Raw genomic sequence first — 72,089 nt, forward strand, 5'->3', positions numbered from 1 at the left:
TCGCTTAACCAAAACGAGAAAACAAAGAGAGAACACCAAAAGTTAACATCGCGACCCTCCCGAAAAATTTCACGCACGCATACCTCAAAAAACATACCGCCAACACCCGCGCGCGCGCGCGCGCTTCCCTTTTAAGTTTGTTTTCTTGCCAAATGCTACCCTCTCTCCTTCTCTCTCCTTCTCAAACCCTGCAATTTCGCACGTAACATCCTCTCCCATACCCCTTCACCCTCTCCACCAAAGACCGAGGGGAAAGTTGGTGAAAGAAACCGGGGAAAGTCGTCGGCCCAGTTGCACGTGCAATCTCAAGGTCAGCCAAGACAGGACACAGGTGCATCTTCAGAGTTCCTCAAAATTTGGCTGGCTCTGCTTTCCAAACAACAACAAAAAATCAACAACAAAAAAAAAGTGGGGTCAGGCGGGGGTGCTTACATGACGGGGCCACGGCGGAGGAGGTCACAACAACTCCCCCCCCCCCCCCCCCCCCCCCACCCCCCCTCTTCCTTTGAGTGCATTCAAGGGACATCCCTCGTGAGCGCCCCACAAGCCCGCCACGAGCATTTAGGTGTTAAAACCGCGACGTTTTTTGAAAGCGCGTCCAGCGGTGTCCATTGTGCCCACTGCCCTAAGCTGCCCCTCGTGTCTCGGGGGGTGGTTGACAGTTACTATTAGCAGCCCCCGCTGGTCAGGTGTACCGGTGTCCAACTGGTATGTACCGTTTCACCGTATACGACGAACCGCAGCTGGAGGATATACGAGCCACCAAAGCCAATCCGTTGCCATGTGATTGGCACCTGACTTTTGGGAGAAGCGAGCAGCGACCCGAGGGGTGCGTAGTCACGTGACATATTAGCTCGAGCGGATTGGCTGGGGTAGCTCGTAGCGTCCGTTGCGGGTCATCTCCTTAAGATGGCGGCGGGACATGCCTGTCTGGCGGGGGAGAAAAAGAAGCGTGAGGATTCTACGGAGACGCGTCTTCACCGCATGGCAGCGGAGCTGTCGGGACAAGTAGGTATGTAGGACGGTGGGGGTTTTAACTGTTTCTAGTCTGTTTTTGTGCGTGTTTTTTTTTTCTTCCCCCGTTTGTGGTTGCAACTTGCGAGCTGGTGGGGTGTTTTGGATTGGAACGCGTCGCAAGTGTTGGAAGTCCCTTCTGGACTCCTATGTCGCTGTGGCTCGACGTGGATGATATTAGGAAGTTTTAGTATAGATGGCTTCAATAACTTCGATAAGGATAACATGCTTGCGCGAGAGTGCCGAAGAGGGTGCCGGCTATAGGAGATATCGAAACGATATAGAAAAGCTCTTCCTATTAGTGTGCATCCAGTGAAAACCATTCCTTGTTGCGCTGAAAGATGCCCTTCGTCCTGCGATAACGAGTGCGCACTTATGGCTGCGTCAATCTGTGCCTGTCAAAGATTTTGAATATTTTAATACTACTATAATGAAAAGCCGTGCTGACACTTGACGGTCGGACATAAGAAAGGCACGGAAGACGACTCTGACGTCACTATATAGCGGTTAACTCAACCTGCGCCGAAGAAATATTGCAAAAGAGGCTTCAAACCACGTTTCATTTCTTCGGAGAATTTATAAATTGTTATCCTTCAGAAAAGCAAAATGTTGCTTTTCTGTCAACAAGTGCACTTTAGGACTCTTCGTAGAAACAGATTGCTAAAAGTCATGTACGCCAGAACGTTGTAACTCGGTGTCATCCAGCGTGTCGAGTAAGTTATTGAAAGGAGAAATAAATTGAACGCGTAAGTACCCTGAAAAGTGTACACGGGTTTAAAATTACCCGGAAATGCAGAAAGCCAATTTTTTTTTTCTTCTTCTTCCCCAAACGAAGGAGGAGGTAACCACCAACTCCATCTATATACGAGATCGGGTGTAACTGGCGATTGGGAGGGTCTCGGGTGGGTTTCTCGGCACAGCAGAAGCTGCCAGTGACAGGTTAATAAGCCGCAGAGTGCTCGTATATACACTCTTAGAAAAAAAGGGAGTCAGGTGGAGTCAAATGCGCTTTTGACTCCCCATTTTTGCGTGATGGCGTCGAGCTACTCCATCTGGCAGCAAAAAGGAGTCTGATGCGGTTCGGACTCCCTCAAAAGCACTGGAGTCAAATGAGAACAGTAAATGCCTGAACTCAAGTGACCCCACTTGGCACGCAGGGAGTCATCTGATTCTATGAGGTTGGTAGAGTCAGCGTGACAGAGTCTCGCCACCAGAGTCAAATGACCCCGTTTTCAAGTCGCGTGAACATTAGACAATTTGACGTGTTTGCAAGAACGATATCACCTTTTAGGGCAAGGTATTTCCATGCACTCCAGTCACATACAACTCCCAATGTTTGTTTAGACAGAAGAAAGAAACCAGCGTGGCATAGGCATTTTATTTGACATGTCTTAATTACATTACCCACACGCGCCTTTGACTTTTTTTTTCTCTCATATTTACTCAGGTAAATGTTTGCGGCTCGCTCCAAGAAAGCCGGCCCAATGCACAAGGTAAATGGTAGCGCTGTGCTCTATGGCCAGAAATCCGCATAAAAGGCATATGAATTATTAGGAGACACTAATTTGTAACGGATAAATCGGGGGTCAGCTCACCGCAACTTCATTTTGAAATCAATCCCGGAAGATGTTTGCTGATGTCTGTACACATTTCAGAGCACGCACTATGTCACAGTTATTCCGCTGTCGCCCATGCTTTGCCTAAGCGCATGACACCACACACAGCACACGAATCCCCCGGAGGTCCGGTGATGAATGCGGTCGTTGAAGATTTCTTCAGTATCGATGACTGCTTCTGGGGCGCGCGCAAAGCCGATGAAACGAAGGCCCGAGATTGGCGGAAGCGCGGGAGCCTACGCTTAGGAGAGCATTGCGTATTCATCGGCATGTCACATTCGGCAGCTTCAGGCAACAAGCAGAGGTGGAGGAAACGCTGTAACTCTGCCCATGCATGTCCCGTTCTCAGCTTCATGCCCTGTCTTCCCGAAAAAGTAAAAACATCCCGACAATGCCGCAGATGTCGTACACTGTCTCCCCGAATTCTCTCGGAAGCCTCCTCCTCTCCTTGACTTATGCCCTCTCCTCTTGCCGTACTCGTCCCCTTTGTGTTCCCCAATAAAATTTCCCGAGCCGTCAAAAAAAAAAAAAAAAAAAAAAACTGGTTTGTTGGTGGCGCTGGAGGGTCGCTAAAACGCTTCGGGATATGTAAAAAATGGCCGACCTTGCGTTCACCAAGCCATGCTCTGCCAATCTTAGAGGCGCCGTCACTGATAGGTTAAATTTTGCTCCCTCCTGCGCTTTTTGTTGGAACATAAGCATTCATTTGTATTTTTTTTTTCGTTTTCTTTGCTTGCTGGCTTCGAAGGAATCTTCTATTTTTATAATATTTCGAGCCTATAGACGCTTTACACACGCGCCAGAATACAGCCGCAATTGCTGACCTTCTCTTGTTTTACCGAGATACCGACCCACTGAAATTGGTGTGGAAGAGCCTCCACAAAAGCCAGTGCTGGGGAGAAAGGCAGAATAAAATCTAAGATGGCGATAACATGGCCTGCTGTGGTAATAATGAAGTGAAGTAAACGTAATAAGGGGGAAAAAACTGAAGGTCAGTTATGGCGGTGCCCATGCACAGCTGCTGCAAAACTTCTATACGTGATGGGCAGTTTGATACTTTAGACCCATGTTACGGATAAAAAATCAGGGCGCGGGATGGCCAAAAAAACATGCTTTTCGAGCAAGGCTCGTCAAATCGTGAGACGCTGGAGAAATGCAGCATTTTGCATTAAGTCCTTATTTCGAACTCTTTTTGTTCGCCTTCCGCCCTTTGAAAAGCATACGGGAAGGGCCTTAGAACGCACCTGGTATCGCTGCGCCGCAGCGTTCTTCCGCAACATAAAGTTCGTCTGCCTTTCTCGCCGTCACCATGGCAACGAACGCCGAATGAATAGAAGCACGCACGGTACCACCGCGTGAAGCCAGCAACAGCTGACGGCATTTTACGAACGCCGTCTGCTAGCCAAAGCGGAGCGCGGTTGATCCTGTTTTTTTTTTTATCCGTAACATGGGTCTAAAGTACCAAAGTGCCGATTTGTCTTCAGGCAATTCCACGTCCTGTTTTTTTTATCCGTAACATGGGTCTAAAGTATCAAACTGCCGATTTGTCTTCTGACAATTCCTCAAACGGCCAGCTGCCTGAAGTGCAATTTCTCAATTAGGTCAGTTTACGCTAAGCCAATAGTTGTGACAAGAGGACACCCGTGAAATTTGGTTGATCATGACATTCGTGAGCGTTATCTCAAGAAAAAAAAAAAAACACTAAATAATGCGCAACTGCGAAAAAAAAAACATTGTGAGAAAATAGTATGGAAACTTCCATTGCTACAACTTATGGCCAACTCCTAAAAATAAATGTTGGTGGTGCTTTCTCATCAACTATAGGAAACTGCGAAAATCGTCCTCCAACGTCAGGCTCGATTTAGGGAACACACTCGCTTGCCCTGGTTGCATTACGAAACTTTAGAAAGATTACACGTTGTCTTTATAATTCGCAATAGTGATATGTGAACTTGCAACAGACGCGTAACTAACATTAGAATGGGTCCTTGATAAACCCTTGCGTGACACAAATGCTAAGTGCGGACACGCATCCGGGAAACCATGTGAAAATTGGGTATTCAGTTGTGGGAATCCCCCACAGTACATAGGAAATTTCTCCGACTATACGAAATTTCTCTGACTAAATAATAAAAACTAAATATCAGTATTTCCTTTGTGAGACGCTCCATATTTATTTTGCAATTTTTCATCAAGTACCCAAGCGGAATGCTTTTGCGATTTCTTTGGTCCGCGAATTCACTTTGTGAATTTTTCTATCGTGAAAATTGTTTTAAGCCAATCAAGAACATATGTTGTGAAAGAACCTAGCGTTATTTGGCCTACGGCGTGTCGATGTATCGCATTATGACTTTGGTCCACAGTGTATTACGAAAAGCTATAGCCAAAAAGAAAACATCGCTTCTGAAACCCGTGGGATCTCTGTTTTCTTTGGTGCTGCCCCCGACGACCGAACTTGCCAACCGTCCCCTGTCTAGTATTGTCCATACTTTCTATTTCATAAGTCATGAAAAATAAAAGCATGCACAGCGCGTTCCGTAAGAAGGGATTACTGTGAAACTAGCATCGCCATTGCTGACAATATGAGCTACAACAGCCACGCGTGCTTATATAGAGCATCTACTAGCAAGAGGTTTTGGTCCAGACTAGGGCTAGAATGCAAAGTTTGGACGTTGTTATTCGAACTATTTTGCAAATAGAAAGATAGTGCAGCTTCCCGGAATCTCAGGAGCAGCAAAAACTAGACCAAGTGTTGTATTTATTGTCCGAGGCGTACGTGTGCATGCAATTCACAGGCGATTTTAACCGGCAAGCGACACTTTCATTGAAAGTTACCTCAATCACATTTGCGTTTCTGTAGAAACACAACATCTCCAGATCCTCTTTTATAGAGCTCTTTTTCATAAAAAGGTTCCTTTTCCTCGTGATACAGATACTAAGAAGTAAGCTATCTGCAAGTGAAGCTAGAATACACTCAGATGCTAACTTGTATAAGCGGAGGCAAGATCAGTAGTGTGGACACCCGAATTCGCTTCTGCAGATACATAACAGATAACTGGATGAAACAACTGTCAGAGTGTGACTTTTTTTTTACGTCCTTATTCGGTTAAACATTGTGAGCCTTCCTTGGAACTCATAATCGGCAAGGCAGCCGCCTCGCGGATTGCATAATGGGAGAGAATGATTATGATACCTGATATAGCAAAAAAACAAAATATGTTTATGAAACCCCAATTTTCATTCATTTTAATCCACCTTTTTATTCCTATCGACCAAAGGCAAACGCCGGTGAAATCGCTTACTAACAACATGTTTCTTAGATACCATTTTATTGACCAACTTCTTGCAGCAAGTACAGTTTGAGCATAATCATGTCAGCAGTGCGCACATCTTTTAAAGGGCGCGTAATAGGTGTTTGATGACGTGTATTTGTGCTCATGTATAATCTAGTAGCCGCCCAATAATATGCACTGCAAGTTTAAGATGGCAAAGGCGCTTATTGAGCCCGTTACCCCAGAAATACGCGCGAGCTATATTTTCCTTTGCATTCTTCTGCGCGAGTGATGTGTGCGCTCGCCTGCTTCCCGGGGCGTGCGCTTACGATGCTCGCGAAATCCTTTTTTGTTTCGATCACATGTTCACATAACACACATTCTGCGATTTTTTATCATCTCTGGGACGCGATTATGCTTTGTAGTATTTCCAACACCCACGATGCGACATAGGTATTTACGACGGCGCAGCTGAGGCAACAACTGTGGAAGGAGCTAAAACGATCCGAGAGGCAGCGCGCGTGCGGAACACTCCACGCAGCAAACCGTTGCTCGCGGTTGGCCGACAAGTGCCGCTCGTCGTTCGGCCATGTTCGGCAATGGCTCGGGTTCTGCGATATTCGCACAAAAATTTTTTTTTTTATTATTATATTTTTATTAGAGAAAAAGACGGCTCATGATGGTAATTTTTGGATTTTCAGGATGCTTAGGGCCCGCAGAATTAGTTGTGACCATGTAAAGACGGTATGCAGAACCCTCTTAGTGCCCCTTTAAAGTAAGAAATGAGGGATTAGAGATTAGTTAAAGGAGCTGTGCAACGATATTCAATTGGAATGTTTTTCTCTCTACACGAGCTTAATGGCACACCTGGGACTCAAGGATACTCACACGCAACGCCATTGTCAAAGAAACTCCTTTGTTGCGGTGTAATTTCAAGGACAAAAGCGATCATTTTCATTCAATCTCTCCTTTGCAAAATTTGATGACGTAACTCGGGGATCGCAGTACACCCAAGTGACGATATTTGAATGCGGTTCATAGATTGGACCCGAGCATTGCGTGGGCACTCGACTGGGGTTCGTGACAATTGCTAGCTCGAGGAGCATTCGGGTTGTGAGCCGTGTCCAATCGCTGCAACGATGACAACAGCCGAGCCATAACAACGTCTGGAACTCAGCGCGTGTCCTGCGCTTTGCCAACCCCAGCGCGTGGCTATGATCAACACTGGCGGCATATAATCGGCTCCAGATCACGTGGCCGCTTGTTCTGGGTGCGAGTTGAGGGGGTGAACGCTGCTCGTTTTTCTTTAATTTTTTTCTGGGACTTCTATTGCGTGGGGTGAAAAACGAACGCCTGTTTCATAGGTCATTAACGTTAGGGATCCGTTTTAAGCGGTATTTGCGCAAAGTACAAAAATTGTTGCATCGCTCCTTTAACTATACTATCTTCTTACTCAGATACAAGCTCGCTGCCATCAGCAGTAATACATTAACTCATCTCTAACATGGCATTGCATAACGCGGTGTATGGGTGGTTTTTAAAGATCCAGCATTCTCAGTAAAGAAAACTTGCGTTAGGAGACTTTAATGTTCCCATTAGTTTATTTCTCTGGAAGGCCTCTATGAACGAGGTTACTCGTGCAATTAGGCGGAAAATTAAGATATACAGTCGAATCTCATTAATTCAAAATTTCTTAATTAAAACTTGCAGATAATTCAAACTAGCATGCAGGTCCTATCCTATGCGTCTTCATGGGAGGAAACTCCAGGTAATTCAAACTTTGCTTTATTCAACCAAATTTTCAGTACCCCTCGAGTTTGAATTAACGAGATTCGACCGTATTTCTAATTAGTCACGATATGCATATAGTTCTAATTAGAATGTTGCTTGGAATAATCGAAAACTACGAAGTCTGTAGATTCTAGAAAGATTGGATGCATGTGCGTCGCTTTCTGGGTCCCGTAAATATGTCAAAAAGCGGCACGCCAGCGCTTTTTTTAAGTTTGTTATCACCCCCTTTTTAGCTCCACCAGCGTTCGGCCCGTTCCACAAGTAATAGCTTGCGCACAGCATTACGCTACATAGATGCCCTAGATATTTATGAAATTTACGGATTTACTGGTTTTTGATGATGCCCAGCAATCTTTTGCTTAGAAATATATGTCTACTGTTACTTATTAAAATGTTAGTTAAGAACTGTATGATAATTATCCGCTTATTTGCACAAACAAGCTCGTTCCTAGTGTCCGCCATGTCAAGTAGGCTAATTGCAAAATTAAAAGTGTCCTAACGCAAGTTTCCTCCCGTTAAAATTCTGGACCGCCTAAGAACAGGTTGTGCATATTTGTACCACCACATCTCGAAAGATTCGTTTCCTCCTTCGTGGCGCATGACTTCGTCAGGGTTTGGTTCATTCAAATGATCAGGTGCCTCCTCCGGCAGTGTTGTTTCCACATCCCCTATAACGTGCCTGTGGTTCCGATAAACATGTTTCTTGTAGGAATCAACACTTGCGTACATTCTTGGGCACCCATCGATGTTGCTAAGCACCTTAAGTCCCCCTCGCAGCTGTGGACATCCCGCAAAAGGAGGAAGAGCTGTAAGAAATCTCGCTGCGAAGAACTCTCATCTTGGGCAATGGAAGTGCACACGCTGTTCCTCCACCTTCTGGCGCTGTGTACTGTTACGGTCTCTGCGTCATAAAGAGGCCACACCTTGACTCACCGCGCTCACTACCTTGAGACGCGCATTGTTACAGCGTGAGTTGCGCCCGACGCGGCCGACGGTCTTCACGTCACCGCAGCAAAGACAGTTTTTCCCGAATCCCTTTCCTTCATCATCACGCTCACCTCGATGCGTTAACAGCCTCCACCTTACCGATTTCGTGTAGGCAGTGCAGGTTTTCTTTTCTAATTATGCACGTCACTGGGTGACATATGTACAAGGCATCGAAGGGGACGGCATCGACCTTTTAAAAACAGTATACACCAAATATTCAAACGTAAAAAAAAAAGAAAAAAACATGCAGAGGAAAAGAGGTAACAGGCTGTGAAAGGGGGAAAAACGTTAAAAGCGCTAAGGCTCCATCCAAGGAACAGACCGGCGTGGATGCTACGAGACGTCCCAGCCAATCAAGCGTCGAGTGAGCATCACGTGACCCCAAGCTGCACGTGTCGCCGCGCCCAACGGGCGGGTCACGTGATACTCTTTTTTACTGCTATTGGGGCTCATAGTCGTAGCGAGGGCCTCCCCGCAGTCTTTGTTTCCTTTGTTCCTTTTTCGTTCGGCTTTACGGCACCCTTACAGCCGGCCGGCACACACTCGTTCTTTTCGTTTTGCTGAAATAGTCCGAAACATCTGTGTACAATGCGGGAAGCGTCACAAGAATGTCCCCCTCCGCCTTCCTTCGTCCATTTAGGGAAGAGCGAGGGGCGGGGGTTCCTTTTGTCACTCGCCGGCGCCCGAAGCGCTCGAGAGCATGTTTTTGGAATCTGTCGGAAGCCGCCTTTTACTTCCACGCTCCCCTTCCTTCAGGCTGGTGTTGCTGAACGTGCAAACAATTTGAACTGTAATTGCCTGATTGCAAACTGTGCTCCGTCTACGAGGATCAAACTGCTTCAATTCGTAACGTACTATCGGCCAAATAGCGTATTCAGGGTGGTCTGAGGCACCTATCTTGATGCATACATCTGTCCCACAGTTTTTCCATTGCCTATGGATGCACGTGTGCACGTACGTTCTAAAGACTAAGGTCACGCAGTAACCCCCCCCCCCCTCCCCCCTCCCCTTAAAAAAAGAGCCATGCAAAAGCAAAACACGAGCCAAGATCTGCTGAAAAGTCTCTTTTTGTCCTTGCCTCTGTTAGTTCTCCCAAGAGGTCTGGCCCTGCGAGAAGCAGGGGTATACATTTATATTTTTTCTTTATTAGTATTTTTTTTATTTTATGGGGTGCGAACGGGAATGGGGACAGGCGCTCCACCGTTCTAGCCACATCCTCTGAGAGCCACGCATACGGCTTCGTTTACCATCTTGGAAGCTTCTTTTCTCCCCTCTGAGGGGAGAGAGCGGTTGTCTGTGTAAGGAGGAAGACTAATTGGAAGGGCCAAACCGTAGGAACGAACCACGACCAGTACCTACCAAAGAAGAAGCATTGCTTGCAGGGACAGCGTCTCGCTTCTCCGACACGTTGCTCTGGCGGCAGTCTTAAACTATTGGTCTGGTGGCTTCACATTTTGCTCTTGTAAACGGAAAAATGTTAGCTGACGAGACAATCACGTGCCTGACTTTCTGTGGCTTGTCTGCTAAAAAGGTTCTAGTTCCCGGAAGCTTGAAGCTCGCTGATTTAAAGATAGTCTTGAAAGCTCACCCGGATTTCAATGACATTAGGGACGACACCATTCTGCAGGTAAGTCGCCGACAGGCTTAAGCGCATTATGTTTGAAGATATTACACCGTTTGATTCTCACCTTAATTGCGTTTGTTTGTTTTCGCGCCTGGTTCCAACTTTCTAGCGCGGTCAGCCTAATCCTCACTTCTACTGCCACTTTCGTGCTTAAATGTGACTGATCGTAGACAAGGAACAGCTTCGACAAACTTCAGTCAACACGGATTAATACAGCGCATCCTGTATATTTTGCGAGATATCAACGTGTAAAATATAATGCATAAACGCGTCGAAGTGAAGGCCAATCTTTTCAGGTTAGATTTTAGGGATAGCTCCAAAGCGAATACGAAAAAATAAAGAAATAGACCAACGTGGATAATATTTGTGACAAAGTAAGCCCTATTCAGTTCACTTCTGCACATAGTATAAGAGACATCCTGAAATTCCATGGCACATTAAGGCGACGCCCACACTGTAGTTTACAATAGGACACATTAGTTGCGTCTTTTAGGTATCCCCACAGGTGCTCCAATATTTCTAGTTTACTGTCGAAGTTGTAAATAATGGAATTCATTTTCAAACATGCAGCCTTTCTTTGACCTTTCGGCAAACGCGATTTACCGTTGCGCACAGACTCCGGTATACATTTCAAGCTTTTATTTTACAATATTCAATTCCCTTCTCATTTCAGATTAAGGACAAAGACTTCGACGAGTATGTGGACATTGAGGACAACAAGATTCTGGATGATAAATCCAAGATCATTTATCCTCAATGTATGGTGACTCAAGCGGGGAATTTCAATGACAAGTAAGTTTGTTGTTGTTTCATGTAGAAAATTTGGTTTCTTGGCTAGTTCACTCAAGATACTAATTTATGTGCTGAAGCTGCCTGATATAAGTGTTGACGGAATTCAGCACTGCTGATATACACTGAGAGCACCTAAGTGTACTTAAAACTTATATTAATGTTTTTTTAATAAAATATTACAGCTATAGGTAGGAATTTCATTTTCCTTTAATATTCCGCGTAATTAAGTGTTTTTATGTTAGTTTATATTCTGTAATCCCTCAGCATTTCCTCCATATAAGTGTAAAACTAAGCAGCACTACCTTTAGAAACATCGAGGCATTTTTATTCTTTTAAATTCACGTCCCGAGATTTAAAACGGAAATTTGATCAAAAAACGGTTTTGACTGGTTGTCTCAACTTGATGCGAAAGCAATTCTGAAGTTACTAGACCCTCAACTCTTAACGCCAAAACATTTGGCGTCGGAGATCTTTGCTGTGAGAACAGCAATATCGATTATAATAATATTAATGGTGCAAAGTTTAGATATAAATATTTTCCTTCCCATGCCGCATTTTAGCCACAAAAATTTGCTTAAATTTATGTTCAGAAATGCTTGCCTAGGCGACGAGCTGTTTATAACGTTTGCCTGTAAATTAGAGCAAAACCGACTGCAAAGAAATTTAGTGCTCCGGTTTTCCCGGGCTGCTAATCCTGAAGAGTAAAATATGTAAACCATTCAATAGAAGCATGGTTGAGTCTAATATATTTTCATTTTTGATCTCTCACCTGCTCTAAAATTTACCAATTTGGCGGCAACAAATGAGAATGGGACACTGCATCACGCGTTGCCCTCAGTTTATTTGGAAACTCAACATGTTTAAACAAAAAGGAAAATCTCTGTTTTATTCTAGGACCTGCACTGCTGTCGCGGAGCCAGTAGCACCGTCGTCAGGTGTCCTGACGGCGGTGACCACAGCAATTACACCTATAATTTCCACAGTGGCAACGCAGGGCTCTGCTCTGCTCCAGTAAGGACCCGAAGGCGTACAGGCTACCGAAGGTCCTGTTGACATTCAAGCTAGGCTGGTTACCCTGACCAAGGGAAACATTCTTGATCCACTTCGGCATCGTATCATCGAGTGGCTGTACTACGACCTGTGCACAAATACAATGTAAGTGGAAATATGTTACAATTTTCTTATTCCATGCTATATTTAAAACTTGCACAAAAAAAAAATCCCTCCCAAGGTAACCTGCAGTTCATTGTCGCATTCTATTGTTCAACATCAAAGCAAAGCAAATCTATTTTGTACAGAGCGTTTATACATAGTGAAGTCTGTCTACGTTATAGCGACAGTGGTTCACGCAGTAGACAAGAAATTGAGTCAGTGCAGCACAAATGCTAGCCTAGGCTTCTTAGAAGTAACACGGTGTAGAGATCACAAATTATACAAACGTGCGACGGTACATTGCTCATCCAGATAAAAAAGGCCAGGGGGCTGGGGCTAAACCCAGTATTCCGAGCCGCGAGCTTACGCTCCACGTGCCCTGAGCCGCGACGTGCTACCATCCGCCTCATTGTCGCAAATCAATTTACACCGGGACAGCAAATCAAAGTATTGTAAGCGGTGCAAGCGCGAGGTGCCAGTTATAAAAGGTGATTTGACGCATGTGTTCGCGCAACTTCTGTGTGTGTCTTTTCTCACTACCAAATGCCATTGATTCAAAGGGTTAAATAGCTTCGCCAGAATTTCAAGAAAATACAAAACGCTCGCGAAAACTGTCCAAAATATATTCGAGAGAACATTTTACAGCCTTTCTATCAATTATTTTGCAAGGTACCCCGGCATGGTTGCACAATATGCCGGAATATCGTTAACGTCAGCTCCATAAAAAAAAAAAAGAGAGTAATCTAGTTTTGGTCGAAGTCAAAGCTTAGGCACGAGCCCAATGCTCTGTGCGTTCCCGACTCGCAGCTTGGCTCGCGCAGTGTGGGAACCGTCGACTTCGGTCGCACGGAAGCTGAAATGAAGTATAGAGGCACATTCAGCTGCTAGCGCGCTGAATGAACCTCTTGCGGAAGTTTTATCACTTCGACCGATGTCCGCTGCAGGATAAAGAAGCCTTGATTTGAAAGTGCACTTATGGCTAAAAATCTATTTGTATTTTCATGTATGTTGTTTTCTTACAATTTTGAAAATTGCTTGTGCTTCGTACCTTTATTTAGATTTTTCTGTACTCTTACAATTTGAAGAGTTAGCGGGAATTTTTATCTCCCCAATGTTCCTGAGAACTTTAATCTAAAGTCGTCTATACATTCCAATAAAAGAGAGGTCACAGATAGTTCCTTTCATGTATACATTTCGACGTGTAAAACGTTAATTTTACGTTAATTTTTTCATGCGGATGTATTAAGGGCTGCCGTAAGAGGCAAGTTTCCAAACTGGCGACTGAATCTTAAGTCACCCATACAAACCACCGTCGTATTACGTCTCATGGCATTTCTGGCATCACCTTAGATCATGACATAAACGCTACGTTTAGTAATATGGCTCCATTATATTAATCAACAATGTTTAGCGCTCTCTCAACTAGATATTTTTATCTTTCAGGATCCCACAAAGACGTCAGTCTACCCGGCCGTGACTTACAGTGGGCATCATCCCACAACTTCTGACGCTGCAAGAATGACGTTTGAGAGCCTCACGCTTCCAGCTCTGGATATCCCGGTGGCTATCGAGCTGGCCTTTTGCGCGTATCGGGCGTTTAATGTGGAGTATGGCCCACACGTGAAAAACACGTTTCTGCTTTTAGAAAACCTGTGTAACATGAAGCAGTCTCTGCCATCCGTGGCTGTGATGAAGGCGGCAACAGCTATTGGTTGTTAGCCGCATGCTGTTGACCGCAATGGGCTGCAAGCAGCCCATTGCAGTCAACAGCATGTGAGCAGTTGGAGTGAAATTGTAAAAATATTTTGTCTATGAAATAAAACTGTGATATTGCACCTCATCTAATTCCATGAAAAGCTCCCCCACCACTATCCACCACATTCCTGCGTAGTCTATTTGGAGGGGCATGTGGTTTTAAATAAAATCACGTCATTTCACTACGGTTCTTTATAGCATGAAAATTATTCCATTGAAAACAGAATCCAGAGAGTCCTGTGCAGGAGTCAGGTGACTCTAGGAAAAAAGGATTCAAGTAATTCCCTTCGGGGGAATCGTGGGAAACCAGGAACGGAGTCCAACAATTCCCGATAGAGAGTCACGTGATTCCAGAAGAAAAAGAATCCAGTGATTCCCGTAGGGGGGTAGCCTGATTCCTTTGGATATTGGAGTCTCGTGATTCTAGTGAAAGGGTCGCCTGACTCCTGCAATACTGGAGTGCCATAATTCTACCGAGAGAATCCACTGACTCCTTGTGAGAGGGGATCAGTTGACTCCAGAGAGGGAAGGCGTCACGTGACACCACCAGCTGAGAGAGTCAGCGGACTCTAGTGGAGAGGGCGTCCGATGACTCCACCGGGCGCTAGAGTCATTTGAGCCTCTTAAAGGAGCCACCACAGGGACAGATTTTGACTCCCTCAAAGGGAGTCAGCGTTGATTCCCTTTTTTTTTAGAGTGTACATTAACACAAAACACACGATGTTCTCTGCAGATATCATTAGAGAATGACCTGCGCACATTCCTCCAGCAGCTTCGAACATTGTCTGCAAACTGTCTTTTGTATCGGATGTGATTTCTGCCTTTGACGGAACTTCGTCGCGCCGGCAGCCAGCCGAAGCCACGGGTGGAAGGCCGCGTGGACGCTCATGGCGCGGCGCGTCTGCTAGTTTTGTGGAAGAGAGCTACTGCGCATGCCCAGAACGCGTTCCGCCTAGGCCCAGTAGACAAAGATGGCGCCGCGCGGAAGGCGATCGTTAGAATGCCCGCGGGGATAGGGCAGTATTTCAAGCAAAAAGTGTATTGGAAATAGGTCTTTAAAATGCTCTGAGTATTTTGTATTTGCTACTTATTTAGCTGTTGGGGAATGTATTTGTCAACTGTATTCGAATGTTATAAATCGAGTATTTCGAAATCGCGTATTTCAGATACGCTGCCCAAAATGCAATTTTTGGGTACTGTTCTTTGCAATGCCACGCAGTTGTACAGTCTCGTATTTGGTATTTAATTAAATGTTGGGAAATGTATTTGTCTTCTGTTTTTGAATAATGAAATCAAATATTTCAAGCCCGCGGATTTCAAATATATTACTGCCCCAATACCATTTTGGGCACTGTTCTTCGGAATGACATGCAATAGTGCCATATTGGATTAGGTATTTAATTGCGTGTTGGAGAATGTGCTTGTCAACTGTATTTGAATACAGAAAATTTAGTATTTCAAACCCGTGTATTTCAATTACTGCCCAAGTGCAATTTTGAACACTGTTTTTTGCAATGATATGGAATTGGACCACCTTGATGGATGAATTATCCGAGACTGGGGCGAAAACTTAGAGACATCAAAGATAAAGAAAACAAGCGACAGGAAGGCGACGTGTCAATAGTATAGGCACCCTTCACGAAGGGAGTCATCTATATGCAAAGAGCATGACACTTGCTTCGCTTTGCGCATAAACATTAAAAAAAAAAAACGGGACAAAAAAAAAAAAAAAAACACGTGACGAAGAGCAAGGAATGCACGAAATGAGTAGAATCCTTAACTTTTTGGTCGAGCAATTTAATTTTTTAAACACGTCGCATCGACGACACACTGTTTGGAAAAGGCTTTGATCATATGAAGCATCAACTCAGCTTTTTTTTTTAAATTAATCTCTCACCCAATACATTTTTTTTCATGATGCTGTACCAGACTATCAAGTGTTGACAGAATATTTCATTTTTAGAGCCGCAGCATTCTATTTAAGCCCTTAGTTCTTAGTCTAGTAAACTGTATGTACACTCCACCGTTTTCTTTTTGTGCACTGTCTTTTGTTACCTGGCTTAAATTTAAGTCTGAGATAGGCCCCTGAAATGCCATGACAACAAGGTGCATTTGTAGAAGTATTTAAAAATTATCAATATACAATCGTATTTGTATCTTGCATTTGAAAACTTTTCTAAAAAAAAAGTGTCATCGAACTTGTAATTGAGTACATTTTTGCCGAAGTATTCTGTACTTGTATTTCAATACCGTTTTGAAAGTAACTTTTTGCCCATCCCTGGAGTGCTCTATGCATACTTTTCGTGCGTCGGACGCCTCCAGCTGTTTGGTGCACACGAACCCTAAAGCCGCGGCTACAATGCCAATGCATCGAACAAAAGGCACTCTGCAGAAACTGTCGGAGCCGTGCTTCTTCCTTCTATGACGGGTTTGTCAGATTGGTCGTATACAAAGACTGTCTGGAGACATGTTCGGCCCAGATTTGGAAAGCAATCTATTACTTTTTCAAGTATATTTGTAATTGCCAGGTTACTTTTTTGTGGCAGTAATTTGTAATGTAATTTCGTTACTACATAAGTAACGAATTACTTTAATCTATGTTTTTCGCATTGCCTTGCACGTTTTTGTTGTGGTTCTAGTCAACAATCATACAAAAAAAAGCATGTTTTTTTCGTTATATTTTTTTTAACTGCCCGTTCATATTGCTCCAGTTTCTGTATTATGTTCAGAAGACAACGCCGAGTAAGCGTTGACTTCTTGATCTCTTAGCGGAGATAAACGCTGCTACTAAGCATGCGCACCGCTAGCTTTGTCTGCAGAATTCCAGGGATTATTTGGCGGGTGTGGTTGCAGCTTTCGCTGACTTGTCAGGCGAACGGAGTTCACCTACATTCTTTCTCTCAAATACATTTTCTTTTTACCAGGACTGGCCGTAACGCAGGCGTATGAGAAATGAAAAGTATAGACGCTTTGCAGCAGCTGTGCATGGGCGCCGCCATAACTGACCTTCAGTTTTTGTTTCCTCTTGTTGAATTTTCTTCACTTCATCATTACCATAGCAGGCCAGGTTATTGCCATCTTAAATTCTATTGCGTCCTTCTACCCAGCATTGGCGTTTCTGGAGGCTCGTCAAGAGCCGTTTCAGTGACTCGGTATCTCCATAAGACAAAAGAAGGTCAGCAATGGCGGCTGTAATCTGGCGCGTGTGTAAAGCGTCTATAGGAAGTATTCGCTGGCGGCCATAGCTGTGTGCACGACTGCTGAGCGCGTGCTGATGGCGAGCTTCCACATTTCTTTTGTAACGTGCATTTCGCACCCTCAAGATTGCCGGTCTTAGCAGCCTATTAATGTGGGCTCACTCTGAGCATGCGCTCTAAACAGCACCCACAAATATGGCGTCCAGTGAATACCTCCTATAGTGCTGCGGAACATTTTTGAAAACATCAAATTTGTTTATATTGCTTTCTTAATAAGTGTACGGGAAAAGTAAAACTGAAGGTAGTTGGTAACGCAACGAGTAAAGTAATCCAGGGAAATTGATTTGTAACGGTACTCCATTCCATTTGAGGCTCGGGAATTTGTGATTGTAATACATTACCTCTTTCTTGTAACGGGCACAAGTTTTGAGGCGTGTCTTCCGACACGTATACCATCATTGCTGCATGCAGCGAAAACCGTGTCTTTTGTTAACAGGAGCTGCGTGACGGCATGCGGCTTAACCGTGCACAAGAGGACGTGGCACTAAGTGACCGTGACTGTGATCAGGATGGAGTGTTCTCATCTCGAACGCTGGCGCGCAAAAGCCCGCAAAAGACGGGGGAGGGGGCAGTTGCCAAGAGCAGACCGGAAGCGACGACAGACCGCGTAAACCGGAAGTGAGCTAACGGATCGGGGTGGGGTGCGGCTCTTTAACTCTCCGATTTCGGAAATTCCCAGCCTTTTTTTGTGTGCGCGCGTGAAAGTGTTTGTGTCACGGCCGCACGCGTAGATCCGTCTTTCGCACGTGGGTGCGGAATTTTTTTCTTTCCTCTTGTTTGTTCCGCCTGACGGCGTTTGCGGTTGCGTGTGCTTCCCTGTAAGCCCGTTTGCCCTCACGTGCGGGATTTTTTTTCTTTTCTGCATTGTGAGCAATCTGCATGGTTACGAAACATTAATATAAAGAACGAAAAGAAGTGCGAAATTACGGCGCTGAAATTGCGTGTTTAGCTCAGGTTATAGTGGCAATGCAGTTAAGCGTTGTGTAGCTAAGTAACGATATTGAGAATAAATGACAGTTCGGATTCAATACTGAGGGGGACTTTCTTTTAAAATAGATTAGGCTGCAAGTGCCGGTCACATTTTTAACAAAAATGTAAAAGGAAAATGAAATGAAGAGACCTGAAGTTGCGTGTTTTGCGTAGGTCTATAAAGTAAATATTAGGGCTGGGAAATGGATTTATTAACCTGCTGAACCGAGAAAATAAGGTAATGATATGGGTTCGATACTGACGGTCGTCATTTTAAATCAGGCTAGGCTGCAAATGTCGTTACCATCATTCATTTAAACAAAAAGTGCGAAATTACAGCCATATTAATAAAAAAAGTGCAAAGTTACGGCCCTCGAATTGCGTCTTTTCGCCAAGATTAGTAATGCAGTGAAATATTTTGTAGTCAGATTAGGCTGCCTGTGCCGTTAGCATCTTTAAAAAAAGTAAAAATGAAAACCACGAAATAACGGCATTGATATATTGCGCGTTCTGCGTAGATCTGCTATGCAGATATAGTTTTTCTGTAGTCGATTAGCCGAACCGAGAAAATAAGGTAATGATATGGGTTCGATACTGACTGACGGTCGTCAGTTTAAATCAGGCTAGGCTGCAAATGTTGTTACCATCATTCATTTAAACAAAAAGTGCGAAATTACAGCCCTCAATTTGCGCGTTTTTGTCAAGATTACTCATATGTCGTTCCTTAGTTAATTTGTAATCAAATAGCAAAATAAAAAAGATTGTTTTATTACATAGCCGGAGGCAGGACACACAGACGTCCTGGACACGAGTGCAGTGTCAGCGCATGGGTCGGTGCTCGTGCTCAGGCAGTGAGAGAACACGAGCACGTGGCCGAACAATGGCGCTGCACTCGTGTCATGCAGCACCGCACTATAGATGTCCGTCGCCAACTGATTTGTCTTTCTCTCTCTCACATGTTCTCTTATAGCATGCCATGGTTCATGCACACCCAATGCAAACCTCCGTCATACATTTCTGTCATGATCACTCCCTAAAGATTGAACCGATACTCGGTAGGCTGGAGAGGAGGAAGCAGACAGAATGCTGAAGAAAGGAGGACGTTTCCTCCTCTCCCCGCGAGCATTCCGTCTGCTTTCACCTCCCCTGCCCTCCTTTCCCTCGAAAACTTTTCTTAACCTGTAACTGACCATAGACTCAAGTTCCCACCTCGTCACTTGCACTCTCTATAAACTGGAATTCTCTTATAATGACGAATTCGCATGCTATCGAATGTGATCCTTCTGTATTTCGCGAGGAATGCTTAACTCTGCTTTTGCGATTTTTCTATACTCTATTTGCTTTGTTATATCAGTCTATTCAGTGCTACCAATCTCACGCTAAAACTGCCTTCAAGGAATCTGTATTTTGCGCGAAACTTCTCAGCTCCACTTCCGTGACCTCTTTCTATATTCTCTGTTTGGCTCGCCATATTGCTCTTACTATAGGACCGCAAATGACAGTGTGTAGCTTCGTTCCGTCTGCCTAAAATTTGCTTGTGTAATGTTTTTTGAAGTTTCTTACTGTATTGCAAAGGTGTTTCAGACCTTCTCTTTCCTCTCATCTTCCCCTCACGTATAATACATTCCCAGGAATGTACTTGATGACAATGAACTTGAATTCATGCTAACGATCAGACGGTTTGCCGATGCCTTTTTCCCAGGTCGTAGAGAGCTGGCTCTCCTTACGTCCCCTATACGCGGATGCCAGCGCGGGACATGAATTTTGCGAGTATTGGACATGAAACTTGCTTCTAAAACGTAACTTTCGCAACATGTCTTTTTATCGTCATTTACTCGTAACATTGTCCTTCCAGTGTTCGCGCGAAGAACCGAAACCTATGGCCGTATTCCGCGGCACTTTTGTTGACTAAAGCCCCAGCGTTCACCGTATACAAATGACTTTCTTCCCTGCATGACATGACGACAAATATTATCTGAGGACGTGCATGCCTCAAGCGCATGTTTCGAAGCATGTTTTCCTTCTTAACATGTCCACGGACAGGTCTCATAGGCTCAGTGCGGCAAGACCGCCGTAATACAAGCAACAAACACGCCCCAGACAAAAAAGTCTGCCGACGCTGTCTTTGATGTGTAACGCGGTCTGACTGCAGCTGCTTCACCATTTTCCCAAGTGTTGGGGAACGTGGTGTGCGTCTGTCACGCTCACCATATCGCACTGGCAATCGGCGGCATGCATCCAGTTAGCCTTCAGAGCGGATATAAGCCGTACCCGGTCGTCCCCTTTTAAAATCTCCGTTTTTGTTTTGTTTTATCTCGAGTGTCGATATATCTAATCGTGCTCGCGGGGGAGCCTTGGACGTCCCATGGCGTGCACTCATGCATGGGGCCCTGTTGTCTGACCTTTCTCTTTCTGCCTCTGCGTGCGGATATTTGTACACTCGAGTCCGGCTAATGTAGAGCTTGCCTCGGTGACATTAAGCGGCCCAGCAGAAGCTCGCTATCTCCCACGTCTTGCCCGCAGTGGTGCAGGCTTGCTGAACGCCCCGAGTGAGGTTCCGATGATCCTCTTCGTGGCAGCTTCACGCACCCTTTACGTGCTCGTATATAATTATTTTCTTAAAATTTACTCGGGCAGAGCGTGACATTCTAAGAATTGTCCATACCAACCAATGAGGTTCAAAAAGATATCTGACAAAATCGCCAAAAAATGTAAAAAAAAAAAAAAAAAAAACAATAATCAAGCAAGAAGCGGTAACGTAATAAACCGTGACCTGCATTTTCTAAGTTCTCGCGCAGTGACTCTAGAAGAATTTCGAGTGTCGTACGCCCTGGTTTCGTAATCAATCCGCCAGATGGTGGCACTGGAACTTGTACCGTAGGGTCCATTTAAGCTGAGAAAAAAAAAAAAAGTCTTTGTTTAGATAGTTTGCACCCGGTGTCCCCCCCTGGTGCTTAGTCGACACGAAAATCTTCTTATTCATGGCACACCTTGACAAATATTTGATTTTATAGCTCACAAAAGAGCTTGTGCGTATTGTACATAAACCCTCAATAACATACTCTTTCATGCACAAAATACGTCACGTCTCGTCATCATGAACGATCCTGAAAAACATAATTCCGGTATAGTCCTCACGCGCAGATAGTCCGCGCAGCCTAAAATTTCACCTTTTAAACATGCCATATAGTCCGCAGGCTATTACTCGAAAAATACGGTAATTATAAGGACGAGTTGGTATGTATTGTTTCTTTTCATTATGTACATTTTTTTTTACGATATACAAATGCCATTGTGCAACATGTTAAAAGAAAAAAAAAATTTCCCTCTGAATCTTTCTTCGCTTGGATTCATTCAATATTTAAAGGCCAAAAAAGAAAAAAAAAAAAAAAAGCCTCAGGGAAATATAAAACGCTCCGTGTTATGCAAAAAGACAAACTTCTTTTTTTTTTTTTGACTGCAGCATTGTTGTTCCAGCCACGTGCTCTCGATTTGCTCCGAACCTTGAAAATCCCCGTGGAGTCCGCTCGTCGAGACGTCAGCAGCGACACACTTCCTGTCCGAATGTGACAGCGTTCCCTCGTTTCTCACGCCAATTGCAGCGAAGACCTCGGGGCTCGTGGCATATACCGAGAGCGTCTCCGCAGGTGTCATTCTGTATGGTGTTGGACACACCCGGTCGGGTGGCAGGGCGTCCCTGAGAGTCTAGACGACGGTTAGTCAGGGCTCATTAGCCCCTCCCGCTCCCGCGCGCGGGAGACACGGACGAAATCGGAACGGCACGGCGACTTTGGGACTGTCGCCGCGTCTGAGACTCTCCCTCTCTTTCTCTCTCTCTCTTTTCTATTTTGCATCCCACCAGAAATCTAAATGAAAACCCTGCGGATTTCGGGTGTATACACCAAAAAAGCTTCCGTGGCGCCTGCGTGCTGTATAGTTTTCGAAGGGATATGTATACACTTGGGCTGGTTCTATCTATAAGTTGTAAAAATACATAAATAAATATTAAAAAACCGGACAAGCGTTTTTTCACCTTACAGTATTCCTACTTTTCTCCAAAGCCGTTTACTCCCCCCCCCCCCCCCCCCCCCCAAACCGTAAAAAAATAAATAAATAAAATAAATCTAATCAAGGCGGAAGCTTTTGTGTGTATGCTGTTCATTTTTTTTTTGTCCCGGCGGTTTCGTTTTTAAACGATGATGAACGTCTGTCTTTTCACTGGTATTTACGAAGCGAAATCGCTCGACTTGAGAACGCAAACTGCGCAGTGCGCAAGCGAAACGTTATACTCTCAGTGTTCCCGCAGACGCTTTATAGCCATGTGCTTACTTGTTGTCTAAGTAAAATTTATTTCTTTAAAATACTATTTATACAAAAAGGGGCCTCTTTTATTATCAATGCTTACGTGGAATTCGACCTGTCTCTATGCTTTTAATCGATGAACGCATCTACAGACGTTTAGACCTGCCGCCGAAATAACTTTCCACAATTCGATGTCGACAGATCGCTATTGTTTCCTTCCGGTTCGTCAGATCGAAATCGCAACGTTAACTAGTGTTTATTACAGCAGAACCAAAAGCATAATATGATGACGATAAAATTATTACAGACTTTAGGGTTGTTTCCGTAAACTAGTTAGATTCATCTTTATGATCATACGCAAAAGTTGAGTATAATATTTTATCAGTACACGCTAGCTACGCGTCCATGTTTAAATGCAAATCCACAAGATGCGGTGCTCCGCGCCGAGCTACTTTGACAAAGTACACCACATTTCTTGTGCATATATATATATATATATATATATATATATATATATATATATATATATATATATATATATATATATATATATATATATATATATATATATATAAAAGGTATTAGGTTGAAAACACGCAACGGCGTAAAGGGCGAACAAGTAAAGCAGATTCTATGCTCACACACTCATATACGATAAAAAAAAATAATAAAAGCAGTAGAAAAAAAAAAAAAAGACAAACGCCCACGAAACGCGTCAAAAACTTTTTTATGGCGTTCCAGCTCTAAGACGACAAAAAAGGTAAAGAAAAAAAAAAGTAAAAAAAAAAAAAAGGGAAAAGCCGCCATGGTGAAGGAGAAAATCGATAATTCCCAGAGAACAGAGATACGTTATAATTCAATCGGAGCGTTAGTGTACTACACAGATATCGGGAACGGCGCGGTTCGCGATATTCGATGTCGACATGCTGCCGCTCTCTGCAGCGCATACGCAAATCTCCTGGCCAAAGTCAGAAGTGAGAGAAGCGAACATGACATAAGTCTACACTCGTACCCGGAACAAGGAAAAAAACAAAACCAATAACGTCTTGAGTGTGAAGGAAATTTGTTCGAAACACGCAATAAAAGCGTTAGCTTACGGAAAGAAGTAAGAAAAGAAATTGTGATTAAGATGCGTTATTTTTTTTTTCTCCAGATCACGGAGAAGTTATTGACATATTCCGTGGAACAAAATTTTTTTTTTTTTAAGGAAATATCAAAATTCTAATTGATTTGCGTTCTATGATACCCAGGCAATTAGAGCCCTCGGGAACATTACGATCTTTTTTCAAGACAACCATAAATCGGTAAATTTGTGAAAGTAACCCTAAAAATTGAAAAAAAAAAAAAGAAATAAAGAAACCGTTAGAGTTGTGGAATGAAAACTATATACGCTTCCCAAAAGCTTGATTAGAGCTTATTGATATTTTATGACTGCCATATAAAATATTTCCAGGGCACATTGCGATGTGTGTTGTTCGGCTGAAAGGCATCATTCTAGTGCATGCGCCGATTCGTTGATGCCCCAGAAACTTAGGGATGCGGCACGTCTCAAAAACAGGAGGCATCGTTTTTCTTTTTCTTCTGGAAAACACATCTGGAAGATCTACGGTTTCCCAGCAAACAATAATAAGTATGAACTTACATCGAAAAATCAGACAAAACTTTTCAGTGAATGGCAGTTATTCGTTATTTTTTTTCCCCCAGGTCATGCACACTTCAAACTCAAAGCGTCGTTTCATTCTCAGACAACCAAACTCTGTAAGAACTACGTTGTGCAGAGTACAACCTATTATGAACAATTTGATTTTTTTTAGGTGACAATTGGTAAGTTGCTCCTGCAAGTACACCCCTTTCTGTGAGAGCAACGCATCCCCAAGGGCCAAGCGTATACATTGTGTAATATATACATACCCATCAGTCGAACCTCGAGCATATAACAAGAAACGTCTCTGCTATGGCATATGGGTCACATTTGCTATATCGGCGCTTTCGACAACACAGACTGACTTAACACTGCCTATATTTGACAGTCAATTCCTTTTTGGACGAGTACATTCAGGGTACTCTTTTCTCCGTAATAAGTTCAGAAAACATCACGTTTCCCATGCGTCGCTCTGAAGTGACCACTGCCACTGGTCGTATGCAAACGAACGCACAAAGCAACGGACCGTCTGTTCACTTCGTGGAGCCCAATGTGTGACTACGTGGCTAGACTAGCTTTTTATCTTCTTGTTTTAGCTTTACAATATATTAGCTGAACATTGTCACACACTTTCCCCGACAACGGACGACGTAGGAGCCTAATATCACACTCCTCTTAACTGATCTGATATACAGGAAGAGATGCCTGTCCTGCATTTGACATGCGCTTCCTCATTCCCTTCCCTCTCCTCCCACCCTCACACGTCTTTCGAGCGTACCACATGGGCTCCTGCTACTGCTACGAACAGCGAAGGTATTAAGCTGAGCAGGGCTTGACAGGACCGAGTGAAGAGGACGAGGGGGGTACGCAATGGAGGGAAAGAGGGGGGTGGCACTCGCTCTCGCGTACAATCTCGTCTGTCATCGCATCAACATTCGAGTCTCCTGGCGGCGGAAAAACGTAACCGAGAACCTCTCCCCAAGCAGCAGCATCGGCGTCGAAGAAACGAACGACCGACCGAGCGACGACGACGCCCCAGCGCCGAAAAAAAAAACGCCATCACGCGCTCTCGCACGCCCAGCCACCAAGCTCCGCAGCAGCCCGTCCGAAACACCGAACAACACAAAAATGGCCGCCGCCGCCACAGAACGCCGCGAGGAGGAAACGCGTCGAGAAATAGAGAGAGAGAGAGAGAGATAAAAGACAGCGAAAAGGAAAAGTATAAGCGAAGCAGGAAGAAGCGCGCGTCTCGCTCGCTCGCACGCGCGGACGACGCGGCGTCGTTTGCTAAAAGAACAACACAGAAATCCAAAGCGCGGCAGAGGAAGGCGAATCTTTCGGAGCGCCGTCCCCACCAACCGCAAGCCCCGATTGGACGCTCGTCGCGTGACGTCACAGAGGAGGCGTGGCCTTTGGGAGGCGTGGCGGAGGGGTCCCGCTACAATGGTGGTAGGCGGCTCCAGTGTCCGATGCAGCCGCCTGGGAGCCTTATTTACCCAGCAGCGCGGCTGGGCGACGGCTGGTGCGTTCGACTCCGTGAGTGTGTGTGTGTTGTTGGTGCTCGCTCCCCATCGCGCATCCTCTGATCGCCGGCGGGTGTCAGGGCCATGACGTATCCCCCGCTGCGATGACGGCCACCGCGATGTTGGGCCAACACAAGGGCTACCAAGACGCGTCGAGCTGCGGCATGAGCAACGGCGGCGCGGCAGCGGCCGCCGGCGCCGTGGCCATGCAGCCCCTGAACAACGCGGCGGGTTACAACATGGCGGCCGGCATGGGCATGCACCCGGGATACGCGCCGCAGTCCTTCGGCAACGGCGGCATGACATCCAGCTCGGCGTGCATGTCGCCTTCCGTCGCTCCGCTGGGCTCCATGAACTCGATGAACACCCTGGGACAGGCGTCGGCTGCCGGCATGAACGGCGTGTCCGCGGGCCTCATTGGCGGCCTGGGTCGCGACTTCCTGTCGGGGCCCCCCGGAGGTCCCCCTGCCCCCTCGGGTGGACCGGAGTCCCCCAACGCCCTCCAGAGGGCCCGAACGGACTCCAAGACCTACCGGCGGTCGTACACGCACGCCAAGCCCCCTTACTCCTACATCTCGCTCATCACTATGGCCATCCAGAACAGCCCGTCGAAGATGTTGACCCTGAGCGAGATCTACCAGTTCATCATGGACCTGTTCCCGTACTACCGGCAGAACCAGCAGCGCTGGCAGAACTCCATCCGGCACTCGCTCAGCTTCAACGACTGCTTCGTCAAGGTGCCCCGGACCCCGGACAAACCGGGCAAGGGTTCCTTCTGGACCCTGCATCCAGACTCCGGGAACATGTTTGAGAACGGTTGCTACCTGCGCCGCCAGAAGAGGTTCAAATGCGAGAAGCGAGAGGCGGCTAGGCAGGCGCAGAAGGCAACCCCGGGTCACCACCACCACCACCACTCGAGTAAGAGCTCGGCCAAGATGGCCGCCGAGGCACAGAGCCCGGTGCACATGATGCAGCAGCAGCAACAGCAACATCATCATCAGCAGCAGCAGCAACATCATCAACAGCACCAGCAGCATCAGCAGCAACAGCAGCAGCACGGACTAGCGCCCAGTTCGAATCCCGCGATGCTCGGCATGGGCTACGGGTCGCACCAGGACCCGTCCAGTTGCTGTTCTCCCGCCATGGGACAGCACCACGCGCTACACGAGTCGCTGCTCAAGGTGAGGAGCTCTCTTTGACACGTGCGGGGTAGTAGGACACAGATGAACTGTGGTAGCACATTACAGAGGACCATAACGGGACAGTGGCAGTAAATTATACAGAACCACAGATGAGTTGTAAAGGCACCTTATAGAAGACCATAGATGAGCTGTTGAACTGCGTTAGAGGACCATATGCATATCGAGCTGAGGGAATATACGTCATAAGACCATATAATGTCCTCACGGGGTAACCCTATAGAGGACTGTAATTGACCTGTAGGACTTGGTTAAAGCGCCATAGATGGACTGTGAAAATACGTTAGAAGATTATAGAGTATGAACTGGTGGCACTACGCTGGAAGACTGTATAAATAAACTCTGAAAATATGCGTCATATATTCTAGATGAGCTGTGCGAGTACGTTAAGGCCCATAGATGAACTGTAGCGCGTATAGATATGAGGGTTCGCTTCCAAAGATACTTTAGTTTAGAAGGGAGTGTGCCTGTGGCAGTGCCATAGGCGCTGGGCAGAATGTACCAGAGTGCGCCACCGTCGGTCGATCAACAGCGCCACCGTGGCCAAATAGGCAACACTGGGAAGGCTAAAATCGGGATTGCTGCCGGCGTACGCTTGCGAGATTATGTTTTATTACCGTACTCCGAGCGTGGTGTTGTCACGCTATACACTAACAACTGTTTTCAAAATGTATCAAATGCTAAATATATGAATGAGTATGCGTGTGTATTTGCGTGGTTATAGCTTTAAGGGGTTTTAGCAGGTGCCTTCCCCGATAGGTTGAGGCAACCCGAAACGGGAACTAGAAGAACAAAATTGAACATGCAAATATTTCAGCCAATTCTCAGTAAAACTAAGTTAGCAAAATCAGTTTCTTACGTTGTTTGGACGCTTTTTAAAAGCACAACAAGGAATACTTTGGGGATACTACCTTCTCTGCAAACGCGGAAGTAAAAGCAACCTTTCTCCGTCAGCCTCAATATCCTACTACCCTTTTTTCCAAGTGAACTCTTCCAGCATGAATAGTTGACTACATTTTGGGGATCAACTTTTTTCCCGTCCCTTCGTATAGCTGCGTTGAAACGACTTTGGTATAGCTGCGTTGAAACGACTTTGGTGTCCGAGGAACGCTTATTTTGGTGCGGGCTCTCGCTGTAGTTTGGACGTTGCTCGTCGCAAGACGATTCTCGTTTTCGTCAATTCAATATGCTGTTCTTTTTTTTTTCTTTTTCTTTTTTACATAAAACACAAATAAACGCCGCATGGATAACCTTTTGTCGTGGGGTACGTAGATTTCTATTTCTTGAGTTGACTGTTTTCACGTAGCGAGGACGAACGTAGAATCGTATGAAACGGGTACAAATAGATGCAGCCATCTTGGGCAGCTACGTGATCACGTTACAGACGCAAAGGACAGTCCGCTTTGCGAAACTCCGCCAACGTCGCAAAACGTCATTCAAAGATGTGTACGCGGAGCAGAGAGCAGTGAGAATGAGACTGATCTGACTTAGTCATCGCATCGAACCCAAAGACAACGCTGCGCTCTTTCAATCACAAATTTTGAGTCAAATAACAGCTCTATCGACCTTTTTCGTGCACTTTCATACCCAGCCACCAAATAGGCGTATCCGGTATGGGCGACAAGAAAATAATAAAACGTTTCAACCTGTTACCAGTAAAAAAATAGAGGGGCGCCAAAATGAGAATGTGTGACGGTTACGCTTATATCCTAAGTGTCTTCTATTGGCGTGGCGACGGCTAAACAATGTTTTCGCCCATACTGGAAGTAACGACAATTCAAGATGGCGGCGTTCTTGTGGAAAAGGTCTATAAAGATTCCTCTCAAGTCATATAGTCTGAGCTGAATGCTTATTTTGCACGTTCTACGGCATTTATTCATCTATGACGGCGCTGTATGTTTCTCACGGCTTCGACGGGAATGGACGGGAAGTTTTCGGGTTTGCGACGGTCCGTTATCCATATGTATACGCAACAGGGCCTAGAAGAACAAAGCTTGTCGATGTGCGCACACTCGTCGTCGGTAAACCTGCTCAAAAATAAAGTAAAAAAACTTCTCGGGTTTTTTATCTGCACTAATCTTCAAATAACCGGGGTGACTGTTGTCGAGTGGACACTGAAGCGAGAACTTCCTCATATTGTGATCAGAGTTGTGTACTGTGGAGGCAACGCAAAAGGAATGATGCGCTCGCTCACCGAAACTCGCTAAAACCAGCACGTAATAAAAAAATAAAAATAAAAAGAGTGGAAAAGCAAGGGAAGGGTGGGTAAGGAAAAGGAGGGGGCTGACGTAAACACTATACTGAGCACGATAGCCAGAGCTTTTAAAAACGAGACACTCATATTGACGCCGTGAGTGGCGGATGATTCTCTTTTACACCGTGTGAATGCATTCAAACTTCACAAGAAAAAAAAACAAAAAACAAAAAAAACTACGTCTTGGGGGTGTTGGCATGGGAAAACAACTTGCAAGGCAAAAAGATGTTTGGAAAAGTCGGGGATTTTGACCTCTCCTCCGCCCTTTTCTTGACCGCGGTGGATTACCGTTCCTTTTTTAACGGCCAAAACACCCGCCCTTTTCTCTGCACCCCATTTCTTTTCTCTACACGGGCGAAATAAAAGAGATTCAGGTTGTATACATAACACTATATGCTTACACACGCTCAGTTTGAGGTTTACAGGTGGCACTGAACACGTGTGACGTCATGCTCAATGTTTTACATCCGCACATTGGTGGGAACTTTTTTTTTCTCGCATAGGATGCGATGATATGCTCACCAAACGTTCTGCAACTGGATTCGCAGTCGTTTACGCATACACTGTTATAGACTGTTCTTCTCACCTTTCGATAAACTAAAGTCAAACGAAGCGCCAGGTCAAATCGCAAGCCACGTATATAATTCAACACGCACTGTGTATATTGGCTTGACGGTATTTATACGTGGTCGGAGAAATATATATATATATATATATATGGTACCACACGATTTCTCCCATCTCGCTCGTGATTGGACCTGCCGGTGACGCTCCAGCCTTACCTTTAGTCCGCCGGAGTGTGAGATTGACTGCTGAACTATTTCTACCGCCCCTGACAGCCTGAGAAGTATAGGACGCGGCTTATGTGATGGTTCACGCTTCTCGCCTCGGTGCTTGGTTCGTCGGCGTTACCGCGTCTGCATGCAGTCTCATTGGCCGAGGAGCGATAATGAGGTGCTCGTGACTCCCCACGTTTCTTAAGCTGTCACGTGACTTATATCCACCAACGCACTGTCTACGTAAACAAGGCCCGTGCATGCCACAGCACCGGGTGTGCACGCACTGCCAGTGCCGACGGAAGCGCCACCGCAGGAGCCTGACGTCAGAAGGTCGAGTTACTGTGTGCATAGACCAACGCAACTCTCTGACATCACACCACTGCGGTGGCGCTGCTGTAGGTACTGCGCATGCGCAAACGCGGAAGTCTGTGTTGCGCTGGGGGGGGGGGGGGGTATACGCGTATATACAGCTAATATATCAGTTCGATCGTGGTGTATGAACTCGAGGTAATTATCAGCTGCTGAGATTATATACGTTCGACGGAGTGCGGATGGGCTGATCCGCGTGTGACGCTTCTCTAAACGCTTCCGCAACGCCGACACAGCACGAAGATTGGCGCGTTCTTGCCGGACGATAACCGGAAAATAGTCCAATCTAAACATTTGCCGTGAAAAAAAAAAAAAAAAATGAAAAGAAGACGCGCTTAAGTATGCTGTTAATAGACGCGGCTTCAAGCAAATCCAATTTTTTTTAATGCAATTTTTGTGTTTGGTTTAATCACTCTAGTGTTTCTTTTTTTTTTTTCCGGGCTGATAGCCCTGTTTGGTTTGTGCCAGTGCTATATGGCAAACTGCGTGTTGCCCCTTTTTAGCGCTTGTCACCCGGTCGAAACATGTCACGTGTGCTGATGTTCGGCAAGAGAGAGCAACTGCGCATGCTCGGAACGCATTGCACAGCCCAGTACACGTAGGCAACAGCGTTCAGAAGATGTATATTAAAAAATGCGTTAAAAAAACAAAAAGAAAAAAAAAATCGTGAGTTGTTTAAACGAGTGACGTCACCAAGATTTTTTTTTATTTAAGTCAGATTTACGTGGTTGATATCGCTTTATATAGGAAATAAATATTTTGTGTTTGCATCAATGCCTTTTTAAACGTTGAAGATTCATTTTTTTAGTGCTCAAAGTCGCTGAAAACAGGGTGGAAAGAGAAATTCACTCTGAGTGTAAATTGTGTCGGAAAGTACAGATTAATTTAGAATGCTTTACTCTTGATATAGACTTTGCCGTGCGTTTTGTTAAAACAGAGCAGCTTCACTTCGTGTTCCTTCGTAATAAAAAAAATAAAAACACCGTTTATTTGATGTAAATACATTAACCGATGCAATTATGAGCCAAAGAGCTTCTAACCATTTTCCTAATCTCTTCACTGGAATGCTCGCAGTCGAACTGTTTTCCGTCTGTTTCGGGCGCACGGTGTCACTATGGCCATTGTCTCTGGGGTCTTCTTTGAACAAAATACGATCCCTATCTTGGTTATACACCAAAGGTGCCAAGCAACAAAAGAAAGTCTGCAACAACCTAGCCTTTCAAATCAAGCATTGGAGCGTTGCCGCTCCGCTGTGGCGTTCTTCTTTCATTTTAAGGTGCATATAGCAATGTTACTCGAACAGCTCAGTTAAGAAACTGCCATAGAGCCCATACTCTGAAAAGGTGGCACCGATCCTTAATCGAGAACCAAACTAATGGCAATCGCAACGCCGCCATTTCTCCCGCAGCGGCAACTCAGGGAACTGCACGGTTGCACGCATTCGTTCAGGTCGAGTCTCGCAGTAGTCAGAGTATTGTATTCGATATTTGATCAGCCATATTGTCGCCGAAACGTATACAGTGGTAGGGGTTTCAGGGCTGCCAAGCCCCGTCTCCCAAGCGGACGCGCCGCAATTAATCACCGAAGAGAACGCACCCAGGTGGGGACGCGCTGCCTGAGGCCACCGGTGAGACATGGCTGTATAAAAACAATATTAATTGTGCCGCAAAACCCTGTAACCTAAAATGTGATGCAAACATAACGCTGCTGTCATTTTGTACTAATCTCCAATACAATTTCCTAAAAAAGAGATTTTTCTGTTTGTCTGCAAAATTAAGCTTCCGAAAAAGCTCATGGTGACAAGAGTAAAGAAAAAAGATTGAGCCGCCATCTTGGCACCTCGAGCCTTAGGGTGTCAGTATTCTGGGAACATTCAGTGACTCTAGCAGTATCCGTATGAAGCAGCTTTCATGTTTCAACTCGTCGCTAAAGCGTGTCGCTGTTATCGTATTTAGCTCGGTCTCGGTGGACTCCAGCGGTCCAGGTTTCAAGGGTGAGTTTCCCAACTGAGTGTTTTAGTAACGTTGGTGGGTAGTATGGTCTTAAAGCAGATGGGAAAGTTGATGCAACAAAAAACGGCTCCATACTATCCGATGCAGATCAACCTGACGTATAACTCGCTTTGTCAAATTTTCTCTGTCAGAGTCTGTTTCCCTCCCTGCCGGTCTCTATGTGCACATTTGCTCGTTGCCACATCAACAAAAAAAAAAAAAGAAAAAAAAAGTTTTGCGCATCATTCATATATGTTCCACGGGAAGTACTTACATGAGTTAATTGTCAATAGAAGAAATGATGAATTCGGTATTTCAAACGCGTACGCGTCTTGATAAAATGACATAAAGCTAATATAGCACGCACCTATATACTATATACTCATTCATCCCACGAAAGGGTAAATTAGTCACGTTCTGCGAGAATCCGCACTACTTTTTGCACTATACGGTTCTTGAGGAGAACACGACTATACTATTGTGTACGCTCGCAAACTTTTCTTCTATTTCTTTTTTCCTTCCTTCCTTTCGTGTTCTGTTTTGCTTGCAACGGGGACACTTGGGCCGGCTTGCTAAAACAGCGTCTCAGCTGAGACTGGCTGAAAGACAACACAGCAAAGGCTGGGGCGCGCGAGCGCCTTGAACTGCGGTTTGAGTCCCGTTCAGCTCGTGCGTTAACTTGGGCAGTGCTTTCATTCCTCCAATCTCAGCTGAAACGCTGTTTCTAGCAAGCCGGCCCAAGTGATCGAAGAACAAAGAGGAAGGGAGCAAGACAGCTGAACCCTCCAATAGACCTATCACTAAATTACCCAAGCACCAAGAAGCATGCCGGTAACGTAGTTACACGAACTGCGCTGGCCCGCCTTACCTGTATTAAAGATAAAAAAAAAAGCCATAACAAAATGGCGTTTTCGAACGCACGAACTGCTACTTATTTTAGATTTTTGCTTAAAAGATTATACTGCCAGTGCCAGCACGCGCAGCGCGTGTAACTACGTTTCCTGAATGCTTCTTAATGCTTGAGTAATTTGGCAATGGGCCTCCTGCGCTGCCCAGAGTGTGCTGCGAATAAGACTTGTTAGGACTTGTTTTGGTAGTACAAATTTTAGCGTCTGAAACTGTCACGCATGCAGAAGCGTGCCTGCTCTGGTGCGGAGCGCGAGATCACGATGAAAATGCAAAGACAGAACAAAAATTCGAACGCCATCAAAGCTAAGACGCTGAGAGCGTGAGCCAAGAGATGCCGTTTCGCGCGTTCCAAAGTAGACATCAAAAAGAAAAAAAAAAAAAAAATTAAAGCGTCGCGACACAGGTGTTGTGACGTCACCACCCAGAGATAAGAGACGCGTGCCCTAGCGGTGGTGTCATGAATTTGGCACTTTCGATTCTCTTGCAACGTTGAGTTTGGCCGATTTCTGGCGTCCAAAGGTGTTTTTTCGCTCTTTAGCACCACATAGAATTGAAAAAGCTCGACCAACGTGCCATAAGTAAGGCTATGCTCAATCAGGTGAGCTTGTACTACCCAAAATGAGGGCGCTACAGTTTGTTCAAAGCTTCAGCGCAGGAGGTCTATAGGTATATTTCCACGAATGACTACCAATCTTTGCTCATGTTCTGCCTGATGTAAAATCTTTCTTTCGCGACAATTTCGTTAATTTCATTATAAATACAAGAACATAGGGAGAGTCAAAAGACAGATACCTGTTATGTAACGACCTATTCTTTTAGATTATATTTTCTGGAAAGGTTCGAATATATCACAGCAAAAGTGTCGTGATTTAAACCACGGTTCTGAAACGTGATTTACATCGCCTCGATTTTTATTCTCCACCCTGATTGCAATAATGGGGCCCTAATCTGGACACTTGGCGAAAATGGTGGCGGGAAATCCGGCGGCTATGATTGGCCGGCGCCAAGTGTCCAGTTTAGGGCCCATGGTCTTCTTCGCGTATCTTGATCTTATATACTGGGCTGGGAGATATACGCAGTTGCTCTTTTTCAAGGAGGCTCCATGCATGCGCCCACCACCCAGTGCCTCGGCATTTTTAACTGGGGCGATACACCCTGGAAAGTTGCGCACAGAAGTGCAGGCTTTGTTTAGAACCTGTGGTATATAGTATAATAACTCGAATTGAGTCGTAACATTCAGTGATACGTGTATACTACACGGAGCCGGATTGCGTCGTGCAGTCATTATGAGCACAAACACCAGTTAATGATACCAGTCAGCTGTGGCCTGATTATGGAGCTGTTAATGAATGAGCGAGCTCGCGCACTTCCAGTGATTGCGTTGGATTCGGCATGGCGCTTGGAACGCTTCTCCGACTTGTGTGTTTACATCGTCAAAAAAAGGGGCCCTTCCATTTCCGCCTGGTGACGTCGTAGAGCGTCACGCTGTCGCCGACTGCGATCCTGGCGGTGTGCCAGCAGCGGTGGTGGACGTAGCAGACGCCTGTTCTGCTGCAGGTCGCTCTTCAGCTTGGCAGTCCACGGAAGCTTCGGCAGCCAGGAGTTGGAACGCCGTGACGACAGCGACATCTCGCGTTTGCTCGTGCTTTTTTTTGTTTTTCCAGGACGCCCAACCGCCAGGATCGTGACATCCGACAGCATGACGCTTCGGCTTCTGTGACGTCATTCGTTGCAACTTCGGGACCCCTTTCGATGCATGGGTGGAATATAGGACGCTAAACACACTTAAGTCGGGAGACGCGTCCCAGGCGCCGTATATATAAAGTGTCGGTGAGTTGTTGCGTTACTGTGTCAGTATTTCGACTCAATAGTGTGTTCCTAACTCTTGGTTGCAAACGAACCGGTTTCCAAAATAATAAACAAACAACGTCCCCGAGGTTTGGGCGTGACAAAGAAATTTCGCTGAATGAAGTTGGAGGCGGTCACATCTGGCGGAACCCTCGATGTGACTTTTTTTCAAGTTTTGAATTCGCAACTATCGCTATTGATTAAGTCGTCCCCTTTATTAATAAAATAATAGAAAAAAAACCGTACATCAAAATTACTCGCACGTTATTAATATTTTTTTCTTAATCAACGCTTGCAGATATCGCAATCACTTCATGCAGATATCCAATCACTCCGATCTATACTCCAGCGCTATCGTCTGTCTCGCGGTGCCTATCGCCCATAGTGGGGCAAAAAAAAAAAAAAGAAAAAACAACAACCCCCGAAGTTTCCGAACATCCCTTTTTCCCTCAGTGAAACGTCATCACAGTCGGGTGGCGCCGATTCGTGCAATTGGACCCGAGCCGGATGCCAAGCGTCCTTCGACGCGTTGATTGTACACGAGGCCCGGCCGAACGCTGACGTCACACTCGCGTCCAATCCGCGCCTGCGCTCGATCTCACTGGGATGGCGTCAAAGTTCTGCTGCGCACAGCCTTTGATTATTTTATAGGTGGCGGTGGGGAAAATACGAAGTCGTTTATGAGCAGTAACGTGCTGGTTTACAACGGCGACAACAACCTAAAAATGACTGGACACGGAAAAGAAATCTGCGGTACTCGGGTTAGCGTTCGTGACCAGTCAGTATGATGAGTGAAGTCATCAACCTAGAGGGGCTTGACTATGATTGTGTTTCCAGAAAGACGCGATATTTTTTTTGTTTTTCGTTCTATTCATATATGCCTGATATTGTACATAGATATTTTGTGTCCCGATACCTGAAAAAATCTCAATAGAGATTGGTAGTAATTTATAAACAAAACAATAAAATAAATGAACGTCAATGGCACGAACCGAAGACAGAGCTTATGGCATGCCTCGTTTTGGCCGCGAGTTGAGGGTGTCAACGCTGCTCAATTTTCTTGCGATAAGTTTTATAGCTGTTGGAGCGCGGAGTCAAGAAACCAACGCCCGTCCCACGTGGTATGAGCAGCAGGGATTTACTCTGTAAAGTTTTTAGATTTTGTAGGGGAAAAATATTAATTCATGGTCCCTTCCATTTATTTTTGTGAATAGACCCTTTCCGAAATTCAGTCTGGCCACTTTGACCGCTATCATCATCTGTGGAAAGGCATCTGTGCCATACCAATGGCGGCCTTCTAGTGACTCATAAAGGAAGACTTTTAAGATGCTTCTAAGCGCATGATGCGAGGTCTGTACATTCGGGGGGTCAGTACGACGCGACGTAGGAATGAAACACAAGAGCTACGTAAGCGTTTATTTCTAATAACTCAGATTTAGTCAATCTGCGGGCGGCACACAGTCGGCTTTAAAGCATTTTGGTGTATAGAATTTTCGCGAGGCATCTGAGTGGGTTGGAGCTTTCTTCTGAATGCATTTTCTTGGTCATCATCGAACTGAAAGTGATCGAGAAAGAACTCGCACTGAAGAATTCCTCGCGTGCCGTTGACTTGCAAAAGTGACGGTGCCGATACAAGTTCATTTCCGCCGTTAATATGGCAAAACCTAAACTGCTTTACGAACCACCAGATGGCACTCAATTTCGGAAAGGGTCTATTCGCGCTCGCTCACATTGAAAACGTCAGCATACACGTTTTGGTATACGCTTCCAAAGAGTATACTGTAAGCGATTGGCTTTCTTCAGTTAACGCATAACATTGTGCCATGCTGACGCCAATAATCAAGGCCTGAGAACTATATCTCCATCTCACAAACAGTGAAGACAGGCATGGGCACGAGCGAGCATCCATAGGGTAATATACACATGGAGGCTGGAGCACCGGCTTTGGAAAGTGCCTATTATGCACGAGTTCCCGTACAACCAAAAGCATTTTGCTGAGCGCTGACGCGCCGCTGCCTTTGTCTTTACTGACGATGTTTGTGGGACGGAGTAAAGTCGCTAGATCTTGGGAAAGTATAGCGTCAGCGCCTTCTTCGCCTGATAGCTGGACATGAACAGATATGAACGTACGTACGAGCAAAACCTCGCCAGGCGATTGGCTGCTCGGTCTCAATTGCCATGGCAGTCGCCATTTCGGTTCCTTCATATATTCGAAGCTTCGAAAGGGTCGTTCTGAACCAGTCGGCAAAATTCCCGCGGAGCGCCATCGTTCTGAGAGCGTTCGCCGCCAGTATAAGCGTCTTTGGCGTTGTGCATGCAGTCAACTTATCAATCACGCCAATCTGCAGATGTCTCTTACAACTATATTGTTTTTCTTGCGTATTTCGAGACAGGGGAGTTATTTGTATATGACGCCAGTCACCGACTCCGGACGTGGTGACGGTTGCGAAGATGAGCGCCCGTTTCGCCGGTCTGTGGTGGATAACGAAATCTCGGTATAAAAGAAATGTCTATATAAAGCAACCTGTCACCGAGCATTTGGAATGGCTCACCAAGAATGAAGAGGTCAATAAAAAAACTGCTGGTTCCGTGTACCAAAATGGTAACTATAAAGGGAGCTTGGCTGATAGGCCCTTTCGCTATTTAAAAACATGAATCGCTGCTTGCGCCCACCAAACGACTTCCGGTCGCTCCTGTCTTTGCAAGCCCGTCGAGTTTGCTTATGTGACCAGTGCTAGAAAGCGTAAATTTTACACGGACAACAAAGATGGAGATTTAGCGAGGGCCTTCGGGTTTACGATTTAACGTCTTGGAGGAGGCAAGTCGGTTTACGAGAATATTAGAAAAAATTTGAGGAGATGTCGCGCTTCTCGGTCCTTTTGACATTCACCTGGGAGAATTGGTGGTTAAATGTTTCATCGACGTTTCAGGCAGCGTGAATAGAGTGGGCTTTGTTTATTTTTTTTTTTTAAGCTGGGTCATTACAGAGCCGAATAGACGTTAAAGACAAGAGCATCGCCTGGTGGCGTTTGGAGAGAAAATGGTATATATACCTTCCCGGGTTCATAATGAAGGTAATCAACCAGCCTGTCTGCTTTTTTTACTTATACCGTTAATTTTATTCGTTAAAATTACTTATGTGTAGGAAATCGTAAAGCCGGGATCATACCGCTTATACATCATACAAAAGACAGTCTGCATACAGATTCAAGCCCGAGTCACCGCGAGATCCGTGCTTCGAATGCCGCATGTAGCAATGAGTTCAAGAAGAAAACCTGGCACTCGGCATTCGAACCACAAATATTGCAGTGACTCGTGTTTGCAGACTGTCTTTTGTATCATGTATGAGCAGTGTAATCCCTGCGTTAATCAACGAGCAGTGCGTCGTCACAATCGTTTCCGCCATTCTGGATTTTTCACTGACTAGTGTGCAAAGGTCTGCTCTGCCTTGTTCTCAGTCGAACGCATGTATCTCTTATAACTAGAGCCACTGAGCAAACTACGCTTCAGGGTACTGACAACACTTCAGCTATGAATGGATCGAGATAAATGGCTGCACTCTTTATAACGAGCGGATAGCTTGCGCCACCTATAGGCACCATGACCTAAAGCACCAACTTGGTGCTTAATATCATGGTTACCAGCTATCTGAAGCTTCATTTGAAATCGCAGGAAACTCCTTTCTGTTAAACAGGATTGCTATGAACGGTCGGCGACAGAGGTTAACGATATCGCCTGCGCTTTCCGGCTCAGAAAGTCGCATTTCCGAATTGTAACGTTCGCCAATGGCGGCCGTTCTCCATTAAAATGGCGGCGCCTGCAAGAAAATCGGAGAATCCAATGCCGGTACTCTAGGCGATTTAGTGGCTCTGCTCGTAGAGGTCTTTATTTGCGCTTAGAAGTTACCAGAGGTCAACGTGCTTCATCGTCGAATCAATCTCCGCGCGTGTGTGTGTGTCGGCGTTTGTGTTCGCACGCACTCGTCTTACGTGTCCACAAACGTATGCCTATAGACAGAGGGACAATAATGCTGTACAAATATAAACAGGAGCTTCGTGGAATTGCTCTTTGGGCTTAGATATATGTGTGTATACATACACACACCCCGGGCAAGTTTGCACGGCGAGATTCTCTCGAGATATTATATCGGGAAGTTCGCCTTCGTCGGCAATTCCTTGTCGGCGCGCGACTTTCTTGAAGCTTGTGTCGTTTTAAGTTTAACTTTCGCTTTGGGTTTGTCTTTCTTTACATCTCTAAACGTAAATATAGATCTTCTCTGAAATGATGTAAACAATTAGCTGTTCATTACCCAGGTTCACCTTCCCTCTCTCGACCTATTTCAGCCAACCGCCAAGAAAAAACGTTGTATGACCAAACCACTTCCGCTATCGCTCTATTCGCTGTAGGAATTATAGGTGGAAATATAAGCAATAAGTTGTAGTAACTAGAGAGGAACGTTAGTTTCGTTCAAATGCCCGAAATATTTTTGTCTACATCCGGGCGTGTGCGGGAAACATTTAAATTAATATTCAATTTCTACTCTCCATGAAAATCAACCTTACTATTCCATATGATTACTAAGATTGCTAATCAAAGCCCGCAGCTAATTAAAAAGTTTTTCTTGCAAACTTCTTTTATTACATTACGTCGGGCGACCTATGGCAGAACATTCAGAAAGGAGGATTTTTAAGGTTAAAGTAGTCACGCGTGAGTGCGACCACACCTTTTTTTTTCATTAAACGTTTTACACATGCACACACACATTTTTAACACGCGCGTTTCGAATTGACCCCTGACTCCTGTAAAGCTACTCCTCCCGCGTGCACGGTGGCACGGCGGCGAAACCAGTGTTAAAACCTGTCACTCATGGTGATTGAATGTATGATGCATTTGTAATGAACAGCCTTTGTCCTGAAAAGTGGAATATGTTTCACATTATACTTGGAGACCTTATCATCGACTTTTCGACGCTTGACTTGGAATATGTGCTTCCATGGTCGCAGACGGCTTAAAGACCGACGACCAGTTCGCGCTTTCCACTTTTCCCTCGCTTCCTACTCCCCAACTTCTAAAATGTCCACCGAGGCCTGTTTCCTCCTCCCCCATGGTGAGGAGGATCTTCTGCCTTGCAGAATCTCGAGTCTGGGCGTCGGCCTTTAAAGGTCGGTTCCCACAGGGGCGTTTCCTTACGATTTCTTACGTTACGCGAGGAGTCACCGGGACATTCGTGTTTCTTGTGTAGCGTGAAAAGCTGCTCCTGTTGCCACGCTTCATTCGAAGCACCTTAAGAACGAGAACTGTCCCATTGCTTTAATTTGACCCCCGCCCTCCTTAATCGCTTATGTTACCAAACACGACACTCCTCGTTAGTGCGCAGGCAACTGTTTATCGGGTGTTTCGAGCAAAAGCTACTTCAAAGTTCCGTAGAATGTTGTTTCGTGATATTGGGATTACCGAGAGGCCATAAAACGTATCGACTCCACCGACTGCGGATTACCATGTTTCCCAGTTCCCAATTTATGCAATTCAGCTTCTAGGGTGACGGGTTTCGCTGCAGAATTTCGGGATGCAAAATATTTTTTTTCTAAAACCATTGAGATTTTTTGCTTGGCATACTTCGAGTCTTTGTTTACGTTTCATTATTTTATCATCCTCAGAAGATATGATATGTCACAGCTATACGGAGCGCTGGCGCTCGTATCGGCGAAACCGACAGCGCCAGGATCACTTAAAAGTGCTTCGGTCCTCATACTTTGCCTCGAAACTTCGCGGGCATCGCTATTGGAGTGCATAAACGATCGACTTAAGCGGGGGTCACACTGCTTTACATCACACAAAAGACAGTATGCAGACATCAGTCAGCGCGATATCCATGTTTCCAGTGCCGCGTGCCAAGCTTCTCCCCGGACTCGTTGCCACGCGGCATTCGAAGCACGGATCTCGAGGTGATTAGCGTTCGAACTTGTTTGCAGACTGTCTTTTGCACGATGTGTAGGCAGCGTGATATCGGCTTGAAAACCGTTCAATGCGGCCAGCAAGTGTTTCAGAATGCGTCTTTGTCGCATCGAAACGCGAGTATAGCACGCCAAGTCCAAAGTCGGTGGGAAACAAAATCACGTGGGCGCGTTTAGAGGGTAAACAAACGCACGAGACGCGCAAGGAACAGAAGAACTTGCCCGCCGGATAACCCACATCGCTACACGCGCCAACTCAACCCTCTGAGGTCACTCCACTACGGTGGCGCTGTTGTCGGCACTGAGCATGCGCAGACGACTCACACAAATCGCGGTGCCCGCGCACCCGGTATTGGGGGTGGGGGGGGGGGGGGGATTCCTTTGTAAACGGTCTGTTTTTGTGAGCCGAACATATTTTCTGCCTCATCATTCACCGAGTTTCCTCAGCATAGATTCCAGCGATCGGCTCTCCCACATGCTGCGCGTGAAGTATAGTCGCGGGGGATTTCTTAGATTGTAGGAAGTTGCTGGTTTTTGGAGTGATCTATCGGCAGGCAACAAACACCCCACGTGAGAAGCTGTCGTGTATGTTTTCCCCAAGAACAGAAGTGGTACCCCGGATAATGAACTACTTTTTATGTGTTGCGTGGCTCGTGCCCGAAGATGACATTGATGAGCAACACAAATCACACTCAATGGCGCTCTATTTCTATTACTTGTCATCTCAAAACGCATCTAAATGTTCACTTTTTTTTATTCAGGGTTTGGCGTTTATCGTTGGAACGCCGGACCCTGGGCGAGGAGCAGATGACACTCCTGTTCACTTTAATTATAGAGGCAGACAGCGAGCAGAGACCGAAGCTGCTAGCCTTTGCGTTTACCCACTATCGCTTTTCAAAATGCCCGCGCGTCATCTTTCCCACGACGTGTTGGAGAATTCAGTTCACGCGAACATCAGAACCTTCTGGCATGAGAAAGGAAAATACTCCCATTTTCGCCAGTATCGTAAACGCATTTATTGGAACACAGAAGGTGCTGCCGTGTGTCTGAATGAAATGCAGGCGTTTATATTTCAAGGATATATGTAACGCCTTTTTAGACTTAACTGAGGTCAGAAATTATGTGTTTTAATTTCCATCAAGCTTCACTATCGGGTAAAACAGGTTTAGGTATTTGTAAGAGTGATGAGTAATAAATTTTGTGATGAATATTAAATTGCATTGTGATATGAAAATATTTTGCCCACGTCTAACAAATGTTGTTCTAAAAAAAAAAGTCTCTTGGTAGTTCTTAAAAATGCGGCTGATGTTTCGTTTTCAGGAAAGTGTTTCTCAAGTCTTTTCCGGCCAACCTCAAGAACTTCTGTATTTTGTTCGGTCTTCCGCTAAAAGCAGTTCTATATGAAATATAGTTTGCGGTTTTTTCCTGCTATGGAAAGCAACGGGTAAAATGCTTCGCTGCGGCGGGTTTCTCCCGAGGTCGCAGCGACGTTTTCAGTATGGGGATTTTGCTTGTCTTCAGAAGGTTGAGAGACGAGCGTATTAAAAGATTTGCGGTACAGGACTCAGGAATTCCGGGTACCATTTCCCCACCCCTGCCCGTTTCAATCTGGATGAGCATTGTACCAGCACACGGTCCTGTATTGCTACTCAGTGACACGCGTTAAAGACTCCAGGTTATCGCTCATATACTGCAGTCGCTAGATTCCTCGTTTACAAAGTGAACCAGCGCCGCCATGCAATAGAAGATCGACCTCGCGCTTTATCGACGTTTTACGTCTAGTTTGCTTTGGGTGTTTGCTTTGTCTGGTCCAATTTTACTTGGGGGAACTACCGTTTCCTTGGAGTGGCATTTTTGATAGGGTTAGTACCTCGCACGCGTTTTATAATCATAGAATCGTCAGATGTTTTTCCGCGTTTACTCATTTTTGTTTTCAGATATCGGTGTAATTCGGTGATTATTTTGAGACAGACGCTCAAACCGGTAATTATTAACGATAAAAATCACTAAAACAAAAAGCTTATGCCAACGAGAGAGAGTTTCAACAAAAGCAAATAGCTGGAGCAAGAATATTTTTGAAATCGGTGTTTTTCGGTTTAATAAATTTTATATATAGTTTTTTCACCAAGAAATGTTTATTGGTGTTTTTCTGTTTCCATTGATTTTGTATCTTTGGCACTGACGGATGTGTTTTTAGTGTTGTTCGGTTAAAATCGGAAGACTACGGCCTACTTATAATGAAGCTTCGCGCACAATATTTGCACGTTAAATCAAACTGTTGCTCTCTATTCATATTCTCTTAATGGTGTAAAAATACTGAAACATATTTAAACGTACCTGTGTCGTAATGTTCGAACTTTAAAATATGAGACGACGTCATCTCGCCACTAATTCAAGCACCATGGATGCATGCATGAATAACCTGTAGTATATAATTTTCTTGTCAGAGAAACGCAAACTGAGAACGAGAACGTTTGCATCTTGTGTAACCAGAGGTAGTGCGGTCGTGCGTCTCCGTTTATCTGGAAACATTCCTCCGCTTGCTTCAAGCAACCGACAAATATGTTACCTTGGTGACTCGGTGTGATTTAGAGCATTGAATCTATTCGTTCCCTTCCACCTCACCGTCAATATGCTGTATTTGATTATAACGCAATTAAATGCAAAGGTGCAAGCGAGCTGGACAGTAATGACGATAGTGATGCTGCACAACTCCAGTTCGTACATTTCATACCTCAGACATATTTGCAACGACGCGCTGTATTTTCTTTCAGCATTCCTCGTACTTCCCTTATTTGATATAAAGACACAAGAACAAATCTTAAAAAAAAAAGCTTTTTTTTTTATTTAGTGTCATTTGGTTGGGATGGAAACACCCTTGGGCCATTGTATTTAGAGTCCCAATCACTTGGAAGGTCCGAATCATGAAATATCAAACAGTGCCGCTCAATACCATTATTCAGTTCTTAGTTTTAACGGGCAAGAAAGCCTGCAATGTTTCATTAAAAGGAATGTTCAATTTCCATCCAATTCAACTAGCATTCTTATCTTTTGGGGAAAAAGGGGGGTGGGGAGATCGAATCCTTTCAGTTTTTTAATGTGCTTTGCCTATATTTGTCTTGTAAATGTCTTCCATCGGCCAGCATGCAGTTTATGGTCAAGGGGGTATTTGTGTTGCATGTCAGTTTGAGAAGGGTTTAAAACCCAAAGTCCGCGAGATCGAAAATAGCTCAAAACATGCATAATTATTTTACATTAAGAAGGAACATGTGTGAGAATGTTTAACCCTCAAGCTAGGAAATGGCATAAATAATAACCATGGATAAGCTTTCAGTCTATATTTTGGATCCTGTTGGCATTGGAATTTGTAAGAAGAAATTAAAATAGTTAGGTTCATTGAAAGAAAGAAAAGTGTATTTGTTGCCACGAACAGATGACAGTTTTTTTTTTGTTTTAACTTACCTTGCGTCTTTGCTCTTTTCGTTTCCCAGGTTGACCCTCATTACAACCCGTCGAACCACCCGTTCTCCATCAACAACATCATCGCCAACGAGAGCAAAGCTGACCTCAAGCTGTACGAGATGTCGCAGTACGGCGGCTACAACCCCCTCTCTCCTCCAATCGGCGGCCACACGGCGCTGCCCAACGACTCATCAGGCTACTACCACCCGTCCCTCTACTCCATGTACCAGTCAGCGACACCTAGCCTTTGATGTGAGGACATCCGGGACTTCTCCTAACGGGTCCCGAGCTCCTGGTCGCTTCAAGGTCAAAGACGTGCCTGTCTGCTGCTGTCCCGGAGCCATCGCTAGCTCACCGGCCGTGCACGTCTTCTGAAGATTGCTTGAACGTTTCCCAGAAGGGCTTCGTTGAGGCAGACGAAGGAAGAAGCTGGGATTGGGTGTTCCATGGACCGTCATCACTTCGTCATCTGGGCACGTCTTGTGGCAGCGCTCGATGTCACTCACGAGGCTTAACAGAGGAAGTGACCTTCACAGCAGGAATTGGACGTCCCAGTGTCCCTCTAACATCGTCTACAAGGCTCAGGGATGCCGTCTGCGAGACGTAGTTCCGGTCAACGGGTGATGCATCTGACATCGCGATGAACGCCCATGTGCCAGCAGCGGAGGTGTCCGTTGCGTGTGTGGTGATTCCGACTTTGAAGAAGTTCCCTTTGCAGGTTTCACGGTGACGAGTCTTCGTGGCCTTTTCTTTTAATAGTTCTTGTGTATGTTCTGTGCCTTCGAGATTTGGAGGGAAGGAGGGAAAAACTTCAAGATTCATGAAATCTTGGATGCCTTGAAGAGCTTTAATACCCTGGATGCTACCTCAGGAAGACTGACAAAAATAACAGAAGTGAATTTCGCTGTCTCGAAGACTATTCGGCGGTGGTGAATGCAATCCGGCATTTGGACACGCACTTCTTTTCTCCGAGACTTCAGACATCTCAGGCATGTCGTCGTGATTGTTCAACCTGTCATCGCCGCCTCCGTCTTCTTTCGGCTGCGGAAATGTGAAGACGCTGTTGAAACCTGCCACAGGAAACACAACCGGTAGTGGCTCAATCAACTTCGGAACTACCAGACGCGCCAAGGAACATCTCCTTCTGAACATCGCCTTGCCGGACTTGGGAGTCTTCAGACAGGCCAGGAAACCTCCACATCGTGCATTGTTGTAAAGATAAACTTGTAAATAGAAGATAAATATAATTTATAAAAAATACAAACTGATACGAGAACGACGAGGGAAGTGGGAAAGCGCCGAAAGTGAAGTGCGGACAATGGTGAACTCTATCGGTCCTCTTTCCTCTTGTGAAGAAAAAGAACTGTTCTCTGTCTGACCTTTGCGAACTTTGCATTTACCGCCGCGTTGTTTGTATACCGGATTGATCGAATGGAGCTGTTGTAATACGTGAATGTACATAACAATTATCTTATTCTTGTGCATCTTATACTCGGAGGAGAGGAGTACCATTGAAACATTTGCCCTTGTTGTCGACGGCCGTTCTTCGCCCTCAAAAGAAACCCAAACAATTTGGATAATGCAGACAAACTCCAGTGTTGGAAACGAGTTTCGCTTTCCAACACTGGCGTTTCCGAGACGGACTGCAAGCAATTCGTAACGTCAGCGTCATGTGTTAACAGTAGTCATTTGCCAGCTTTTGCGGTAGCTTTATTCTTTACGTGCGTGGGGCAGGTCAATTGCCTGCCTTGCACATGTTGACTGTCTTGTCTATGTGTTAACCAGACAAGGAGGAAACCACTATCAACTGATTAATTTGTGAAACATATACGGTCTTCACTTCATTGTCGGCTTTAGGCTGGATCAGTTGTGAATGGCTGACGTTAAGGATCTCCAACAACATTGAAATCCTCATTCTAGCGTTGATAATAGGCTGATTACAGTCAAGCCAAAAGATTCAACTCGCCCTGGTTATAATTTTGGCCAATTTTTTGCGAGATACATCCTTGGACGCTGTCACACTGAGATGGCAAGGAGCGTTACGTTCTTAGGCCCTTTGTTTCTTGTCAGAATGACTTGAGTCCAAATTGCGCTTCAATATTGGATTTTACGCATACTACGTAAAAGACAGTGGGAGTGACGTAGAATTTCAAGCATATTGTTTTTATCGGTAGAAAATTGCTAGTTTCTTTGGATATCTCAACAATTGGCATGTACAATGCAGAGTCGCAAACCCTTAGGAACAAGCTGAAAAAGGCCGCCGCTTTTGTCAAGTGTTATCACACTTGAAAAAAGCCATGTCTCAAGGTATTCAAAAACGCTCGACAGCGAACATTACAAAACCAAGATATAGCGCACCCGCCTCCCCTCCCCGCTTCCAAAGAAAAGTTAACCGGCTGGAGAAGTTGGAAAAAAATTAAAATGACTGGGTTTCAATGGGGTGGTTGAGGAATTGTCGCTACCCTCTACGTTGGCAGGCATGGAGGCATCAAGAGACATTTGTACTGCTGTCGCTGAGACCTTAACAAACGCAAGGCGTGGCTTATCATGTTCGCGCTCCTTGCTTCGTGATTGGCTCTTCAGGCTTCGTATCTGCTAATACCGCAATGTGATTGGCTGCTGGGCGATAATGAGATGCAAGGGGTCTCGCCGCACTCTGCGTTACTTAGGTTGTCAGTGTCCGTTGTACGCTGTCACTGCCCAGTGATGCGCCTTCGTCCCGGCAGGTGGACATGGTGTTCCGTCTTATCTTTTGCTTATTTTGCTACGACGTGTTCACGATTTGCTCAGTGGGCATGTGTGTGTAAGAATATGTGTACATACAGTCACGCGCTCGGCTCCGTGTAAAACGCTGCAATGTATGTACATATAACCAAATGCAACGGGGCAGCGAAGAGAGCGTTAAAATTTGTGACAAAGAGAGATAGAAAGAGAGAGAGAAAAAAAGAGGTGACTCTATTCTGATGGATACCTTGAACCCACCTTGAGGTTTTTAAGAAGAAAAAAAAATGTAATAAATATGCTTTCTAAAGAATGTTTTCGTGTTTTTGTGTGTTTTTTTCATTCACGATTTGATGCGAACATGTTAGGGCTTCAGACGGCTTCTGAGTACTTTTGAAGCATGGTTGAAATCACAGTAGCTCTCTAAAGCCGGAGTCACACTGCTCATACACAAAACAAAAGACAGTCTGCAAGCACGTGTCACCGCATTATCCGTGGTTCGAATGCCGAGTGCCAAATTTCTTCCTTGAACTCATTGCCATGCGGCATTCGAAACACAGATCTCACGGTGACTCGCGTTCGAATCTGTATGCAGACTGTCTTTCGTATAATGTATAGGCATTGTGACCCCGGCTTTAAGGAAAGTGAAATCCGTTCGCCGCTATGCAGAAAGCTAGATTGAAATTACGTATTTATTGTTTGCGAGGCACGAAGATATTTGCCAATGGCAGAAAAGACTTGGAAAGTGACCTGGAAATCTCAATATGGGAACTCACCTCAAGCTACTTAATGAGTCTGTTAGTCAGAACTTCGAAGGTTTCAAGCTTTCAACTGTTAGCAGTTTGTAGCCATTTAGTTCAAAACTCTCGCAAAATTTTTTTGTGCCTATTACTGCTTGGCCGTGATTTTATAAGGCGAGTAGATTGTACACATTATATTATTCTATTGGTTCAAAATGCATTCAAGGATACATTCAGCGGTCTATGAATATCGTGATTTTTGCACTGGTTTGACTTAATTACAGGGTAAACATAAAGTACCTTAATAGAAGGGGTTTGCCAGCTAACCGAGCGTTACCAATGCCCATCACTGCACATTTCCTTATATGCCTAGAATTGTACCTACTCGCGTATGCCTGAAGGTGAAATGAGAGCAACAAATCTGTACTTATATAGATTCACGATATCACCGCCCACACATGTCTACAGAACACTAAACTACAAGGATGATTGACTTTGTTCTCACTTTGTTCTGCAGTTCCAATTGCGGCATCGAATCTAGTTTGATGCAATGGGCTTTATATTAAACACAAATTTAGACAGCACACCTGAAACGTAAAAACAAGAACAAAACATTCATGCCGTTGTCGTGTTTGTCCGCAACTGGTTCGCACACTTAAACAAAGTATAAAAATAACTTCCGTCTGTTTGTCCTCACAAACAAATAGTTTTCAGAATAATTTAGTTCCACATACGAAAACTCTCAACTAAGCAAATACCTTGGCTACAAGGACACAAACGTATATACAGGTATGACAAGTCTGATACAAACAATCCAAGTTACTCCGACAAATAACCGACGAACTTCGCCCGGTGGCACGTTCGCTTTGTGCAAGGTGTAATCATCCACCGTCTTGAAGTCACGGTGAGAACAGTACCAAGGTCCGTTACCCTGTAGACACCTTAAAACGAGACGGACGACAGATCATTGACGGGTAACCAGACTCCCGGAGTAGTAAGAGACTCTATAATATGGAGCAGATTTGTAGGAGACTGATTTTCCTACTGCCCGAGCCCTACTATACTCTGTTTCACCTTATGATGTACCACAGGAAAGGCTACAAGCGCGAGCTGCTTGCCCTAAGGCACGTCTCGGCGGCACAAGCTCTCGCGCGTTAAGAGCAGCTGCCAACGCTATGAGCTCGCGCTTCTAGCCTTCTTTGCGGTACAACATAAATTGAAACGGAGTATAGAGCGACATTAACCGACCCCGATCCAGCCTCGGAGACGTGAAGCATGGATGCACGCGATGGTTCCTGCGGCGGGCTTGCAGTCACTCGTGCTTGCTTGACGAGCACCGAAAGACTGAGACTGACGAAGGTACCATCGCGCGCATCCATGCTTCACATGTGTGAGGCCTGATTAGTGTCGGTTATTTCTGTTTGTCGATCTAGTGGGACTCGGGCATTACAAATGGAGTGTCATGTCCGGCAAAGTTATAGCTGCACGGACACAGTGGCAAACATAGACAACTTGCCCCCCCCCTCCCCTCCCCTTTCCCTTAATATTATTTATTAATACTACTGTCTCCTATTTCAGGAGACGTGGTAGGAGTGGTTTACAACATATGGGTACACAAAAACCATAATAAAAAAAACAGCAGGTAACAAGCACAAGGATATTCGTTCTAGCTGATCCAAAAACACACAAACAGCGTTATACAAAGACTATGTTCATCGCAAAAAAATTAATAAATGAGCATCAGATACAAGAATCACAAAAATCTCAGAGTTTATTAAAGAAGGACGACTATGGTGATGCTGTTATTATATCGCTTGGCAGGGAGTTCCAGTCGTGAACAGTCCTTGGGAAAAAAGAGTACTTAAATGCATTAATCCGACTGTTGAATCCTTTGAGCGTTTTGCAATGATAACTTTGCATGGGATAATCTTGAGGTGCGGGTGAAATAAATTTAGAGATATCGATTTTGAACCGGTTGTTTAATAAATCAAATAGAAACTTTATTCTCGTAAACATGCGTCTATGCTTTAGTAAGTTCACCCCAGAAAGGGCGTACAGTTCAGAGACGGGATATTTTCGCTGGAATTTATTATGAACGAAGCGTAAACTTTGTCTTTGAACATTTTTGAGGACGTTTATGTTGGTACTTGTAAACGGATCCCAAACCACCGAAGCGTATTCTAGGATTGGTAATATGAAAGTTTTATAGGCTGTCAATTTAACGTCGGAAGAGGCATGTTTTAAACTTCGTCTTAAGTACCATAACTTGGATAGTGCTTTGCACGCAGTAGACATGATATGAGTGTTCCAGCGTAGGTCATTCGATATAATAACACCCAAGCATTTATAAGAAGTAACTTCGGCTAGTGAAGTACTATTAATAGAATAATCGAAAGAAAGATGACTTAATTTACGAGTTATATGCATTCGAACACACTTTTTGACATTCAATGACATCTGCCACGAGTCGCACCAGTGCGCCATCTTGGACAAGCAGGTGTTTAGTAGAAACTGGTCACTTATTTCATTGACTTCTGTAAATAAAACCACGTCGTCTGCAAACAGTCGAACACGTACTGGAATATTAGCGGTTAAATCGTTTATAAAAATTGAGAACAGTAATGGCCCCAGGACCGAGCCTTGCGGAACACCCGATAAAACAGGGACTAATGATGATTCACTCGAGTTGATCTGTACATACTGCTTTCTGTCCTGTAAGTAGTTCTCGAGCCAGCGAAAGATACCTTCGTTTTGAACAATTGATTTAAGTTTAAGGAGAAGTTTACTATGTGATACTCTATCAAAAGCTTTAGAAAGATCTAGGAATATGACGTCAATTTATTTGGATCGATTCAGGATATTTGTGAAATCATGGACTGTTTCAAGTAACTGAGTCGTAGTAGAAAGGCCATGACGGAAACCATGTTGATTTGAAAGGAAAAAAGCATTTTTTTCTAAGTAACTCGCGAGGTGTTTAAAAACAATATGTTCTAGCAGTTTCGAACAGTAAGGAAGTAATGAAATAGGCCTATAGTTTACCGGAAGTAGCAGGGAGCCAGTTTTACGAACGGGAATTACTTTTACATATTTCCACTCAGCAAAGGATGTGATATTGCCACGAATAAAAAAAACTATAAACGAATATCAAACCTTAATCTACACGTTTAATGGGGCTGGCACCAATATTTTACACACACACACAAAAAAAAAAAAAACAACAAAAAAACAGTCTAGAGCAGTTTGGAAAATTCAGCAATTTGTTGGTTCTTCAAATTTTTGATGGAAACCGTCTCGCTAAATTCGATTAAAAAAATCCACCTTGTTACTTTCTCATTTCAAATCAGACATGCACGCTAATTATTACAAGCAATCAAAGTACTTGTAATCAATAACTTTCTGGAGTAATTTTGTAATCATTGGAATATAGTTATTGGAGATAATCACAAGAGTAATCTGATTACTTTTGGAAGTAGTAAAATTATTTGTAAGCGTTACAACTTTTTTCCTCTCCTTCCTAATGGCGCCCTTTCTTTCTACAAGTTTCCAATCAAAGAATCTTCGAGCCAAGTCTCCGAAAAAAGGACTGTTTACCAGAATTGGCGAATTAAAAAGATAAATAGTATAGAATTCGGTGTTCCTACTCGAATAATGTACGGTACGAAAGACCATTTTCAAACCGTCAGCGCAAGTTCGTCTGCTTCTTGCGCAGGGGTTGCAGTGACGTCAGAACGCCGAGCTCTGATTGGCTCTGATAGAGGGGTGGTGGGTAGACCTCAAGGCAGCTTGCTTTGAGGTCCACCCATTATCCTTCAATCAGAGCTCCGCTGTTCTGACGTCACCACAACTCAAGCGAAAGAAGCAGACGAACTTGCTTCCGGATTACTTTTCTTCTCGAGTAATGAAGTCCTTCAAGGGAATACATTTTAACAAAGAGTAATTGTAGTTGTAATCCATTCTTTTTTTTTTTTGGAGTAACGTGTACAAGGCTGCTTAAGCCAAAGTGTCGGTCTAAAGATGATCAGTTCACATGTTTGAGACGTGGTCGTAGGTGTGTCCACAGCAATCTAAGGGAGTCTATGCGGAGGGCAAGTCGTATGCCTCTTCCGCAGGAGTCGCGGTGACGTCAGAACGACGGCGAGCTCTGATTGGCTTTGATTGAAAGGATAGTGGGTAGACCCCAATGCTAGATGCATCGAGGTCTACCCACGATTTGTTTCAATCAGCCAATAAGAGCTCGGCACTCTGACATCATCGCAACCCTCTGTTCAAGAAGCAGACGAACTTGCGCTCCGCCTAATGGCTATGGTCGCCGAGAGACGTCCGAGGACCGATCCCGAAGCAAAAAGCCTGAAAACGACAAACAAGTAGTACGTCCAGCGTGATTCGTTACAGCGTGCCAGACGCAATACCCAGGTCGTATGCATAACTGCCTCTGCTTCCCTTCCCTGTTTCTTCCTGAATGTTAGATTTTTTGTTTGTTTAAGATATTCGTTATTATTGCACTCGCTCGAACGCACTGCTCATGCCCGCGTCCTTTCTTTCCATCTGGCACAGAAACCTACTTGCGAGGGATTCTTGGAACGCTGTGGCTGCGAAGAGTTTTTACTATCTCCGACTTATCAGCGTTTTTTTTTTCTTCTTTTCTTCTCTTGATCTGTTGGCAGCAGCTGACTGTAGTCTGGGCTTCTAAGAGAAAGGATGAGCGTCAGAATGAGCCGATAAGGGTTTCGGATGAAGATTGAAGGCTTAAAAATTGTGCCTTCATTTAATCGCACACACGCACACACAAACACACACACAGACGAAAAAAGCTTGACTGATTTACAGGCGTTTAATATGCTTGTTTAAATTTGTATGATTCTTCATTTTGTTGCTGCTTTTCTCTTGTGACATCATGAGAAACTTGACGTCTTCTTGAAGTAATTGAATTGCAGATAACAGTTATTTCTATATACCGACTATCGTTGATCTCTACCAGGATTGCAGATCGAAGATTTAGGCAATTTGTTTACAAAATTTGACGATCGTGCATAAAGCCTAAAAACAAAATGAAAACTAGATAAAAAAGTGTTACTAAAGAAGAATGCCCGTACAGCTAAAGCGCCCATATATCTAGCTGTGCTAGAAGAAGTTTGGCTCAAACTGAACGAGGTGTTATTTGAGAGGCGATCATTTAAAGTTTGTTCAATACATTAAGCTTCTGGCCATTGACACCATGTTGGGCGTTCGCGTGAGTGGCGCGGGCTTCGCTTTGCCATCAAGTCGAAAAGCTCGCGAGAACTTAGTTGTAATGTTAATTTACAAGCAAGGATACAGATTGATCATGGTTTTAATCATCTATGCAAGCTCAAAAAATTTAGTTTTGAAAAATGAGTTATTTTCCTGAAAACCCTGAAATAAGAATACCTCTACTTTTCCCACTGCTCAATCAAGTCAGCTCAAAGCACGCGTAGACGCCACACACAAAAACAGACAACAACAACAACAAAGAGCAAAAACAACAAAGATTAAAAAAAAAAAAGAAAGTCAAAGCCTGAATTGCACGTGTACTGTTGGTAACAGTTATCGTAACTTTGACACTTGCTCAAGCAGACAAGGTTCACGGAGAGAACCAACCTAGCCCATGCCAAACAATTATGGTTCCAAGCTCTCTGCGATAATAATAATAATACAAATCATAATAATAACGTTTTTTGATTGATTACGATGAGGGATGGGGGCAAGTAAAAAAAACTATAATGATATCTAGTTGTGCTCGGACTCCTACAATGGTCAGCCGCAAGCGGAAAGAAAATACGCACAGAAAAGAAAGACATACACGAGAACAAGCTAAGGTTAAAAAAAAAAAGACATAACAGGCATAGGAAAACACACTAACCTAAAGAAAATCACATGCTTTGCAAAACCACGTTGAAAAATACTTTCCTAGAGGGCCGGTGCAACAATATCCAGTTGAAATGTGTTTTCACTTTACACTAGCTTACTGGCACTTGTGCAGGACCCGAGTTTACTCGCACGCAACGCCGTTATCCAAGAAACCTGTTTGTTGCGGTCAATGGCGTACCTAGGCGTGATGGCGTCCATGACCAGTAGTTTTTTTAAAGCATCTGATGATGATGATAATGAAACAAGTCAAAGTTAACGTTCGTGTCTATACAGCGTAAGACCGGTCTGTTTTTGAGGTGCGGCGACGCTGGTTTACGCTCTAAATGATAAGTTTAGCCACTGCAGTACCATTGCTAGTTTAGAGTCTTTAGCGTGCATAACGCTGTAGTGATACCATTGGATTATTATAATATGCGCAAGAGGCTCAACTGGCGCTAATGTCTATGTCTACTTTTGCGGTGCTCCTGCGCATTCCTATGGGAAAACGCGCGTGCACTTTCTCGCTTCGGAAAATATCATGAAACACTTCTTTTAATTGGGTCGTAACGAATACTATGTACCTTGATTATCATTGTAAAAGTGTAATTTCTGTAGTCACACCATTTTTCTTTCACCAGTGAGCGATGTTCAACTTTGCTATATTTCAGGTCAAAACCTCTGCTCCATAGCAAGTCTGTAAATAGGAGCGACGATTCTAAGCAAAATAACAATACAAAATATATAGTGTGTTCAAGGCTCGCCAGCGTTCCGGTGATGCTTATATATTGCTAATATGCCCGTCCTGTCAATATACAGCGTGGGTCAAATGGATCGATGGAGGTTGGAAATGATAACATAAATCGGTTTCTTAACTTGTTACGCTGGGATTTACTACAGAGGTGCTCAAAGCTGGTGCTTTCATTAATTTAGAGTATGAATACACAAAAACCTCCGGAGTCACAAGAAAGAAAATAAAAACTGGTTTTGTCTATGGAACAAACTATCGCTAAGCCTTTTATCTCAAAATCACCAGAAACTCGTTGTGGGCTATTCTGGCATTTACTACGATTGAAAAAAATTGTGAAATAAAAAGAAAATATAATCGGCTTATCTACACTATAAAAAAACGCCCGTGCGTCTACTCTCCCTTACAACACTCGGGGAGCCAATCACCTCCACTTACGGAGGCAGCTCAGCGAATCACGAAGCCGAAACATATGTTTAAACCAAAAACGCACTCCGAGTTGTGACATTAAGCAATGCAAGCGTGACGGTTTGCATTGCGTTGTGTCACAACTCAGACTGCGTTTTTTTGGTCTAAACATATGTTTCGGCATCGTCATTTGCTGAGACTGCCTCCGTAGGTTGAGGTGATTGGCTCTCCGAGAGTTGTGCGGGAAAGTAGACGCACGGGCTTTTTTTAGAGTGTATTCTTCACTTCATTTGGCCCAAATAAGCGCCACAGAAATACATAATATTTTTTGGTGTATGTACATGCAAAGTATAGGGAAAACATAGTTTTTGATTTTTCTTGATTTACTCAGGTGAGCCAATCTTTCCACAATTTTAGCTAAAGCTTTCACCAACTTCGTGAGCCTCTGCAGTAAATCCTAGTTCGACACGTTAAGAATCCGATTTATGCCGTCTCTTCAAACGGCTATCGATCCTTTTGACCCACGCGGTATATGAGAATGACCCATTCGTGCATCTTTACGAGCAGTTAAAAACATTCGAAACATATAGAATAAAGTACTTCGGCTATAAAAGGTGTTTCTTTCTATAATTTCCTATGCTGGGCAACTTTTATCGGGCACTTGCTCTCTGGCGTCTCCCCATGTTTAAAGATTTCAAGCGTGTGGATGATGTGTTGAACGCAGAACAAGCATCGTCGCACATATTAGCGAGCAAAAAGAAAAAAGCAGTACTTTTTTCATTGCAAATCAGACTATATTACATGGCCTTTAATTTATTTTGAACCTCTACATGCAAAGGGAGTTGCTGATCCAGTGTTACATACGTAGTTCTTGCCGCGTCTCTTGGTTTTCCAGATATCCTTCGTTCGTTTGGCATGTATATCCATAATGATGAAAAGTGCCGACGCCGTGTTCGCGGTAACAGTGTCCGAAAATGCACAGAAATGCATGTACAAAGCTGTTTTAGCACTGTTTTAATGCCATAAATTTGGAAGAGAAATGCCACGCCTGAACAATTATTTCCCCTGTGTGACTCAGAAATGTTTCAAGCTACCTAGTACGTACGAATTATTCATGATATTTGCTCTTATAATCCAGTGCAAGCAGAAAATGCACCCACTTTTCCCCACAAAAATGCATTACCGGAAGTCAATTTTCGACTGGTTGCTGTTTGCTTCCGTTTCCATCAGCACTCTAGCGCCAGCTGAACCTCTAGCGTACAGCTGCAACGGAAAAAGAGTAGCACAAGTGACCGACAACCGGAGAGGCAAAATCGCGACACGCGGCGCTTTTGTTCCCGTGCGCGCCGATAGCGAGAGTGCCAGTCATGTTCCATGTGTCAACGCGGGGGTGGACGGCAGAAAGCAGCCCATCCCAAAAGCCCGCACTTCGAATGGTATCTTCTACTTTAAATTTCTGACACCTCCCCCCCCCCCCTCCCTCCCCCCAAGTTGAACAATGCAACATGACTTGCACTCTCGCTATCGGCGCGCTCGGGAACGATAGCGCCGCGTGTCGCGATTTCGCCGCTCCGGTAATCGGTGACTTGTGCTACTCTTTTTCCGTTGCAGCTGTACATTATAATAACTCTATGAGTGATACACGACCGCACCCCGGTACGATGCTCATCCAGGTCGAAACGGTCAGGGGTGCACCTCCATTCCATTGAATGGTACTGAACACTGCACCCGAAGGAAGCGATTAAACAAGATATGTCTCTGTTAACCCACCTCCCTATTCTTGCCTGATATTTTGCAGCAAAAACAGTTAAGAAAATAAGAACTGCATTGGTTTTTAATAGTTCTGAACTACACAGAAAAGTAAACAAAGTGGGCATGTTAATAGTTTGATAAACTGGGAAGATGCTTAGATCTAGTTATCAAAATAGTATCAGCGGAAAAGTGTTGTTTAAGATTCTTACGTTTTATTTGACACCTTTGATTATTCACAAAAAAGCCTGCATAAAACAAATTTACACATCATGACACTGCATGAAAGCTACAGCATAACTTTTCATTCTTTTGCTGAAGCAAACTGGTCTACAGCCTCATCAAAGTCACTTTTCTCAGCTTCTTCTCAGCAAAGCGAGATCACCAAGTCTGTCCTGAACCATGGGGGCTGGCTTGCTACTACCGAAGTATTAATTTCAACTGGCTAAACGACCCCTCACAGCGAGCAATGGAAAGTGATGTGGTCAGCAGTACCTGACTGGCTCTGCCAAGATTGGCGAAGACGTTCTCATCGCTCTATACTAGAGCTAGACAATAAAGCGAGGGGATTCTTGAGGTCTTGATACTTCCAGCCTCCAGGTCAGTCCGCTTTGAGACCAACAATCTGCTGTCTAAAATCACTTTATGCAGATATTGTGCGTTGACATCACAGCTTTAGGATTTTCCGAAACTGCAGCATTTGGTCGTTAGGTTATCCTTGTCGGTAGCGTATCACAGCCCGTCAAATTCAGGAGGAAGCCAAACTTAGAATCGGTGTCGTGTATATGCGAATGAACCTCTCGTTGATTTCTATATATAAAGACGGTCGAAACTCGAGCGTACACTCATGGCCCTTTCCATATCCCGCTTGGTTGTTCAGCTGTCTCCTCTCACTTTGTTTCCCAGGTACTTTCTTTTTCTTTTTTTCGTCTCACTCTCCTTTTAACTTAAATGCCCGACCTTTCATCAAATCACTCGATCGCTTACCAGCGTTTCCCTTTCATCATAAAAAGAATCTTGGAGCGTTTTCGTGTCTAAGGCAGCATCATGAAAGTTTATTTTTAGATTTGGCAGCCTTTTTTGAACGCGATCTTTGCAAATCAGTACCTTGTTCCAAACGCCGAGCAAAATGAGCAACTCGAAACTCAGCACCAGGCTTCACAACAACCTTGCGTACTGTCACTTCCCGTCTCGCTGGTTTCATAAGTACCTCCTCAAAGAGACAAAAAGGAAACCCAGGGATCCGCTGTCCTTTACGGAGACGGGCTGTGGTTGCGATCGGTTTTTGCTTTTTGCAGCACCGCCAGTAATGGTATTGTTCTTGACCTTCCCTGGCTAATGCATTACTGCCGTTCTTGTGCAACATTTTGTACAAAGCTTCTCAAAACAACTCAGCGGTGCAGCCACCGCCGTCCCCAATACTGCGTGGTGGCGCATGCATAAACATGGTGGCACCCATGAAACCCAGACGGTTCTCGTCTTTTATGAAAATAGAAAACAGTAGAGCTGTGTTTCCCAAACTGTGGGTCGCGACCCCAATGCGGTCGACCCACAGTTTGTGGCTCCTTTGGGGTCACGACCCCAAAAGGGCGAGATATTGTATATTTTTGGCGGGTCATGAATCATGACCAACTTTCTGGGACATTCCGTTGAATAAAACGTTTTCAAGGAAATATTAAAATTCTAATTGATTTACGCTCAATGTTACCCATACAATTACAGTCCTGGTAACATTACGATCTTTTGCCGAGAAAAGCAGAACTTGGTAATTTTATGGATCTGGCCCAAAAGATTCCATGTAGAAAAAAGTAGAACTTTAAAATAAAAAAAATCTATAAGCGTCCAGAAGTTTCATTATTACTTATTGATATTCTATCACTGTCATCTAATTATTCCCGAGGAACATTGCGATGCTTGTTCCTGTTCAGTTTACATTCTCATTCTAGTGCAGGGGTGGCCAGACGGTCAAATTGAAGAGTCATAAAACGGAACACTTTCAAAAGAAGAGCCGCCATAAAGAAAGAGAGTGGCACTTAAAATTTGTTGTCTTCTCAGTTTTTGGGCATGGTTAATTGAACTCACAAAGCGATTGCTCAGCATGCGTCTTTATTGTGAGTCCCTATTCGTAAAACAAGGACATCGTCCAATAATATGATGGCACAAAGCTAAAAAAAAACAGTCTGCCCCTTTTTCTATGTCTTTTATTTTGATCTGGTCCGGGAAAGAAGGGGGGGGGGGTTATCAGTAAGCCGCGGGCTGCACTTGAGGCTTGCGAGCCGCGGTTTGGCCACCCATGTTAAAGCGCATGCGCCGAGGCGTGGATTACCCAGAAAGTTGGGGATGAGCAGGGTAGAAGAGCTTGGGAATCACTGCGGTAGAGAGAGGAAGAAAGATAGAGATAGGTCGGAGCTCTCCTTGCTCTGGCTGCCGTCTAATGTTGCGTTCTGGCATGTAGGCTTTGTACACGGGCGGCCGCCGTATTTCGACACTAGCCGCTCGGGCAGAGAGCTTTCGGCCCGCGGTGCCCCTTGTCCGATCTTAACTCAGCGTTTTTACGTCGGGTACTCGTCTCCAGGCTAATGTAGGTGCTTCAAATGATGCACTGCGCTCTTACAAACAATCAAAAACTTCATCCGATTTTCGCCACATTTATTTGACGTTTGACATGGGAGCCCTTCAAAAGAGAGAACCTCTTCCTCCCCCTTGAAGACGGTGGCTTGAGGCTGTGTCATTTATTGGTGATTTTTCTTTAAAAGCGCTGAATATCCCTTTCTCAATACTGTTTTTCAGTTGCGATTAGCTAATAGCTTAAACTATTTAATTGTCTCTAGTGATTACAGTTTTTACGGAAGAGCGTTGGGCTTTGTAAAGGAATTTCTTGACACTTTCGAATTTTTAAAAACACGTTTTTCATTAAAGTATTTGTTTAGTGCTTCGCGTGAAGAACTGTCAAGGACAATAACAAAAAGTATTTTCCCGGTACCAGTTTATCGAAACAATTTTCTCGTTGATTTAAAGCAGTGGCTCTCAACCATTGATGTTTTGCGGACCCCTTGCGGATCGGCGGAAATGATAGAGCACTCCGTTCGCGATGAGGGGAAGGAAAATGTATAGGTTAATTATGATAATGATTTAATAAACGGATAAAACTGAGGGCTAGTGTGAAGTAAACTTCTCTGATTGACACGCACACGAGAAAACTCACCCGAAAATATAAACGTTTCTTCACAATCTGAAAAAAACTACAACTTTTATTGCCGGGCATGTCTGGTGAGGCAGGGCTTCGCGGACCCTTAGAATGCCTTCGCAAACCCCCATTTGAGAACCACTGATTTAAAGGATGACGTCCTTAAAAGAGTAAAGAAGATATGTGTACTACCGTCAACTAAGTAGTTCATTTTTAAGTTGCACAATTCAGCCTCGCCCGCAGAGGCTTGGCTTCAAAGTAGAGGGATATTCGTGCCAGTGTCCATAAACTGCAGGCTGTGTAATAAACCAAAAACAATTAAACACTTCTTTTTTTTTTACGGTAATGATGCTTTTTTTTGGGGGGGACGTGCTGCAACGCACTGACCAAAATATTCGCTTTCCCCCACTTTCAAAATATGCGACAGCTTCATATGATTTGTTCGTGCTACTTGAACTACACAGTTTGTGGAAACGCGGAATGATGGATAGGAACACTGAACAGCCCAGTAAAACAAAACCCCTCTTTTTTGTAGAGCTAATGGCTCAACGTTGCAGAGTGTACGCAGCGTGCACAACCTGTACAACCTAGCTGATTCGCCCTGTTAGACGCCTGCATAGGCCTGCCTTATTTTTGAGTGTTTTTTTATGTGCTTATTACCTGGTCCCACATTAGTTTGGCAAATTTCCCTAACAGGTGAAACAAGCATGTTTTTTTTTCTCCAAACTGTGTGAGTCTCAGGTATTGATTCTGTTTGTTTCTGTGTGTCGAAACTTACTCAACCTAATGGCCAAATGTGAAAGGTGCCAACACTTGAGTGCAGATGGATGTCCTATATATGTATATGAACTTATTTTGGTGGTGTGCTAGTATGAAAGTAGAAATGAATGCATAGAATCATGCCCTGTTTTGTCTAATAACTTCCATCTAATAAAGCTATATGAAAAAAAGTGCCTGCGTGGCTTAGTTAGTAGCGTGTCTGGCTCGCCAGCGAAGGGTCGGGGGTTTGAATCCCGCCTCCGCCTAAAATTCTTCAGTGTTTTTTTTTTTTGTTCAGACAATTGAATTACTTTATAAAACGGAATAATTTGAGACATGCGGTAAGGGTAACATGTCGTGTTTTAATCACTTTCATCCCGCGCGTGACGTCACGTTTCATGTAAGCGTTGTGGGTTATTTGAAATTCCCGTGCGAGGTCACGCGGCTGCGACGTCATATGACCCTATCGACCAATCAAGATTTTTCCGTCCCATCGACGCCGACGCCGACGCCGGCTTTTCTGCGATACGAGCTCCTAAAGGCTATCGCGTTAAAACGAACGTGTGTTTCATACGTCATAAACGTCGGGGATTCATTCTAAGTGGTATTTACGCCAAATACACAAATCGTTGCACGGCTAGACCGTCCAGTTGTATTTTGCTTAGAGTGGGAAGCTGCCTTTCGGCACTCATACGATATTAACGTCAGACTTTATCAGTATTCGCTCGTCTAATTCGCTTACCTGAATTTTACAGGCGCAAAGTAGCAAAGGCACAACGCCGCTTGGAGCATATATTTGTAACAAATTCAAGCCTATACTTCAAAACATTCAAGGGAAGGCGCCTTTACCGATACAGTCACGCGAACCATCCCTGCACCTCATGCTGGGTATCGCGATCTAGAATACTAATGCCTACACAATCATAAAAATGAATTGACAAAACGAGCGCGAGCACGAGATTTCCAATTATGTTTGGATTAGATCTTGCCATAATATACGAGGGCATATAATAATCATTTAAAATTTTTTCTATGCCACGGGACAGGTGATAGATAACTTTTGGGGGCCCGGACAGGCCATAGTCATGCACGATCCAATGTGCGACTGGTCATACGGCGTATGTCAGCCCAGTGCGATCATGCGCCGTTCCATCACGACCCCGCGCGAATACACACGACGCAGTGCTTGACCGGCGTCGGATCGGAATCGGCATCTTTCTGACACGTCGTATACGACCAATCGGACGTTTGGTCGTGCATGAGTATGGGCCCCAGAAGTTATAATCTGTACCGTAGAATAAAAAAGAAGGAAAAAAAAAAGAGGAAATTCGGCGAGGACGTTATTTCGCGGTCATTGAGAAACTGGATCGAGCCGCTTTCCAGGATTGAGTGTTGGAACGGAACCACTCCGAAAAAGTGGTTCCAGCTCGGCACGGACTGGCCGCCACACGGGTGGTGTAGCCGCATTCGGCTCCAAGGGGAGCCTGCCAATAAAATGACATATATAAAGACCTCTACATAATCGGTATTTGCAAGAAAAAAAAAAAAAGAAAAAAAAAAGAAAGGTAAATAGTAAAGGTACGTTTTTTGTATAGACAAACCGGACAGATCAATTAAATATTGCTTTCGAGGGGGAGAGGTGCCACAATGTTATTCCATTAAAATAATCACCTTCGCTGCCATCTCCGTCTACTAGACTGCGGAACGTGTTCTGAGCATGCGCAGTGACTCCCTTCTGCGAAACACTCGACACCACGCATTCGTCCAGACGACGGGGCATTTTAGCGCCCGGGCGATAAGCGTTGGAAAGATTCATAAACGTGAACTTCTCACCCCCACTCGTGAAAGAAATCGCGTATGGGCTGCTTTAACTTCCTTTGAGCTCCAGTTCAGAAGCAGCCGACGCGACGAGCTGGCAAGACCAATCATACGGCGTCAAAAGTGCACCATCACGGTGATCGTCGTGTTCCTGTACGCGTTCTGTCATTGACGAACCAATCGTGAACGGAAAAGACCCAGTGAGTTGCGCTTTTGATGATGCCTGATCGGTCCCATTAGCTCGTAGTGTTGGCTGCGTCTGTACTTGGGCTGAGGCGAAGTACAGTGTGCACAGACGTATATTACACGTTGCGGTGGAGTGTGCATGCATACTATGCGGAGCGCGAGTTCGCCTGCTCCTTTTGCAGGGGTTGTGGTGACGTCAGAACGTCGAGCTCTGATTGGCTCCGATTGAAGGACAGTGAATAGACCTCAAAGCAAGCTGCCTCGAGGTGTACCCACAATCCTTCAATCAGAGCCAATCACAGCTTGGCGTTCTGACGCCCCACAACCCCTGCAGAAGAAGTAGACGAACTTGTGCTCCATAGAGAGCTTTGCATCTCTTATCACCCGGGCGAAATATGCTGAGTCACTGAGCTATGGACGGACGCCCAGCGTCCGATATAGTGCACAGCAGACGAACAGCACATGCTCAGAAGGCATTCCACAGCCCAGCAGACAAAAGATGGCAGCGCGCAGCAGGCGATTTTTGCGAAGGTCTAAACTTCGCTTTTCGCCTTGTATACGATGGACACCAGCGGACGCTGCATACGAGCCACCTCAGCCAATCATGCGCTGGAAGAAAAAAAAAGTATTACAGGATCACGTGACGTTTACACGGCAGTGGATTGGCTTGGATACGGCTCGCGGCGTCTTCTGCGTTTCCTCGCGAGACAAAACTTAATATTTGCGGACCGGTTTCAAGCTTAGCGCGTCTCCGTCTCGCCTCCTTCCTACGCTTCTCTATATATGCCTTTGCTTTCCGTCGAAAAAAATAAATGCCGAATCGTGCCCCAACATTTCTGCCAAAGCACCGTAAGAGCGGGCACTTCTGGAAGGACGCGAGAGAATCACTCTGAACTCGCGTGGGCTGGAAATAGGACCCCCCGAAAGGCGACATATATAACGCTAAAAAGAAAGCGCGTGAAATACATAAATACATAAAAGGTAAGGTCTACGGCTGGCACGTAGGCAGCCATTAGAGACAGTGAAGGGAACAAGCGAACGCATCGAGTTGAAAGGTTGGGACGATTGCGCGCTGTGGCGATTTCATTTGGTTCCACTTTGCTGCATCTTTTCAGCCTGGTACGTTTTTGCTTCCTTTTTATACTTCATTCATATCCTTGCAACTTGCAAGGGTCAGTTAAAAGCATTATTTTCTTTTCCAAGTTTTCATTTCTTTCATTTATACGTAGGGGGTTACGAAGCTTAACTAACGAAAATGCCTAGCGACACAGAGCTCTTGAATGAAACGACAAACGACTTGTTTAGGTGGAATTGAATGTCAGGAATAATAGTAATAAAAACAAAAAGACAGCTGAGAAGAAGAAAAACAAACAAAAAAAGTTGTATTGGCTAAAAAAAATCCGCGTTCAGGCAGTGTAGCGTTTGGCCGCTTGACCACGTGCGTGCATGCTCACGTCAAGGTAAAGCCGCCAGTTCACCGTGGCAACCGAGCTAATTATGCTGATTGATTGCTGTGATAACGTGCACACTCTCTAACATCTCCCCTTGTCACGAGTTTAAATCTGGTGATTATTCTTAACGCGCTATGTTAAACGTTTAATTGTCCATTCCACCGTATCCTCAGCCTATCGCAGCTTCTTTTCTCGGTCGCGGCATCCGTAGGATTAAACGCGCGAAAATAAAAATATGGCTATAATCCTAAGTAATAATATAACTTCCTCTTGAGTAAGTTGCTTCATGTGCCTAGTGGAGAAGCTAAAAAAGGAGCAATATGAAGTAATACCGGGGACCATTGTTTGGAAATGTTGCATACGAAGATGGGATATGTTGTCTCTCGTTTCAGACACCACGTAAAAAGTACGGCTTATAAAACTAAATTAAAAAAAGCACATCAAGCACACAGTGACTGAGGAGTTGCCTAAACAGGGTTAAACGCTGTGCCACCAAAAGTAAAAAAAAGAAAATGTAGTAAGAAAAGAACATACAAAAACATAACAGATTAATATGGCCTCGAACTATGGTCCTCTCGTTTTATTGCGTATGTTTGTTTGGGCCCGTCCGCATGCACTTTTCGGTTCAGAGTAGTGCATTTTTTCCGAGCAACCTTTTCTGTTTATTGTTTAGTTTTCGTTCAGCTGACTTCGTGTGTCCTTTTTCCTCTCTCTCTTTCTCTTTAATCCAAGTCTCCGAGGAAGAGTAGTCGCTTTGTAATTTTTATGTTTTCTTTTTCACCTTTCTTGTCCGACCAGATCGCCGTGAATGAACTTCACGAGTCGACTTGAATGAATGACCTCTCCGTTCAAATGCAGACCGTGAAAAAAAAAAAAAAAGTTTCTTCCTTTTTTTGCTTTGTTTCTTATTTTGGCACCTGTAGTGTTTTTCATTTTTGTTTTATTTCTGGATACATTAGTAGCAAAAGAGTGCGGAGAGGTCGGCCGTGCCCTCGGTGGCAGACGCACCAGGCCCGTTGAGCCGTTCGCCATCCAAGAAGGCGTTTTTGACAGCCGCGCGAGCTTCGACGTAAGAATAGACTTCACTTGGCAGGGTAGCCCTTCAATCATCGCTACACCTTCTTTGTCGGCCAAAACATGAAACAGACCAGCAAAAGTTCGCATCAAAAGGTTGTTTCAACAAGCCTTGATTTGGTGCGCCCCCCCCCCCCCTCCACCCCCCCTGCCCCCCCCCCCCATTTTTTCGCCCCCTTCCTTGCCCTTTCTTCTTGGTTCTCTCTTTCTTTCTTTCACACAATTACTCTATCAAACTAACGTCGGGCGTCCGGAAATAATAATAATAATAATAATAATAATAATAATGATATGTTTATGGCACATATATAAAAGAACACTGCACATAAATGGGTCTATCCAAGCCAAAGGAGGCTTGCGGGACAGGACCCGGCAAGTCCAACGACAAAATACACAGTAATGCTAACAGCACTGCCACTAATACCAAGAAAAACAATTCGAAAACAATAAAAACGTAATCCTACAATCTCAAATCTGACAGCAATTAATTTAATTTCCTAATGGAATTGGCCTCGTAGACATCAACAGGTAATCTATTAATGGTAAATGACACATAAAAAGAACGAACTCTTTTTCCATAACTTATAACACAACGCGGAACTTCGAATCGAGACGTGCAACGAAGGTTTCTTCGGGCAACATAGGTACACTTAAATTCATTATTCCAAAAATGGAAAAGAACAACAGTTTGCACAAACAAAGAAGAGAAACTCGGCATTCGTAAAGACTCGAAAATGTTCACATCAGACGAAACTTCCAAAGGAGACACAACACTATTTAACAAGTTCCTCGAAATTCGATCAATTTTTATTTGCCAAAGCTCTGCACAATTACCGAACAAAGTAATACCATACCCAAGTACACTGTAGCCAAGCGCGTATTCGATAGATTTCCTAACTGAAAAAGGCATGAAGACTTTGTGGTTGAAAAGTAAGCAGCTGACGCTCCGAAGTTTTCTACAAACAGGTCACAGATGCGAATTCCAAGACATGTCTGAATCTAAAAAAAAATCCCAAATATTTAACATTACCGACATACTCTAGAGGGGAGGGAACAGGTGCAGTTTGGAGAAGTTGATTTGTGTAATAAAACCGGCGAGTTAATGACTACAGCCTTCTGTGGATTTCTGAAACAGACAAGCTTAGTTTTCGAAGCATTAATTGTAATTAGATTTTCGTTAAACCAGTCCATGATCTTCGTTGCATCATGCCTCAATAGTTGAAAGGCTTGTTCGTATTTAAGATGGCGGGAGACAAGTACAGTGCCGTCCGCATATTGAAAGAGATTACAATTAGGCACTGTTGCTGAAAGGTCATTTACGTAAAGATCAAAAAGTAAAGGGGACAACACGGAACCCTGTGGGACGCCAGCTCTTATGAGTGCTCGTGCACTTTTATAACCTCCGACAGACACGATTTGGGAACGACAGAGAAAAAAATTGAAGAGCGAAAAAGGGACTGTGGAAGCCGAAGTTATACACTTGGCGGAGGAGCAACTTGTGGCTTACAGTGTCAAAAACTTTTGACACATCAAAAAAAAAAAAAAATGGCACACGCGAATAACTTTTTCTTGAATGCACTGTGAATTATGTCTATAAAATCTTCAAGCAGAGGCTGGGTGTCTCTGCCAGCCACGAATTCATATTGGCTGCTTGAAAAAGAGCACGAGCTGTCAATAAAACTAGTCATCGTACTGAACAAATGTCTTTCCAATATCTCGCCGATGCACGGCAGAATTGAGATTGGCCGATAGCACTCACGTTTATCTGCTGCGCAACCCTTAAAAAGTGGAACAACAAGTGTGGTTTTCAGATCGGTAGGAATTACACCAGATAACAAAAACCCATTGATCATATAAAGTAGGCCTTTTTTAATAGTTTCAAAATTTTTAACGAGATCACCAACTCGAATAATCAATTAATAATAATCATAATAGTAATAATAAAATAAATACGTACCAAGCAGAAAGTTCCGCGAATAGAGATTCTCCGGTATCTAAGAAACTATTACATCTAAAAATAAAAGTTCACAGGAATATTAGAGGGTGTTGAAAACTGCGGTTTGTGTTGTTGTTTCCTCTTAGTTGTTTCAGTTTTAGTTCATTTAAAAGCGTTGCTTAATTTTGGAGGTATACTTCGAGTACGAATCTACGTATGGTCCGGTCAAATATTCATGCATATTTTTGTCGTACTAATATTTTTATTATTATACTTCTCACTTTTTTGTGAACTTAGCGCTTCTCACAATGATCGAGGCAACACATTGTCCCTTTAATCACCCGCAATCTTTTTATACTAAGATAGGGAACTAGCCTGTATAACACTAAAGCAAGGAAAAAAAGAGGATGGCTTAAGCGTTATAGACTTTCTAAAAGTGACTCATCCGGCAGTTTTAATGAGCCAGAGAAACTTTATATTTTAAATATTTGCAACCGCACCTTTATTTTGATGAAATATTTAGGGGGCTATTTAAAAGTCATGAGCCACTTCGTTATTTCCTGCGTTTTGTGTTAACCTCCTTGAATATGCCCCTTGACGACGACCGAGCATGATCTACACAATCTTTTCTTTTTCTGTTGGATATGCGTACTCTTGGCGAGGTTTTGTAATTCATCATTTCGAAGTCTTCGTATATAGCTAACTGATTCGGGATTGGCTTCCGGTTATTCCTATTCGGTACTGCCGCCATCCTCACTGGTTACCTAAAAATGATGCAATTGGGGCTGGCTGTGTTCAGCTGTCCTTAATCTGTCTATATGTCTACAGCTACCGAAGAAACACCCTGTGCACATCGCTCAAGTCGCAGGCCGCCTTTACGACGCGGCCGCATTGACCTACACGCTGTATACAGCGTGTAGGTCAATACGGCCACGTCGTCCGCGTTTACCCGAGGGGTCCGTTCAGAAAAGATCATGCGCGAGCGTCCGCTCGGCAGTTTAGTTTTTTTCTTCATATCTTTATGTTACTTAGCAATATATAAAGGGAGCAAAATCACAAATAATCTTCAAAGAAAACGTTTATTTCCAGAGAAGATCGATCACACAAGACTGCATCGGAGCAGTAATCCAATTTTGACAATATGTCATGTTTGCCAAGTTTGACGGCACGTAATAGGCAAAGTACAAATGATAGAAAACAAATTGTTTTTGATAAAGTAGTCTATGGTGCTAATATTATCAAGAATTTGTACATTTATAGGAATTATATATCGCGCGTCAAAAATGCATAATCCTGGCTATTTTGAACTTTTTACTTTATATTTGTAATTTATTATCTCGTAGTGTTTTTAAGAAATATTATACATATAGCATTGAAAGCTTTTGTATACTGATAAGGGTTTACTGTCTTTATATAATTTGTTACTTTAGTTTATAAAGACAACTCTTTACAGCGCTTCACAGATGTCTCCGGATAAGAGGTTTCACAACTTCAAAGTGCAATGAAAGCAAAACATATTTGATTTCTTTTATGAATTCAAGTGTTTTTTTGTAAGTTTTTTTTTTATAAAAAAAAAATATGTCGCACTTTCTTGTCTTCGGCTGAAATTGTACGCTTCAAAACGCACAGATTTAGCTACTTTGACATTTTCCCTTTATATTTGTGTTTTATTATCTCGTAGCATTTTTAGTATATATCAATGAAATTTTGTTTCTTTATTCCCATAAGGGTCTATCTTCGGTATACATTTTGTTGCTTTAGTTCGTAAAGATTTTTTTTTACAACGCATAAGACATATCCCAAAGTAAAAGCTCCTGCTTCAACGTGCAATTAAAACTAATACATTTTTTTTCACAATTTGGTGCGCCATATTTTGCGTGACTTTGCACAATATATCGCCTTATTTTTACATTAAAACGTGTTGACTTATTTTGTCTCCCTCTAAAATACAGACTTCAAAACACACAGATTTAGCCACAGACATTTTTATCCAATGTTGATGAGCTATCTCGTTGCGTTTTCATACTTCACTCTTCAATTGTTTTTTATATCCCAAAGTAAAAGCTCCTGCTTCAACGTGCAATTAAAACTAATACATTTTTTTTCCACAATTTGGTGCGCCATATTTTGCGTGACTTTGCACAATATATCGCCTTATTTTTACATTAAAACGTGTTGACTTATTTTGTCTCCCTCTAAAATACAGACTTCAAAACACACAGATTTAGCCACAGACATTTTTATCCAATGTTGATGAGCTATCTCGTTGCGTTTTCATACTTCATTCTTCAATTGTTTTTTTTTGTATATTCTTCTTAAAATAATTTAGAGTTTAAATATAAATTGTTGCTCTAGTTTATATAAAACAATTGACAGCACTTCAAACCTGACTCAAGGTAAACATTTCCTCGAAGTCAACGTTTATTAAAAAATGAAAGAAATGATGCAGAAACCACTATCGTTTGTGTCCTATGAATTGCGGTAGCATTCGTCATGTTTAGCTCCTTTTGTCACGAGGCCATAGACGACGTCGAGGACGACGTCCTGGAGGAAGACGCTAAGAACGACTTCTAGGACGACCTCAACGAAATTGAATTGGTGCATAGGTCACGCGACGTCAATTTTTTTTTCGCAAAATTTATCTGGGAACCTGAATTACGTGACATCAATTTTTCCACCAAATTTAGCGGGGAAACTGAACAGCTGCACAGGTCGTGACGTCAATATTTCCGCTTGCTGGGAAACTGAATATATGCATAGATCACGTGACGTCAATTCTTTCGCTAAATGTAGCGGCAAACCTGAATTGAAGGGGTATACCCCCTCTCCCCCCTCCCTCCCGCTTACCTACTACATAAAGCTGGGGTCACACCTCTTATACATCATACAGAAGACAGTTTGCATACAGATTGCAACGTTCGTCACCGCGAGATTCGTGCTTCGAATATGTCGCACGGCATTCGAACCACGGATATTGCTTTGACTCGTGTTTGCAGACTGTCTTTCGCTTGATGTATGAACAGTGTGACCCCGGCTTTAGAGGCCAGATTGATAGACAAAAATCTGTGATGAGTAAGTTAATATTGCAATCGCATTAAAAATATTTTTTTTTCAAGTTTAAGTAAATATCTTTACCCACATCGCCGGGCTTTCCCATTAAAACACGTTGCATTATTTTGTCTCCGTCAAAAAAAACTTTGCGCTTTGAAATGTACCTTCCAGACCGTCATTTTGTCGCACACTGCGGCCTCAATTGCTCTTTCGTTGTGTCAAAACGTTCTCGTAATATTCCTTTTTTTTTAATTTGTACCCAAGTACAAATATTAGATATCTGACAATACAATAAGTGCATCTACAGACTCCCGGCTATCCCGCCTTCGTGCTTGTTCCACACGTCGCTGCTCGGTATACGCGTAAATTTGTTAGAAAGAGTGAATCGTTAATTCTTGGTTTCACTAAGGTTGTGTGTTCGGTTCCTACCCCGAGAGCGGAAACGGAGGTGTTGTGTTCGTTTCTTCCTGGGTAGAGCTGTGTTTCAGCTTACGGGTGCGCCGAGCAGCGACCTGTGGGACAAGCACGAAGTCGGGCTTGTCACAAGACGGATGCACGTTGATGTTTCGAATTACTGCCGGGAGTCTATTTGTGTACTTAACGGACGCGTTTATAGTGTCAGGTATATGAAATTTGCACTTGGGCACAAATTAAAGAGGAATATATACGAGAACTTATTTATGAAATGTAGGTGTAATTGACGCGGCGGACTGCGAAAAAAAAAAGTAAATGTCGGTCTGGAAGGTACATTTCGAAGCGCAATATTTCTAACGGAGACAAAAAAAAAAAAAAAATAAACAAACAAAAAACGCTATAATAAAAAACCACGGCGATATGGCGTAGAATAATCTAGATGATAGGTCCTTATATATATATATATATATATATATATATATATATATATATATATATATATATATATATATGAAATAGTCAGAAAAAAAAAAACGTTACGAGGTAACAGTTCACCAATACTAGGTAATAAAAATGTCAAACTAGCCAAATGTGTGCGTTTTGAAGCGCTATAATTTAAATGAAGACTAAAATTTTTTTTAAATTAAAAAGAAAACAGATTGGGATATAGTGTAAAATACTTAACCTAAATTTATAAAAAAAAATCAAAGATTTATTTTTAATTGCACGTTCAAGTTATGAAACTTTTTACCTTGGGACATGGTTCAAGTTACGAAGCTTTCTACTTTGGGGAAATAAAAAAATGAATGAATGAATAAATAGCACAGTAAAAATTTATTTAATTTATAATCATTTATCTACTCTCAGGGCCCGAAGGCATTACAGAGAGGAGTAGGTATAGTTATTTGAAATACAAGAATACAACGCTAACAAGAAAAAATTAATTAATATTAATTAACGAGGCTAAAATACGTCAATACAATAATAAAAAAAATCAATTCGGCACAAAAAAAATGTAAAAACATCGCTAGAACATCAGTTAAAATACAGTCATTTCAGCTTCAAAATTAGCGCCGTAAGTTACTGAGACTATTGATGGGGGAAGGCGATTCTATTGAATGGATGTCTGGGAAAGAAAAGGAGAATTGAAAACAGATGTGGCTGCAATGGTGGATGCCTGCTTTTAGTTGGTGATCTGCGCCTGATGATGTGTAAGATTTTCCTAAAAATAACGTTCTACGAAGTACCTGGTTATAGTGATAAGTCTTGTGAAATAAACATAAACAATATATTTTTCTGCGAGAAGAGAAACTAGACTGTGAGCGAGATGCTTTCATAGAGGCGACGCTGGCTGTGCGGTGATAGTTTGGAAGAATAAAACGACCAAACCGAGTTTGAATTGACTCAAAGCCGATGCAAGGATGACTCCAGGGTCCCAGATAAGGGATGCATATTCAAGTTTAATACGAATTAGAGTTTTATACAAAATTAGCTTTAAAAAAAGCAAGAGTGAGCGAAACTTTC

The 72,089-nt window shown here is 43.9% G+C and overlaps 1 protein-coding gene across 1 annotated transcript; it reads left to right on the top strand.

Annotated features, from left to right (window-relative positions):
* Positions 1-25,400: 25,400 nt before the first annotated feature.
* LOC8032225 (silk gland factor 1) lies at positions 25,401-47,497 on the top strand. Its single transcript, XM_029991135.3, has 2 exons — positions 25,401-26,877; positions 44,491-47,497. The coding sequence occupies exons 1-2, from the start codon at positions 25,801-25,803 to the stop codon at positions 44,710-44,712; spliced, it is 1,299 nt and encodes a 432-aa protein (XP_029846995.1). The 5' UTR covers positions 25,401-25,800; the 3' UTR covers positions 44,713-47,497.
* The last annotated feature ends 24,592 nt before the right edge of the window (positions 47,498-72,089 follow it).

This window comes from Ixodes scapularis, unplaced genomic scaffold (assembly GCF_016920785.2).
Source record: "Ixodes scapularis isolate PalLabHiFi unplaced genomic scaffold, ASM1692078v2 PGA_scaffold10__122_contigs__length_95168666, whole genome shotgun sequence".
In the NCBI taxonomy this organism is placed as follows: Eukaryota; Metazoa; Arthropoda; class Arachnida; order Ixodida; family Ixodidae; genus Ixodes; species Ixodes scapularis.

Coding starts and splice junctions, on each gene's coding strand:
- LOC8032225 (XM_029991135.3), top strand. CDS start 25,801: ATGACGGCCACCGCGATGTTGGGCCAACACAAGGGCTACCAAGACGCG. Junction 26,878..44,490: donor TACACGAGTCGCTGCTCAAG/GTGAGGAGCTCT, acceptor TTCGTTTCCCAG/GTTGACCCTCATTACAACCC.